Source organism: Entelurus aequoreus, linkage group LG12 (assembly GCF_033978785.1).
Source record: "Entelurus aequoreus isolate RoL-2023_Sb linkage group LG12, RoL_Eaeq_v1.1, whole genome shotgun sequence".
Taxonomy (NCBI): Eukaryota; Metazoa; Chordata; class Actinopteri; order Syngnathiformes; family Syngnathidae; genus Entelurus; species Entelurus aequoreus.
The window spans coordinates 15,320,373-15,392,461 of record NC_084742.1 but is presented as its reverse complement, the minus strand read 5'-3'; the positions used below and the strand labels follow the sequence as shown (position 1 = coordinate 15,392,461).

At 42.1% G+C, this 72,089-nt stretch overlaps 2 protein-coding genes and 1 long non-coding RNA gene across 12 annotated transcripts in view; all 3 read left to right on the top strand.

The window, feature by feature from the left end:
* The window catches only part of sema3aa (sema domain, immunoglobulin domain (Ig), short basic domain, secreted, (semaphorin) 3Aa), a 186,612-nt gene extending 184,442 nt beyond the window's left edge, over positions 1 to 2,170 (top strand). For all 3 annotated transcript variants that reach the window (XM_062064871.1, XM_062064870.1, XM_062064869.1), the window contains one exon: positions 373 to 2,170. In XM_062064871.1, the coding sequence (XP_061920855.1) occupies positions 373 to 1,056 (684 nt within the window). In that variant the 3' untranslated portion in view covers positions 1,057 to 2,170. The remainder of the gene's footprint in view (positions 1 to 372) is intronic.
* Positions 2,171 to 22,368: 20,198 nt separating this feature from the next.
* pcloa (piccolo presynaptic cytomatrix protein a) lies at positions 22,369 to 64,746 on the top strand. 8 transcript variants are annotated; one of them, XM_062064861.1, is made up of 26 exons: positions 22,378 to 22,798; positions 24,072 to 25,314; positions 27,062 to 28,027; positions 37,648 to 37,839; positions 39,905 to 43,871; positions 44,203 to 45,731; positions 45,822 to 47,892; positions 50,291 to 50,338; positions 50,764 to 50,846; positions 50,923 to 50,998; positions 51,192 to 51,317; positions 54,299 to 54,407; positions 54,485 to 54,549; positions 54,617 to 54,783; positions 54,860 to 54,910; positions 54,981 to 55,111; positions 57,008 to 57,034; positions 57,599 to 57,692; positions 58,058 to 58,129; positions 58,196 to 58,433; positions 59,703 to 59,879; positions 60,155 to 60,296; positions 60,457 to 60,512; positions 61,049 to 61,183; positions 62,714 to 62,859; positions 62,945 to 64,746. In XM_062064861.1, exons 1-26 carry the CDS (start codon positions 22,587 to 22,589, stop codon positions 63,086 to 63,088), a joined length of 12,267 nt encoding a protein of 4,088 aa, XP_061920845.1. In that variant the 5' UTR covers positions 22,378 to 22,586; the 3' UTR covers positions 63,089 to 64,746. The 8 variants fall into 8 exon arrangements, with proteins under 8 accessions (XP_061920850.1, XP_061920849.1, XP_061920852.1 ...); XM_062064862.1 differs by lacking the exon at positions 57,008 to 57,034 and having other exon boundaries at positions 22,377 to 22,798; XM_062064864.1 differs by lacking the exon at positions 59,703 to 59,879.
* A 6,654-nt stretch (positions 64,747 to 71,400) lies between these two features.
* The window catches only part of LOC133662704 (uncharacterized), a 12,373-nt gene continuing 11,684 nt past the window's right edge, over positions 71,401 to 72,089 (top strand). The window contains exon 1 of the long non-coding RNA XR_009828139.1: positions 71,401 to 71,580. This is a non-coding gene — a long non-coding RNA (uncharacterized LOC133662704). The remainder of the gene's footprint in view (positions 71,581 to 72,089) is intronic.

Genomic DNA, 72,089 nt, shown 5'->3' with positions numbered 1-72,089 from the left:
TAATTGCCCACCACTGATATATACCCCCCTCTACCACTAAATTAAGTGCATCCGGAAAGTATTCACAGCGCTTCACTTTTTCCACATTTTGTTATATAACACCTACAACCTTATTCCAAAATGGAATGAATACATTTTTGTCCTCAAAATTCCACACGCAACACACACAATAACCCACAATGACAAAGTTAAAAGTTTGGACACCCCTGATCTACTGCATTGTCATTTCCTCCATTATTTGCATGTTGAAATGTCAGCTCTGTGTTTGTATCGTTGTAAGGTCATGTTACATCTTACAGGAAGTGTGATCAAATCATATTTTCAGATCAGATCCATTTGTAATGTGGTTATTTATTTTGCCGTCTTCTCCAGATCAAGCTGGACGACAGACTGCTCCGCACAGACCAAGGCCTGCTCGTCCGCAGTCTGGCCCAGTCCGACACAGGCGTCTACCACTGCCAGGCGGTAGAGCACGGCTTCATCCAGCCTCTCCTGCGCCTCAACCTCCAGGTCATCCCCTCCCAGAAGCTGGGAGACATCCTGCCGGGGCTCCCCGGAGTCGGGGCGGCCCCTCCGGGCAAGCAGCGGCTGTGGTACCGGGATTTCCTGTCTCTCCTGGATCACCCGGACCTCAACAGCGTGGAGGAGTTTTGCGATAGTGTGTGGAAGAAAGAACGCAAGCAGAAGAAGACCAAGGCGCCCAACGCCAACCCGCCGTTGCGGCCCAAATCTGCGGCTCCTAACGCCCAGAGGCAGCAGCAGGCGAGTCCGGCACAGGGAAAAGCGTGGCTCCAGGCTGGAGCGGAGACAGCGGACGCTAACCAGAAAGTGGGCATGCTGAGCGTCCAGGCGCCCAAAAACCAACCCAAGACGCAAAACGGCCAAAAGGGGCAGACCGCCATCGCCCAGGGCGCCGCTCGAGCGGGAGGCCAGCAGCAGCAGCAGCAGCAGCAGCAGCAGCAGCAGCAGGCCGCCAAGTGGAGACGCATGCAGGAGAACAAGAAGGGACGCAACAGGAGGACCCACGAGCTGCAAAGACCTCCGCGTAGCGTTTGAGACCTCGCAAAGGAAGCACAAAGACGGCCGCACGCAAACTAGCACACAACACATCCTGTAGATTGTGTAGGATTCTCTCCTTCAAAGACGTGAAAGGCGGAATAAACTGGAAGAAACTTGTGAGGACACTTTCACTTCCTGTACATAAGCTACGATACGATAAGACACAACAAACTGTGACTTGAATGCTGAAAAGAAGAAGAAGCACATTCAACGATTTTGACTTGAGCATGTGAATCCCCACCTTGGTGACAAAAACTCTTATTTTGAAGAGCCTTCCATGTCTCATTAGAGTATCACATGCAGAGGAAAATAATTGTGCATGTTGTCCATGATTTGATAAGCTGGTTATTTTATGGCATTTTTTCTTTGCATTTTCTTTTTACATTGACTTCCACCACCACCATCGTCTATGTAACTTATTACATTACACTTACTTTGTGTACATACAGTATATACAACAAACTCGCTTCTGTGTATATACAGTACACCTGATCCTTATTTATTGCTCGTTTTTTGTGAAAAGGGTGCATTTATTTTTGATATTATGCTATTTTGGGGGCGTGGTCAGCGTATTACAAGGGGAAACTTTGGACCAACTGACATAGAAATGCAGAATATATATTAAAAAGGCCCAGCAATAATAAGCACAACACTTTTTTTTTTTTTTAATTTCTCATCCTTCACGTGCTTCATGTGTAAGATCACCCCCCCCCCCATCCAAAAAAACTGTTAGCTGTGAATCTGTAAGAAATAGTGCAAAAACTAGTCCGAGGAGAAGACATGTTATATTGCATGTGAATGCTGCCTACAGTAAGTGCATCTTTCTATTGTCTCTTTCGTGTTTTTTGTGTGAGAGCGCCCTGAATGCTACTACTTTTGCTACCAAACACTATGATCATAAATGAGAATATCAAGACATAATAAGCTGGCAAAAAAAGCTGCTGGACAATGAATAATGTTCTTTTTTACATGACACGTGTAGAGAGCATCCACAATTTAGCACAGAAAAATCCATTTTGTGTCTCCTTAATTGAACACTTGAGAGCTGAAAGTGACTGCTGCTGTAAAACACTTCTTTATGGCATGTTGTCCCAATAAAAATCTGTTACAAACTGTGTTTTTCTGCAATACATCTTCATTGCCACCGCTGGATAATCCATGCAAGGGGTGTCTTAACGTTTTCCACTGAGGGCCGCACACTGAAGAATTCAAGCATGAGGGGGCCATTTTGACATTTTTTCATTTTTAAAACCATGACAATACATAGATTTTGTTTTTTAGCCTTTAGGCTCCCCTCAAGTTTTCCCCTTAAAGTCTAAGTTTAAAAATGCAGTTGCATAGTAGGCCTAAGTATTCATTAAAAACAAGGCATATTTTTTATTTTACAAGTATGTGTATCATTTTGGCCACTGTAATATCACACACAGTTTGAACAGAAACACAGTGAGTACAGGAAAATAAAACATTGTATTTAAAATCATCGGCGTACCACTAGATGGAACCCGCTTGCCACTACCACAGTTGGAGAATCAGTGCTCTAGATCAACTTCAGGTCTATCAGTTAATATAAACTTGGGGAAAAAAATGGTGTATGCCCTTTTTGTCAAAGGAACCCCTGTTGCTAATGGCAAAAACAAACTATGCTATATCTTCCCTCCAAAAAAGTAATTTGAGCCTTGAATATGTCAATGATTCATAACAATGATTTTAATTTTTTTTTTTTTATGTTTTTGCAAAAAATAATCCCACAAAAATTTTTGGGGTCCAAAAGGGCCCCACTCATAAACGTATTAAAATAAGTATTATATATTCTATATCAACAAGTGTAAGTATATAAGTCTCTCTCTCACTCTCTCTCTTCATGCCTTTTTGTACATGGCAAACACACAAAATATGCAATATTTCCCCCAAAAATATCTGAAAGTGGAATATTTGAGTAATTGGAGCCCTGAATAGGTCAATTATTCATAATATTGTTATCGATTCATTATTATTCCTTGAGCAATGACAGCTTTAGAGGGGAAAAAACAGCCTGCATGGCAAATGTGTGTTATTTGAGTTAATATTAAAACTTGTTCTTGTTACGTTTCACATGTTTTGTCTTTTATTCCACTTTTATTATGTTTTTTAATGTTTTGTATTTTTTTTATAATATTTTTAGAATGTGCGGCGGGTCTTTAAACAATTAGCTGCCAGCCACAAATGACCCCCGGGGCCACACTTTGGATATTTGCTGGTCTTGCTTTGCCATTTTAGTGCTTTTAGATCTCACAGCTGCCTTTGTGTCAGGTTCAAACACTGATGACATCTAATAATCAGACAAGAAGCAAGGAATCATGCAGAGACAGAGTTCAATTTAGCTCGAGGAGACACGTGTTTTGGGCTGTATTCTAGTTACAGATCCAAACTACGTTCTAAAAGTCAAGTCCTCGCGCCTCCTCTATTTATTTGGAAGGGCCCTATTACATCACTGAAGCTGTCGCTGAGGGAAGGGGGTAATCTTGACAACTCCAGTTAGACACAATATATGATTATAGAATAAATAACAATTATTTGACGCAGGTCATATCGCCTTGTCTCTGCTCTGTCTGCGTCATGGCGGTGTTCAGCCTTAGCAGCCAGCAGGCCAAGTCTGGACACAACACTGATAAAGTCGGTTGGCAATCTTTTGGACTGCCAGCTTTGCACAGATACAAAAATACCACTTCAGCACAATTGACAATAATTTATAGCAATGGCCCTTAAGCATAAAGTTAGTGTGATAATATATACATAATTATTCTAACACTTTGACACAGTCGACCACACAATTCTTTTAGAGTGCCTGAGAGACTGTGTGGGTGTCAGGGGGACTGCACTGGAGTGGTTCAGATCCTACCTGTCTGAGAGGTCCTTCTCTGTCAGGCTGGGGGGACGCCACCTCTTCTTCTGCTCCGCTTTACTGTGGTGTCCCCCAGGGATCTATTCTGGGCCCCATCCTGGCATGGAGTGTCTTGTCATTTTTATGCAGACGACTGCCAAATTTACATGCCGAGTTCAAAAGGCCACGCCCCCCTGACATCCCTGTCTATGTGACGTCAAGGCTTGGTTATCCCCAGATTTTTTAAATAATGAATGAGGGGAAAAACGGAAATTTTAGTTTTTGGTCCGGCCCTCATTGACTTGGGGCCATTGCAAAACGATGTGCGTCCCAAAGTCACCAGCCTTGGCGTACGTCACTGTAGACAGTGATTTTAAACTTGACAAACAAGTCAATGGCATTTTAAAATCGTGTTTTTATCATCTTTGTCTTTTAGCAAAAGTAAAACCGTTTTAATCTTTTAACCTTTTGGAACAAGTCGTGCATGCTTTTATTTCAAGTCGCCTGGACTACTGCAATGCACTTTATGCTGGCGTTAGCCAAAAAGCGATAGAAAATGGATGGATTGCCAAAAAGCTCTCTCTCGGTTGCAGTTAGTCCAGAACGCGGCAGCACAACTTTTAACAGGGGCCAGGAAACGCGAGCATATAACCCCAATTCTTGAGACTTTGCACTGGCTCCCTTTTCACTTTGGAATAGATTTAAAAATGTTGCTGTTTGGTTAAAGCTTTGCATGGACTGGCACCTCATTATATCTTGGACCTCATCCAAAATTACACTCCTGCGTGCGCTTATGAGGTCCGAGAGCCCAAGACGAGACTTAAAACCAGGGGAGACAGGGCCTTCTCTGTGGTCGGCCCTAAGCTCTGGAACACTCTGCCCCTCCATGTTCCAACTGCTCCCACAGTGGAGTGTTTTAAGTCTCATCTTAACCTCTTAAGGCCCAAGCTGTTTGTTTACATGATTTGTTTATTTCTCTTTGCTATTTGGACTTATTGGACACTAATTAGAATAAAAACAAAAAAATCATCTTTTTATATGATGTACTTAGTCCATAAGTACACAAACGTGTACTTGATGTGTAGTGACATGCAAATTTTTATTTTTACACTTTTTTTTTCCAAATTCCATTGTATGTTATACTCTTCTGACACCACCGGATGGCAGTATAAGTGTCCATATGTCGGCATAAGACCCCAATTCAGTAGTGTACACAATTTTGGAAATAAGAGATACAAGGTGCTATCCACGCATGTGGCCACTAAGGCTAGGATAAGACCCACTTTTATTCTCTGGCTTTTAACACTATGTGAGTTTTGTGGTCATCTGTGTTTTTTAAATTTTATTTCTATTTATTGTTTTCATTGGTTTTACCTTTTTACCTTTTAAAATTGTTTTTAATCATATTTATTTTTATTTTGTTTTTATATTGGTTTTATATTTATTTATTTTGTTTTTATTCAGTCATTGGTGGAGCTAAGGGTAGTATTTGAATCTTGTTTTTAATATTTTTGTGCAGCACTTTGGAAACATTTTTGTTGTTTAAATGTGGCTATATAAATGTGCTATTTAAATAAAGTGGATTGGATTGTTTTAACCCGTGTCGCAACAGTGCCACTCACAGGAAGGAAGGTGAACTACACACAAGTGAGTACAGCACTGTATCTCAGAGGTTTCCGAGCTGGGGGCAGATTTTAAAGTGTGACATGGTGGGTTTGGAAAATGTTTGATGGTTAATATTGCTGTAATATTAATTTATAATTCTATGCTTACGCCTGTGTGTAATTTATGTAACTTTCTGTTTTGTAGCGATTATTAGCCAATGCTAATGTTGTCGTTAGCATTGGCTCGAGCAGAGTGAGGCACTTAAAAGTTCGCTTTAGAGACACTTTTATGTTGAATACATTATTTTAAGCACATATCATTCGTTTTAGTAACCTATTCGCAACAGTAGAAATAAAAAAAACAGCATTGTGGCTATAACTGTTACCACCGCCTTGTCACTAATTTTAGTAGATTAAGAAAGTAGTGTGTATATTTTCCCAAAGAAAGTAGGGGTAAATAAGTAAAATAATGTTAATTACGACACGGTGAGTGTAATATTTGGAGACTATAATAAATAAATTGTGTGTCTATGGCTAAAACGACACGGAATGCAATATGCAACGTTTTACAAACGTGACGATGCTCGTTTTATCCACCAGAGGGCAGTGTTGCGTCTCTAATAGCAAGTTCTTTAAATACAAAAGTATAAATAACAATAAAGGCCACAATTCCAAAGGGAGACACAGTTGCGCGTTCAATCAATGCTTTTCTTGGGCTGAAGTGTTTCAAGTGTGGCAATCATGCCTCTCTCCCCTCTCAAGATGCACACTTGTTGAGAATATGATGTTCTTGCTACCATGGCAACCGTCCTTGAACGTCCCTTGAGACTCTATATGTGTACTACGGGGGACACCCACGCTTTTATAAACATTGTTAAATAAAACGTAGGATTTTTTGATGCAGTTCTCAGTGGATCGTTCAAAGAATACTAAAATTAAGTGGCAATTCCAATGTGATGCTGCCCCCTGTTGGGCGAAGCTTTACATCACCTAGCAAAGGACATGAGTTTATGTTGATAATTGTGCGCAAAAACTGAGTGATAATATTCACTTGTGTTTCTATTCAAAGTTTCCTTCTTTCTATGAACACCAAATGATTGATGTAAATCCTCAAGTGATGTGGTAATGCGGAGGTCTGCAGGTGAGTGGCAGTTACTGAGGAAACCATGGCAACCAGTAGGGGGAGGAGAGAGCAGAGCTCCTTGATGGGAGATTGTTTTTTTTTATCAAGATTACCTTTTTTATTTCATTTTTAAGACTTTACACACAAAGTAAGGGTGTTCAAACTGTGGCCAACACTTTGTATTTTTATTGGTCATATTCTGATTTTTTTTAAAAAGAAGTAATAATTACAGTACAGAACATTACGTACACATTGAAAACATAAAGATAAGGGGGAAAAGTTTGATAATAATATATTTATAAATATATATATATATATATATGCATTATTTTCTACTATATAATATTTATTGTGAATAATAATGACAGCGATAGAACATGTGATGGAATTTTGTTATTTGGAGTCATGCATCAGTTGCAAGAAAAATTAAGAAAAAAATACCCCCCCAATTTCTGGATACACACAACATTTTATGATTTCTTTCCTAGTTTAGTAGTTCTTGCCTGCTGAAAGGGGTAGTTGCCCAATTTATCCACTAGGTAGCACAAGTATGCTCTAATTTAGTGGTTCTTAACCATCGGGTCAGGGCCCATTGTTGGGCCATTAGCAATCCCTAGAGGACTGCGAAAAAATATCTGTTTCTCAGCTGTGGCCTATATGGGCCACGGCGGTACTTAGTTGTAATACACTTTTCCACCACGTGTGGCAGTAATAATAATATTAAACAGAAGAAGTCTGGAGCTGAAGTCATAGAGAAGTTTCTTAAGTGCAAAAATTATGACAAAAATGGTAAAGCTGTATTTGCATTTGTCCTTATTTTTTATTGACACATAAATTAATATATTTGTAATAATATTCTTAGATTTTTTAATTTGAACACTAACTGTATGTACATTTCTTTTTCATCAGTTTTACGAGTCCCTTCTTTTGCAGTATATTTAATTAGTATTTATTTTGTAATCAGCCTGACTTAAACCTTGATAATAATCTCTGTATCTTTTGACAAGATTGTAAACTGTAAGTAGGTTAGATATAATTATTGGGTACGATTAAAATTAAGAGTAAGATTACTAAATTAATGTTAATATTTGATTGGGTTAAAAACTCCTGCTACAATTGTGCTTTTATCTGCTAGTGTGTTGATTAAAATGCATGAGGAAACCAAGATAATGTCCTGGGGGGTACACCCGTGCATGCATTTATTTAAAATGTGTACTTTAAAAGTGACATTGGATTGAAAATTGGAGCGGAGAAAAAAACACATGTTGTCCTTTTTAGAGAGTTAGATTGTTAGCGTGACAAGGTGTGTGCGTGTGTTTTTAACGGCGTGACTCACCCGCGTCACGTCTCCCCTCTCAGCCCCTCGCCGTGCAGCGATGATGACGCACCTCTGCAGTAACAACAGGTAGGTGGCGTTAATTATTCATGAAGTTTGCCAAAAGGGGATGGTATTTGAAGCCATCCTGCCTCACTCATTCTTGAATGCGTGTGCGTGTGAGTGCGTGTGCGTGTGTTTTACGTCCTCTTCCTCAGTGTGGGCCAATCGGAGGGCAGCACAGCATCCACCATGAGTGAGTCAGCGTGGAAAAGAAGGAGATATTTCACTGGTAAGGTTTTTTTTTTAATCACTTATAGAAGTTTACAACTCATATTCACATTTTTACAATACATCGAATATTATAAAAATGTATAAATAAGTTTTTAACCCACTCTATAAAGGCCTACTGAAATGAATTTGGACCTGTAACTACATGGTTAATGCTGTGCCGCCTGTCGAAGCCTAGCAATGCTGTTGCTAACGACGCCATTGAAGCTAACTTAGCTACGGGACCTCGTCAGAGCTATGATAAAAACATTAGCGCTCCACCTACGCCAGCCCTCATCTTCTCATCAACACCCGTGCTCACCTGCGTTCCAGCGATCGACGGCGCGACAAAGGACTTCACCCGATCATCGATGCGGTCGGCGGCTAGCGTCGGATAGCGTGTCTGCTATCCAAGTCAAAGTCCTCCTGGTTGTGTTGCTGCAGCCAGCCGCTAATACACCGATCCCACCTACAGCTTTCTTCTTTGCAGTCTCCATTGTTCATTAAACATATTGCAAAAGATTCACCAACACAGATGTCCAGAATACTGTGGAATTTTGCGATGAAAACAGAGCTGTTTGTATTGGGATACAATGTGTCTGAATACTTCCGTTTCAACCATCGACGTCACGCACAAACGTCATTATACATAGACGTTTTCAACCGGAAGTTTCGCGGGAAATTTTAAATTGCACTTTATAAGTTAACCCGGCTGTATTGGCATGTGTTGCAATGTTAAGATTTCATCATTGATATATAAACTATCAGACTGCGTGGTCGGTAGTAGTGGGTTTCAGTAGGCCTTTAAATAAGGGTACCAACAAGTGAGGATTCGCTGTATTAGCACCTGTTGATCATTGCAGTCAATAGAGTCATCAAATCAATAATATGCAATGTTAGATATCCCAGTAAGATAACATCTATGGAATAACTGCAGTGAGTGTACAAGGAGACCGATTACAGCTAAAGAGGATTAGCAACACTTCCTGTGTTTGTACGTTTTGGTCTGGCGTCAAGTGTTTGTGTTTATTCTGCGTTGGTGAAAAACAAGAAGAGGCAAGGCCACCTCTCCCCCTCCCTTACTGGGACTTTAAAGGTATTTTTAGTGTCGCACGCTGTCCGGCCAGGAGCAATTGGCGGTGGCGAGAGGTTGGAATTAGGCGCTAATCAGGATGAGGGAGTCTCAGTGGGAATCACTCGCACATTCTGCTCACAGATAACCATTGTGTCCTCTGTGGGGACATCCAGGTATGTGATTTACTCGCTTCTTGGCCTGTTGCTTTTTTTAAATGCAAGTTTGGCTTCTCTTTCAGTAGAAATGTCTTCTCTTGCTATTCAAATTTAATGAACAGTGCTGTGCTCTGTTTGTTATCCGGTTACCAGAGTCGAGTTACATGTGTTGGCCATGGCTGTACAGTGTTTTACACAGGACTGCCATCTATGTGTGGCGCTGGGTTCCGGGGAGCTGATGGCATCATTGCATAATTAATAGGGATGTCCGATAATGGCTTTTTGCCGATATCCGATATTGTCCAACTCTTAATTACCGATACCGATATCAACCGATACCGCTATATATACAGTCGTGGAATTAACACATTATTATGTGTGATGGTACCGGGTAGAAGGAGACGGCACTGAGGCTGGGAGAGCGTTTAGCCTGGGGCGTATTTATTCAAAAGGAAAATTCTATATTTCTATATAAATATATATATATATATATTATTATATATATATATATATATATAATTTACATAATATATTATATTGTATAATATATTATGATATTATATTACATATTATATATTATATTATATATATCAATATATGTATATATCAGATGTGTATGTAACCAAACAGGAAATGAGTGTCAGACTATGTGTAGAAGTTAACTGGAGGGTTTTACCGTAAGTGTTGGAGGTGCGTGTTGAGAGGAGCGGTGCTGTCAGACAAGGGCAAGGCAGGCAGGGTTTGTCCAGGGGCGGAAGCGTGGTCGGGAGGAAGGAGAGAGTCGTCGTAGTCCGGGGGCAAGCGAGGAGTCGAGAACCAGGAAGCACGAGGAAGACAGGGAAGATCCAGGAGCGCACGACACACAGCGTGACTCGGGGACGCACACAGGGAGCTGCGGGGTGAGGGAGGACACGACAATTAGCGCAGGGAACAAAACACAGATCAAGATCAAAAAGGCAACTAGGAAGCTGGAGACGAGCTTACGGTACGATGTACAGATTGCTACGTTCTGGCAAAGGATCTCTGGTGGCGGTTGTTTAAGTAGCCGTCCCTCTCATCAGTGCCGGGTGTGTTGATTGAAGATGGAACGCAGCTGCCTGCAGCAGCTTGAGTGACGCGCGCGCTAGCGCGCTTGGAGGTGCGCTCAGCGCGGCTCCCAGATGATTGCGCACTAGTGTGCGTCTGGGCCGTGACAGTACCCCCCACCTCATGCGAGACTCCAGACGAGCTACGGGGTGCATCCGGGTTGGCATGGTAAAAATCTTCTAGAAGAGAGGGGTCCCCGAGGTAGGAGGCCGGCACCCAGGATCGGTCCTCCGGTCCATAGCCTTCCCAGTCGACCAGGTAGACCAACCCTCTACCCTGCCGACGAACCCTGAGGATCTCCTTAACTGTCCAAACCCGATCACCGCTATTGAGGACCCTGGGAGGAGGGGGGGCAGGGGTGGGGGGTGAGAGAGGGCTGATAGACACAGGCTTGATTTGGGACACATGAAAACTTGGGTGGATCTTCATGGAAGATGGGAGAGAGAGACGAACAGCAGCAGGGTTGACAATGGCGTTGATGGGGAAAGGTCCCACGTAGCGGGGTGCCAATTTAGAGGACTGTACCTTGAGGTGGAGGTCCTTGGCCCGTAACATCACCTGCTGCCCGGGCTGATAGGAGGGTGCCGGGATGCGGTGCCGGTCGGCGCTGCGGCGCATCCTGTCCGATGTCTTCACTAAGGCAGCCCGAGCAGTCCTCCAAATGGTCTGGAAGCGTTTAAGGTGGGCCCGGGTGGAAGGTACCGCTGCCTCGACCTCTTGCTGTAAAAACATGGGTGGTTGGTAGCCTAGAGAGCACTCGAAAGGGGACATACCTGTGGCGGAACTGGTCCTGGAGTTAAAGGCATACTCCACCCAGGGTATGTATTTGCTCCAGTGAGAGGGTTGGCGGGCGGCGACGCAGCGGAGCATTGTCTCTAACCCCTGGTTGGCTCTCTCTGCTTGCCCGTTACTCTGTGGGTGATATCCAGAGGTGAGGCTGACCGTTTCCCCAATTCCCTTGCAGAATGACTGCCACACACAGGAGGTGAACTGGGGGCCACGGTCAGAAAGGATGTCCTGGGGGATGCCGTGGAGTCTGACCACATGTCGGATGAGTAAATCGGCAGTCTCAGCTGCGGAGGGAAGCTTGGGGTGGGGGACAAAATGTGCAGCCTTGGAGAATCTATCAATTATGGTTAGAATAGTGGTATTACCTTGGGAGGCGGGGAATCCGGTCACAAAATCCAGAGCAATGTGAGACCAGGGTCGACCAGGAATAGGTAGGGGGTGTAAGAGTCCCGCCGGAGGGCTGTGGGAAGCCTTGTTGCGGGCACACGTGGAACAAGCGGCGATGAACTCTCTGGTGTCTGTCTCCATAGATGGCCACCAGAATGAGCGCCGGATAAATGATAGCGATTGGTGGACCCCCGGGTGGCAAGCGAAGATACTGGAGTGACCCCAGTCCAGTACCTTGGATCGAAGGTCAGGTGGAACAAACAGTCTGTTGGGGGGTCCACCACCCGGTCCCGGGTTCACGAGGAGTGCCGCTTTTACCAGTGCCTCGATCTCCCAGGTGACCATCCCCACCACCCGGGCAGGGGGAAGAATGGGTTCCGCTGAGTGTGTGCTGACGGTCTCCACCGAGAACTGTCTGGAGAGGGCATCAGCCTTTGTATTGCGGGAGCCTGGTCTGAATGAGAGCGTGTAGTCAAATCTACTAAAAGATTGTGTCCATCGTGCCTGACGGTCATTAAGTCTCTTGGCAGAGCGAATATGGATGAGGTTGCGATGATCGGTGAGTACCAGGAACGGATGTTTTGCCCCCTCCAGCCAGTGTCTCCACTCAGTTAGGGCGTCGTGTACTGCCAGCAGTTCCCGATTTCCTGCGTCGTAGTTGCGCTCCGATGTTGTGAGTCTTCTGGAAAAAAATGCACATGGATGCAGGACATTATTCTCTCGGGCACGCTGGGAGAGTACTGCCCCGATACCCGAATCTGATGCGTCCACCTCGACGATAAATGGACAATCAGGATCGGGGTGGACGAGCACAGGTGCGGAGGTGAAGCTCCTCTTCAGCCCCTGGAAGGAGACACTGGCTTCCTTGGTCCATTGAAATGGGATGAGGGTGGAAGTGAGGTTATGGAGAGGAGCGGCCACCTTACTGAAGTCCTTTATGAAGCGGCGGTAGAATCCTGCGAAGCCCAGAAAGCGTCTCAACTCCGTCCATGTGGAGGGCTGTGGCCACTCCAGTACTGCTTCGACCTTCTTGGGGTCCGCCTTGATGTGTCCCTTTTGTATAATGTTACCAAGAAAGTTAACTGAAGAATTGTGGAACTCACATTTCTCGGCCTTGACGAACAGGCGGTTCTCCAGTAGACGCTGCAGGACCAGTCGGACATGCTGTTGGTGTTCCTGTAGGGTTTTAGAAAATATAAGAATGTCATCAAGGTACACCACCACAAACTGGTCCAACATGTCCCGCAGTACGTCGTTGATCAGAGCCTGGAAAACCGCCGGGGCGTTTGTCAGGCCGAAGGGCATTACCCTGTACTCGAAGTGGCCCAGGTGCGTATTGAAGGCTGTCTTCCATTCGTCCCCCTTCCTGATGCGTACCAGGTGGTACACGTTGCGGAGATCCAATTTACTGAAAACTGTGGCGGGTGCGAGTGGCTCGAAGGAAGAACTCAGGAGGGGGAGGGGGTATCTGTTCTTGATCGTGATGTTATTTAGTTAGCGGTAGTCAATACAGGGGCGTAGAGATCCGTCCTTCTTGCCCACAAAGAAGAATCCTGCTGCCACCGGGGACTTAGAGGGAGTAATGATGCCGGAGGCAAGAGAGTCCGAAAAGTAGTCCTGCATGGCCTTCTTCTCGGGCAGGGACAGATTGTATAGACGGCTAGATGGGAGGACAGCATTGGGAACTAAGTCTATGGAGCAATCATATGGTCGATGCGGGGGAAGGGAGAGTGCCTGTTCCTTGTTGAAGACCGCGGCAAGGTCATGATAGACGTGGGGAACATTAGAGAGGTCTGTGGGGGGTAAGGTGGCCTTGGGACTGCCACTCGGGGGGACTGCGGATCCAAGGCAGTTAGCGTGGCATGTAGGGCTCCAGGCCAGGATCTTGCCTGTAGACCAGGCAATGTGGGGATCGTGCTTGCAGAGCCAAGAGCGACCAAGGACCAGGGGGGCAATGGGGGCATCCAGAACCCAGAGACTAATGGTCTCAGTGTGGTTCCCTGAGAGGGTAAGTAAAAGGGGTTCCGTCCGGTGGGTTATGGGACCGAGGGGGTGTCCGTCCAGGGCTTGAGCCGGTAGGGGGGCCTCAAGGGGTAGAAGCTGTATACCAGCCTGTTGTGCGAACTCCCGATCCATAAGACTGTCGTCCGCTCCAGAATCCAAGTAGGCCCCGATGGTTAAGTTCTTGGAGTTCCAAGATAAAGTTGCTGGGAAGAGGATGCCTGGATTCTTCCGCTTGTGGGGAACGGACGTATGGCTCACCAGGATTCTCCTGACTAGTGAGCCTTGTCTTTTGGCCGTATCGGGCAGTTCCTAATCTCATGACCTGCCACCCCGCAGTAGAGACAGAGGTGTTGCCCGAAGCGCCTCTCCCGTTCTTCGGCTGCCAGGCGGGATCTGCCTAGCTGCATGGGATCATCCGTGCCGGTGGCCCCAGGGGCCGATAGTGGTGGCCACATGACAGCGGGTGTTCTGGTGCGAGCACTTGGGCTTGACCTGCTGTGCGCTCGCTCTGCAGCTCGCTCTGCAGCTCGCTCGATTAGTCTTTGGTCCATCTGGAGAGCGAGGTCAATTAAGGCCCGGTAGGACGTAGGTCGGTCCCGAAGAAGTCCGTCCTTCACTGAGTCACTGAGCTCGCGTCGGTACGCGCTCTGGAGTGCCTTGTCCCCCCACCCGCTGTCAGCTGCGAGGGTGCGAAACTCCAGGGTGTAATCAGCAACGGAGCGGGATCCCTGCTGAATGGAGTGGAGGTGGGAGGCGGCATCCCCCCCCCGTCCACTGGGTGGTCAAAAACAGCCCGGAACTCGGCGCGGAAGGCTGAGTAGTCAGTACCAAGTCCGTTGCTCTGGTCGATTGCCGCTGTGGCCCATCGCAGCGCTCTGCCTGACAGGAGGGAAAACAGGAAGGCAATCTTGGCCCCATCAGACGAGTAGCGAGAGGGCTGGTGTTGAAATATGAGCTCGCACTGGACCAAAAATCCCCGGCAGAGTTCAAAATCTCCCTCAAATGTCTTGGGTGTGGCAATCTTGGGTTCCCTGGGGCGGGAGGTGTTCCATGTTGTGGTAGCCGCTGAGGCAGCCGCGGAGGCACCCGTATCCAGCGCAGGTCTAGGGGGGGTTCTTGGCTCAATGGTGTCCAGCCTAGACAGCAGGTTGGCAAAGGCAGCATTAAGCTGGGTCTCCAAGTGATCAAAGCGAGACTGTTGCTGCCGGACAATAGTGTACACGGTGGGAAGATCGGGGTTCGTGGGGGGTCGGGGAGAGGAAGTGGAGCGAGCTCTTCCTGTGCCGTCTGGTTCCGACATGGCCAGAACGTACTGTGATGGTACCGGGTAGAAGGAGACGGCACTGAGGCTGGGAGAGCGTTTAGCCTGGGGCGTATTTATTCAAAAGGAAAATTCTATATTTCTATATAAATATATATATATTATTATATATATATAATTTACATAATATATTATATTGTATAATATATTATGATATCATCTTACATATTATATTATATATATATCAATATATGTATATATCAGATGTGTATGTAACCAAACAGGAAATGAGTGTCAGACTATGTGTAGAAGTTAACTGGAGGGTTTTACCGTAAGTGTTGGAGGTGCGTGTTGAGAGGAGCGGTGCTGTCAGACAAGGGCAAGGCAGGCAGGGTTTGTCCAGGGGCGGAAGCGTGGTCGGGAGGCAGGAGAGAGTCGTCGTAGTCCGGGGGCAAGCGAGGAGTCGAGAACCAGGAAGCACGAGGAAGACAGGGAAGATCCAGGAGCGCACGACACACAGCGTGACTCGGGGACGCACACAGGGAGCTGCGGGGTGAGGGAGGACACGACAATTAGCGCAGGGAACAAAACACAGAGATCAGGATCAAAAAGGCAACTAGGAAGCTGGAGACGAGCTTACGGTACGATGTACAGATTGCTACGTTCTGGCAAAGGATCTCTGGTGGCGGTTGTTTAAGTAGCCGTCCCTCTCATCGGGTGTGTTGATTGAAGATGGAACGCAGCTGCCTGCAGCAGCTTGAGTGACGCGCGCACTAGCGCGCTTGGAGGTGCGCTCAGCGCGGCTCCCAGATGATTGCGCACTAGTGTGCGTCTGGGCCGTGACATTATGCCTAGTTTGGACAACCAGGTATGGTGAAGATAAGGTCCTTTTTTTAAAAATTAATAAAATAAAATAAGATAAATAAATTAAAAACATTTTCTTGAATAAAAAAGAAAGTAAAACAATATAAAAACAGTTACATAGAAACTAGTAATTAATGAAAATGAGTAAAATTGACTGTTAAAGGTTAGTACTATTAGTGAACCAGCAGCACGCACAATCATGTGTGCTTACGGACTGTATCCCTTGCAGACTGTATTGTTATATATTGATATATAATGTAGGAACCAGAATATTAATAACAGAAAGAAACAACCCTTTTGTGTGAATGAGTGTAAATAGGGGAGGGAGTTTTTTTTGGGTTGGTGTACTAATTGTAAGTGTATCTTGTGTTTTTTATGTTGATTTAATAAAAAAAAAAAAAAAAAAAAAAAGATACTGATAATAAAAAACCCTGTTACCGATAATTTCCGATATTACATTTTAAAGCATTTATCGGCCGATATTATCGGATGTCTCTAATAATTACCATAATTGGCCACAGACACATAATAGCGGATGCACAATAAGATACATTTCTTAAAATTCTTAAAAGGTTTTAACAAATCCTATTGTGGCGGTCAAAATGTATCTGTGGCAGAAGAATGTATGGGAAATATGTACGTCTGTCGGGTTGTCAAAAGTATCAATAGCTCAATACCAGGTCGATATCAACCTGCAAAACATACATAGATACCGGTCTTTTTCAGTAGAGAATACTGTACAACACTTCTCTACTGTTTCAATTCACTACATTTGAGTCAGCGCCAAAAGAGAACACCTGCTGTCTTAAAAAAATTATCCAGTGTTTCTATATACTTATTTATTCGTGAAAGCCTGTCACAAAGGCAGATTTGTCGCTTCCGGTTGGCCCTCGCTCATAAACAAATGACAATGGAAGTGTGTGAGTGTAGCATAAGTGTAGGTGTGGCGTAACTCCGCTTCACAACACACTTCATACGCGCCTGCTTTGCCAGAGAATAAGATGTAGCAGAAATGTTCTGTGATGTACTTTAGCCACTTTGTTGATATATTTAGGCAGTAGATGTACTTATTGAAAGTGAAAAAGAGGTGTATCTTGCGTTTATTCGCTAATCAAATACAAGCGGTCACAAAAGTATTACGTCTTATGGCCATCAGGTGCCATCTTTCAACATTGTATATATATATATATATATATATATATATATATATATATATATATATATATATATATATATATATATATACAATGTTATATATATATATATATATATATATATATATATATATATATATATATATATATACAATGTTATATATATATATATATATATATATATATATATATATATATATATATATATATATATATATATATATATATATATATATATATATATATATATATATATATATATATATATATATATATATATATACAATGTTGAAAGATGGCACCTGATGGCCATAAGACGTAAGTGCACTTTTTGTCCATATAGCTAAAAATAGTGTTCATATATGAGATCTAGGTCTGCCAATTATGGCCAAAGTAATAATTAAGATTATTGTTATCAATATTGAAATCATGATTACTGATTGCAAGGTAAAGCAGTGTTGGGGTGTGAACGTAATACTATCATGTCATTTGTAATGTCTAATAAAAAGGCTATAAGTAAACGTTATCCATATATCTAAAGACAAATATATTTTATTCTTCAATATCAACTTGTCAGCTTTTTGTCATTACATGATGCCTTTATCTCTATTTAAAATGTTTTGATGAAGGGAGTTTTTGTTAATTATTCATTTATTTTTTTAAAGTTATGTACATTCATATGTACATGTAGATTATGTATCGGGACAGATCCATCAAGAGTTTTAGCAGAAATATTTCATATAGGAATTAACTATACACAATAAAACATTAACAAAATGCTGTGTAACATGAATGGTTTTTGAAGTCATACCTTTGTGACATGAGAAAAACACAAGTAATGTAAAAAAAAACCTGGCGTTTACTTTTTGATATCAAAATAAAAGACAAAGCAGTTTGGCTAATGAAGATGAAGTCAAATAAACAAGTTTTGTTCTTCTCAAACGCCTCCTTGTGGTTCAGTACAACAGTTTGGCCAACAAGAATAAAGAGGAGTGATACCTCGCACAATTGAATACACAATCTTCACAGCCTTCGTTCATTTCGATGAGATTACAAAACATTTGAGCTATTATTGATGTTTTTTTTAACACTGATACAGTTTGCAGTTAAATAAAGGACGAGTGAACATCCCAGTGAACAAACTAAAGACTTCATAAACAAGTTGTGACAACGATCACGACACATCGCCTGCTGCATGTTTCCTCACCTCTATAACTCTCAATCACAGCAGCTGATGGATGCTCTATTGAGAAAATAAAAGCAACATCAAATAGTTTTTCTCCTTCGCTGTATATTTTTAGTGTGGGGACTAGTGCGTCTGTCTCCAATATTGTCCACACCTGTCTCCATCTAACAGCAGTGCGCTCTTAAGTGCACGCCAGGAAGTAAGGGAAAATTACGTTAAACCAAGCGCTTGGCTCTGTTTACTCCGAGGGGAAATCTCCCGACCAAAGTCTGTGTAGTTAGTCCGCCATGAATATCAAGCCAAACGACACTAGTGTGTATGCGCCTGACTCCGTGTTGCCTAAAATGCATTAATAATTGACGGGTTTTCGGTAATTAAAAAATTAGACTGTATTACTAACTGTCTGGAATTTTATCACAAATGATCATTATATCGTTTACCGTTACATCCCTAGTCCATTAACAAGTAAAAAGTCAAGGGAGGTCACGGCATGTTCTTGCCGCCGATGTTGGTCAATTTTTTTTCGGGCATTACGGCAAATGACGAGGGCGGTCGCGGCAGTTGCTGTGGTTGCCGTGGTTAAATTCAAGCCCTGTAGTTAATAACCAGGATAAGTGTTAGCGTAACAAAATGTGGGGTCTTCTGTTCTCATCTGTGACTGTTTACACCTCCTTTTAACACTTTTCCATCTATTAAGAGTCAGCCAATCGAACACAGAGCACATTCAGACAAGTAGTGTAATATTTTGCCTTGTGAGGTGATTTTTGCATGCCAACAAACATCCCCCTTGGCAGAGGTAACAATTGGTCTTGTATTGTTTGTTAAAGACACAAATTATCCAGTTTAGCCCCCAGACCCAGTTTTAAGGGTTCTAGGCTATGCTCTCATGCATGGAGGACACATAGGGCCCTGAGCTGCATACACACACACACACATACACATCCGTGTCATCTTGCAACACATCGGCTTGACACTCAGTCGACCTGACGTGTTGCGTCGCGTTATAATCCTGGCTGGATGTTGTGTGCTTGTTCTCATCACAGTAAATTCCGCCATTTTCACAATTATATTTACACATAATATTATTATTATTATTATTATTATTTTGACAACAATATAATTTTAATCCAAGTGTGAGAGAAGATGGGGAATTAACTGTGATCCCGCCTACTTCTGGCTGTAAATATAATTTATATCCTCAAGTAAAATTGCCAAAAAGGGAAAAAAGCCAAGATTGTGAATTCCTAATATACATAATGTGAGTCATCCTTCACTCCTTCATTGCTGAATATCGTTTTGACATGTTTTATGTGGCTGCTATCATCACACCAGTACAGCTTTAACACATAAACATCCCAACTATATACTAAATATTTGATAATGTTATTCATTCCAATGCATTAATCCGAGTTAGTCCCCTTTAACAACACATTTTGCTCCACTGGAGAATCCAGTTTACCTGTCATGAGACTGCGCTTGTGCGGTCAAGCTCGCGAGTGTTTCGTGGTAGAACGCGGAAGTGGTGTCACTGTGTGGCTGTTCTGTTTAGTAAACGATAGTAAATGTTGCTTGATTTTATGGATTGTAATTAACATAGGTTGTATATAACGTTCTTTTCGATACGTCGATCATAATATTTTATTAGAGCGTATCAAAACACGTATTGGTATGTCAGACTTAGCCTTGTCTTGGTTTAACTCTTATTTTACTGACAGTATGCAGTGCGTCTCCCATAACAATGTGACATCAGACTATGTTAAGGTAACGTGTGGAGTTCCCCAGGGTTCGGTTCTTGGCCCTGCACTCTTAAGTATTTAATCATACGCAAATACGGTGTTAGCTTTCACTGTTATGCTGATGACACCCAACTCTACATGCCCCTAAAGCGGACCAACACGCCAGATTGTAGTCAGCTGTAGGCGTGTCTTAATGAAATTAAACAATGGATGTCCGCTAACTTTTTGCAACTCAACGCCAAGAAAACGGAAATGCTGATTATTGGTCCTGCTAGACACCGACATTTATTTAATAATACCACCTTAACATTTGACAACCAAACAATTACACAAGGCGACTCGGTAAATAATCTGGGTATTATCTTCGACCCAACTCTCTCGTTTGAGTCACACATTAAGAGTGTTACTAAAACGGTCTTCTTTCATCTCCGTAATATCGCTAAAATTCATTCCATTTTGTCCACTAGCGACGCTGAGATCATTATTCATGCGTTCGTTACGTCTCGTCTCGATTACTGTAACATATTATTTTCGGGTCTCCCTATGTCTAGCATTAAAAGATTAAAGTTGGTACAAAATGCGGCTGCTAGACTTTTGACAAGAACAAGAAAGTTTGATCATATTACGCCTATACTGGCTCACCTGCACTGGCTGCCTGTGCACTTAAAGGCCTACTGAAATGAATTTTTTTTATTTAAACGGGGATAGCAGATCTATTCTATGTGTCATACTTGATCATTTCGCGATATTGCCATATTTTTGCTGAAAGGATTTAGTATAGAACAACGACGATAAAGATTGCAACTTTTGGTATCTGATAAAAAAAAGGCTTGCCCCTACCGGAAGTAGCGTGACGTAGTCAGTTGAACATATACGCAAAGTTCCCTATTGTTTACAATGATGGCCGCATGAAGTGAGAGAGATTCGGACCGAGAAAGCGACAATTTCCCCATTAATTTGAGCGAGGATGAAAGATTTGTGGATGAGTAAAGTGCAAGTGAAGGACTAGTGGGGAGTTGAAGCTATTCAGATAGGGAAGATGCTGTGAGAGCCGGGGGTGACCTGATATTCAGCTGGGAATGACTACAACAGTAAATAAACACAAGACATATATATACTCTATTAGCCACAACACAACCAGGCTTATATTTAATATGCCACAAATTAATCCTGCATAAAAACACCTGCGTGTTTGTTACGCTAGCTCCTAGCTCCTCTGCTAGCTCCTAGCTCCATAGAACACGCCAATACAATTCAAACACCTGATCAACACACACAATCACTCAGCCCAAAAGACCGTTCACCTAACCCAAGGTTCATAAAGCTTATATATTTTTAAAAAGTTACGTACATACGCAAAAAAAAAGTTGCGCACATACGGTCAAGCGATCAAATGTTTAGAAGCCAAAGCTGCATACTCACAGTAGCACGTCTGCGTCTTTGTCATCCAAATCAAAGTAATCCTGGTAAGAGTCTGTGTTGTCCCAGTTCTCTACAGGCGTCTGTGTAACGAAGTCAAAAGTCCTCCTGGTTAGAGTCTCTGTTATCCGAGTTCTTCCATCTTGACTGCATCTTCCGGGAATGTAAACAAAGAAGCGCCGGCTGTGTACTGTTGTTGCTGACTACGTTCGAAAAATACGTCCATTTCGCACCGACAACTTTCTTCTTTGCTTGCTCAGCTTCCTTCTCCATAATGCAATGAACATGATTGCAACAGATTCACGAACACAGATGTCCAGAATACTGTGGAATTATGAAATGAAAACAGAGCTTTTTCGTATTGGCTTCAATGTGGAAGGCATACCCGTGTTCGCCGGTCTACGTCACGCGCATACGTCATCCTCAGAGGCGTTTCAAACCGGAAGTTTAGCGGCAAATTTAAAATGTCACTTTATAAGTTAACCCGGCCGTATTGGCATGTGTTATAATGTTAAGATTTCATCATTGATATATAAACTATCAGACTGCGTGGTCGGTAGTAGTGGGTTTCAGTAGGCCTTTAAGATGTGACTTTAAGGTTTTACTACTTACGTATAAAATACTACACTGTCTAGCTCCAGCCTATCTTGCCGATTATATTGTACCATATGTCCCGGCAAGAAATCTGCGTTCAAAGAACTCCGGGTTATTAGTGATTCCGAGAGCCCAAATATGCGGTCCTCTCCAAGGTTTCTCATAGTCATTCACTCCGACGTCCCACTGGGGTGAGTTTTCCTTGCCCTTATGTGGGCTCTGTACCGAGGATGTCCTTGTGGCTTGTGCAGCCCTTTGAGACACTTGTGATTTAGGGCTATATAAATAAACATTGATTGATTGATTATTAGCGAGCGGGATAGTCACTAAATGTGGGTTTAATTTTGAAAGAACATCCGGAAGTGGCGATTGGTTGGTGTCCATTGAGTGAAAGGGAGACCCGCCCCCCGTCACGGAGAGCTGGTAGCTGGTGTGTAAAACTGCAGAGATGCGCTGCATAGAAAAACAAGGAAGAGGCGGTGGACTCCTGCAGGGAAAGTAACCGTTAAATGGATATAACCGTCTGACATGCACCGAGACGCCGACAGAGTCCGTTTCCGCTGCGCATTTTGGGGCTAACCCCCTCCTAGTGGTAGCTCGGGTCGCGGTGAATCGATCCAGGACACACTCGGGAGGGGTCTCGTCATGGGGAACGAGGCGAGCCTGGAAGGCGGCGAAGGCCCGCTGTCAGGGCTACCGGAGGGGCTGGCGCCCGATGGGGCCGGCGGTTTCGTGCGTGTCCCCGGCGGAGCTCCGGTGGACCTGGCGGAGCTGAGCGAGGAGCAGCGGAAGCAGCTCGCCGCGGTGATGTCAAGGGCGCAGGGCAGGCAGCCTGGGGGTGCAGCGGCCGCACGAAGGCAGGGCTTTTTCCTCCCATATTTTACGTTTTGCCATTAAATATTCCAACATTACTCTGCCTTTACGTCAGTGGATGGAAGGTTTGTGGCAGAGAGGGAGTCAGATCACGCCCATTTTTTTACATCCTCCCAGACGTGATCTCATTATTAACGCCAATTTTCACGGCTAATCATCAGCATCCGTAAAGATGAAAGGCAGAAAAACGCATTTTCTCGACTAAGCACAGCTTTATTTGTCGTTATTGCGCGTTAGCTCTACGTGCCGACGCTGTTTGTAATGCATTGTGCATGCTTGGATTCTTGCACAGCCTCCTATCAATATAATAGAATATGCATCCAGATGGCTGAATTGTTTATGTCAGCGTCTCAGTGTGGTGAGCTCAGGGGAGAAGACACACCTCCTGTATTTGTGAGAAATTGTCGAAACGCCTGCTGGGTAAAAAACCAAAAAAATCTAACTTGTTTTTTTTTTACACAAAATGGTCGCTTGTAACCACAATAGTGTTCCCAATTATATACTCGTTTACTGATGATTTTCACCACATTACATTTTTAAGGTTTCTGGAGCAAGAGCAGGAGGAATTTGAAGGCTGCAAATGCAAACAATGTGCACTGTGCAAATATACTTTATTCACTTGAATATGTTGCTTTTTATTGAGAGGTGGTTTGTTACAAGTATGAAAGCTAGCAATGGAGGAGGCAGTGGGGGGTGCATCAATATTAATATGACTAAAAATAGAAGTGCAGTGTTAATGTCACTTCCCTCCTCCGACTCTCTTTCTCCTAAAAGGAAGATTTTTCTTATTTGAAAGCCTCATTAATGCTGTCTCTGTCCATGGTGCTGAACCCTATGTACATCGCAGTGGATTGCAAACATCACAGTTGTCCTTATGAATAACGATATTTCTCTTGATATTACTGTAACAAAGCATGTCTTGTCAGCCCTGGTATAAAATGAATGAACTCAAACAACTTAAGCTCTTTGGTTTCACTTTCATCACAGCACTGTCGGACTTGACTCCCTCTCGTCTCAGAGCTAACAAAGGCATCTCCGCTTAGCCCTTCTTCATCTGCATGATGTACACTCAGTGTTCACTTCCTTGTTAGCAATAGCCTTTAGCCACTCGCTATACGTTATATAAGTAACCTGTATTGTTATCATTGGAACAATTTTATATGTTCCACATACACTGAACAGCATGCAGCCAAGTTAGCATCACAACAGTAAACGTTGTCTGTTTTTCAACTCTTTTCTGTTTTTCTTCTTTCCCAGACCGTCGGAATCTGGTGTCCAGCTGCGATCTCAGCAGACCTCCAGGGTTCCGACAGGCCTCAGTAAGAGTCGCACTGTAGACGCCTTCAACCAGAGTCCCCCTGGCAGGCCCTCGACAGGCCGTAGCCCCTCGTCCCTCAACCTCTTTGAGTCCCGATTCCGGCAGGAGCCTAAGGACCCTGAGACCAAGCCGTCCGGCATGTTTGGCTCCAGCTTTCTCAGTGGGGCCAACCCCCTCAGCGCTGTGTCGTCCATGACCTCCTCCGTCTCCTCCTCCATCTCCTCAATGGGTGACGCTGTCAACATCCCCAAATTTGGACTTTTTGGAGATGAGGAGGAAGGAACTACACCTGAAGCCAGCCAGGCAGGGAAACAACAAGGCAAGGGTCCTCAGCAAGGATCAGGTCCAAAGGGGCCACAGCAAGGGGCACCACAGAATCAGGGTCAAGGCCCTCCTGGTCAGGGGCCTAAGCAAGGGAAAGGACCACAAGGTCAGGGGCCCAAATCAGCTCAGGGACCTCCTGGACAGGCTCTCAGGCAAGGCCAGGGACAGCCAGGACAAGGGCCTCCAGGAAAACAGGGCCCCAGACAAGGTCAAGGACCACCAGGTCAGCAAGGACCTAAACAAAGTCAAGGCCCACCTAGTCAGCAAGGACCCAGACAAGGTCAAGAACCACCAGGTCAGCAAGGACCTAAACAAAATCAAGGCCCACCTAGTCAGCAAGGACAGAGACAAGGTCAATGCCTACCTGGTCAGCAAGGACCCAGACAGGGTCAAGGCCCACCAGATCAGCAAGGACCCAGACAGGGTCAAGGCCCACCAGGTCAGCAAGGACCTAAACAAAGTCAAGGCCCACCTAGTCAGCAAGGACCTAAACAAAGTCAAGGCCCACCTAGTCAGCAAGGACCCAGACAAGGTCAAGAACCACCAGGTCAGCAAGGACCCAGACAAGGCCAAGGCCCACCAGGTCCGGGTACAAAACAGACACAAGGTGGTTCTCCACAGCCAAAAGAACCTGCGAAACCTGGACCCAATCAGCAGGGACCAGCAGGCCCTGGTGCTCATCCTGGAAAGCCAGCCAGGAATCAACAAGGGGCTGGGAAGCCTGGAGGTGGGCTCTGTCCACTGTGTAAGACCACCCAGCTGAACGCGGGCTCTAAGGACCCCCCAAATTACAACAACTGCACCGAGTGCAAGAACCAAGTGTGCAGCCTGTGTGGATTCAGCCCCCCGGACTCAGCGGTAAGTCTTCTTTAGATTTTTATTCTCCTTTTTTTTTTCTGTGAACAGCTGAATCTTGAATTAGCCAAGCGACAGCGTGAGCCTCCTGCAAGGGTGTGAGGGACCTTGAGAAGCAGAGGGAGCATATGGAGATGTGGGGGGATGTTGAAGGAGGTGACTCATGTCGTGGCCACAGGAAGACAGTGTGCTAGCCAGACAGGCGGAACTTTCTCTCACACGTGGGCATTAAACACAGTGCTCTTCCATACTGAAAAACAGTGATCCCCAACATTTTTGATCAGCAAAATTAAAAAGAAATTGAGTTGCGCTATTGTTATGTAGCTGCGTGTAGAAGAAAAAAAAGCAAAATGTCAAAGTAATGTACTGTACAAAACACTTCTCATCAGTGAGAGCCTGGTTGTATGTGTTTAGACCCGAGTAAGGTGACTGTGTGTTATTCCTAAGTAAAATATTATTTTCATCCATTATTTTCAAAATGAAAATACTGTACAGTGGTAACTCTTTTTTCGTTATCCTTAATGAAATCCGTTCAAAATTAGACTGAAATGTACGCAAACTGAACTGAAGCAATTTTTACGGAAGAAATATTTTTAATTCAATTGGGACACATAAAACATTTTAGCGATAAATATTACAGTTCTACATGCAAGAATACATCATGTGAAATATGTCGGTACCTTTGGATACCAGTGTATCTGCTTACAAGTTTTTCAGGATACGAGCTGTTTCTCTGCTAATTGTTACGAGCAAAAATTTAAGTTACAAGCCTCCCAACCGCTAGGTGGCGTAGCGAATGCCTCAGTGAACCTCGGAAGATCCGACCAAAACATCCAAACTTACTTCCTAGTAGTAGCTTATAGCTAGAGATGGACATAACTTTGACAGTGCTGAGTAGATGAAGTGGATGATATTCATTGAATTAAAAAAAATAAAACAAAAAACATGACAGACCATGTAGCTAGCTAACTTGGTAAAGCAGTTTGAGAGTCTCACTGCCAGTCTGCACCATACTGAAGCAGAATGAGTCGATAACACCAGCCAGGGACATTAAAATAATATCTAAACGGTGGACATTTATCCATGGAATTATGGAGAAGCTGTTCATAGTGTGTTTGATCGGGAAGCAGCAGGAAGGAAATACGGCACTTCATAAAACTACTGTGGTTGGTTGTATTACATTTTATTGTATTGTTTTTCAATATATGTTATCTAAAAGTCAGTAGTGTTTTTAAAGGCATGTTACATTAATTAATTTGAATTCATTTCAATTGGCAAGTGCTTTCTTAAATTGAACTGTGTTTCTCACTTTCTTTATCAAAGTTCTGGCACTCGCAACTTTTTTTTGCCCCATGGTGGATTATTTTGCAGTCGTACTCATTAAAAAATGCACGAAAACTGAGTCACCAACGTGTTGGATTCTTTTTTTGGGTACTTGATTCCACTGAAACATATGCGTTTGACTAGTTTTTTACAAACAATGTTTGGTCGTATGATAATCAGGACTGCACACAAAAAACTAGGGCAAACTTTCAGCAAAAACGAAAAATGGGGCGCTCAAAATATGACGTACCACTGAACTTTTGAATTTGCCTTAGTTATGAACAAGTATTAAGAAAAGGCGGTTGGGCCGTGTGGTTACACATAAGTTCAAACAGTATAAATAACAAACATATTTTAATGTGATTGAATGACTAATTGCTACTACTTGTAGGTTTGTCTTCATCTTCATCTTCTCTGTGATGCACAGGGGAAAGAATGGCTATGTCTCAACTGCCAGATGCAGCGAGCCATGGGGGGCATGGACCCCCCTGGCATAATGAAGCCCAAACAAGGTTCAGCTCCACCCTCGCCGCAGAAACAGGCGGCAGGCAAGCCTGGCAAGCTTCTCATCAAGCAGCAAAGTACCACCGAACATGGCTTGACACCACCAACTACTCCAAGGCAGAAATCCCCAAGCTCTCCAGGACCGCTTTCCCCGGGTTCCTCATTGGGAGGCTCCCCCAAGATTGACCCCAAGACTGGCCGCCCTATTCAGCAGAAGTCCAGTCCGCAGCAATCACCGGCTAAAGCCAAACAGGAGTCCAGCTTCTTTGGGGGGTTAGGAGGTATCAGTTTTGGAGGTTTGAGCGATTCAGCCAAGCCAACTGCGGCTTCGTCACAAGCAGCTGAGTCCGTCACTGGTAAACTGTTTGGAGGTTTTGGTGGATTGATGGAGTCAGCCAAGCCTCAAGTGGCTCCAAAGCAGGAGGAGTCTGTGACTGGGAAGCTGTTTGGAGGTTTCGGAGGTTTGTCGGAGGCGGCGAAACCACCAGCCGCCGCCTCTCAGATGTTCACATTCGGGTCGTCCCTCTTGAACACGGCCACCAGTCTCGTTACTGGAGAGGAAGAGAAGGCGGCAGACTCTCCACCGGGGTCGCCAGCAGACTCGGGCCCTGGCTCCCTGCCAGATTCTCCCTTCTCCGGTCCGGGCTCTCCCCCTGATTCGGATTCTGCGCCTGACACCCCGCCGGCTAGATTAAAAAAGGCACAGAGGACCTTGTCTTTGGAGCGAGAGGCAGCTGACGAGACACCCGAAACTAAGGAAAACTGTCCTTTGTGTAGCGTGGAGCTGAACGTGGGATCATCAGAAGCGCCCAACTTCAACCTCTGCACAGAGTGCAAGAAGAGTGTGTGCAACCTTTGTGGATTCAACCCCACTCCTCACTTAGGAGAGGTAAGAAACACTCACAGCATACACATCATGTATTCATTGTTTCATTCAGTCATGTGACTCAACTGATTATTGTTCTCTTCAAATGCTTCACAGCAAAGGGTGAACGTTGTCAAAACCTGCACCCTATTTTTTTGCCTGGGCTACCGTCATTATTAATATTATTTAATTATTTATCACATTTTAGAAAAACGTTTGGTCAGGACAAATCACCTTATATGTATGCTAGACCATAGGGGGTGTCATGTATGTCATTTAGGGATATACACATTTTTCACATGACTGTTTCTGTAAATAAATAGTACACAAACTATGGGTGCACCATAAAAATCAGACAGATAAATATCAAGCCGATATAAGAAATTATGACATCATACCGATAAATCCGAAAAAATTAAAATAAAGCTCTGATTAAAAAAAAAAAATGCAAAAAGGCGAGATTACCCATAATGTGCTGTAGGTGGGTTAGGGTGAACAAATCAAGCGCTTCTTTTCTCCTCCCTGTTCTGTGCCAAAAAACGCCTGTCGTAAACTTCTTCTGATTCTATTTTTCAGTCATACCGACACAAGGGATTCTTTGTTTGGGCACTCGATTTCGCATGATAATATGCGGGAAGACGGATTAGTTTGTTACGCACAATGTTTGGCTGTTCGATAACCCCATTGTGGGGCGTAGGAAAACCGAGGTACCACCTCCATGTAAAAGCAACATGCATCTCCACATGCATGAGAGCATCAGCCTTGATAGATGATGCTCCCTTGGAGATTGAGGCCAAGGGAAGACAAATGGGCTTGTTTAAACGCTCATCTCGCCATCAAACCGCACTTTCAGCCCTTGACACTTAACCCTGAGAGGGACTGTGTGTGTGTGTGTGTGTGTGTGTGTGTGTGTGTGTGTGTGTGTGTGTGTGTGTGTGTGTGTGTGTGTGTGTGTGTGTGTGTGTGTGTGTGTGTGTGTGTGTGTGTGTGTGTGTGTGTGTGTGTGTGTGTGTGTGTGTGTGTGTGTGTGTGTGTGTGAGAGAGAGAGTCTGCATGTGTGTGGTCTAAAACATACAGTGTTTTTATGCTTTTAGAAACCAAACACCAGTTTTTGCCACACATTGTGTGTGTTGCCTCACATGCATCGCAAGGCTGAAAACAGATGGCACTCTTTGGTGGGCCATCAGTATGTTATGGGAAGCCAAAAAGTATTTCCGGTTGAGCGGTCGCGTCAAAGCAAGCCAGTCCGTAGGCTCAAAAAGATGGAGACAACTGATCTATACGTTTTTCTCCCTTTTATTTCAAGTCCATCGGGGTGTCACGTGTAACCTTCCTGTTTAGGCGATACTTTAGTAATCTGGTGAGTCTTCCTGGCCCTTTTGTTAAGCTCGAAATGACATCCTGCTGCCAATCTCTTGGGAAATCATCTCACAGTCTTACCTCTATTAGTTTTATCTGAATATTAAAGCACGGATGTCTACCTTTTTTATTGAGTCAGCATTATGTGTGAAGTCTTAATTGTTTCAAAGAAAGTTTTGTAATTGCAGCCGCTGCTGCTAATGAAGAGCTGGAATGGTACAATCAGTCAGTTGAGCACAAAACGTAATTATGTCGTAGAAATAGCGACTCTGTCATTCTGATGTAGGCCGCTCCACTCGACCGCGGGATGAGTCACAGAGAAACCCATGCTTGCACTTGTTCTACATTAAATGCGGTCAAAAGGGAACAAAACCTTCATAATTCCCAGAGAAAAAGTTGAGAAATAAAGAAGCAGTCCATGAACGGAGCTGCGCCACGTGTGCATCGCTGTGGGCCTAATCCTGGTTTCCTAAAAGGATTTAAAGGGCAACGGGAATCCTGTTATTTCTATTGAGGCTTGATCCTGCGCTCAAGTGTTTAATCTCCATCAATACCATTGTGGTAGAACACGAATAACCAAATGCTTACAGAACAAATCAGCATGCATATTTCACTTTAGGGATGTAACAATAAACGGTATAATGATACACCGGTGACACTGCTCACTTACTGGAGAAGCAAGCTAGCACTAGTTAGCTTAAATGCTAACATGAAAGCAAGATACAGTACATTATTGTTATACTGAATGCCCTGAGATAACATAATATTATATATATATATATATATATATATATATAATATATATATATATATATATATATATATATATATATATATATATATATATGTATTGGCACCAGCCACTAGACTAGATGGGACCAGTATAAGACTAGATCTGAACAATCTAAGTCTATGAGGATTAACATATGAAGCTTACTCGGATGAGACGGCGTCTTCTAAGACAAATCAAACAGTCCAATTGCGATCGATTGAATCCTTTTGAGATTACAATGACCTGGATGAATGAGATAATTTATAGACAATAATATTATGTATAATCATTAACACAATTCTGTCTGAGGCCCTAAGAAAAAAAAAATTCAACTTCTCAAATAAAATAATATGGTTCTTAAGCAGCAGACAATATTATTATACAACATATTTATTGTGCCAAGAAAGTATATTGTTTGGCTATGTAACAATTTCACATTAGATTATTTTTTTTATAAAACTTGATTATACTGTGTATGAGTACTTTTTGAGCACATTTAACAAAACTGTGATAATAATGATAACCGTGATATGAAATCTTAATATTGTTACATCCCTATTTTACATACAGTGCAGATATTTGCTTGCATTAGAAACCCCCACCGTCAAACAGTGCAGCTGCCTCACAGCTCTCCCATCACATGCCCAGGAGGCCCGAGCGTATAAAAATAGTTATGGCCACAAAGGCGGACAAGACGAGCTATTGCGAGGCAAACTCGCTATTAAACAAACATCCTTTTGTGTGCCCCTCTATTCATATTTAACTCTTTATTCGTGGGTGCACGTGAGGCTATCTCTGTTTGTTCATGAGGTGTGACATCTCATTTGCCAGCGTTGCAAACGGTAAATTTAACTGCAACTTAATAAAAGCCTGCACGTTTCTAGCAGGTTGGAACCCTCGGTACTGTGGACAAGAGCGCTGGTGTAGACAAGACAGTGGCCAGATTTTTACAACACACGCACATTTTGGCTCTCGTCACGTTCGGTTAGCACAGGCTGTAGTATTTACATCCTGACTGGCTCCCCCTCAACGCACTTAACTGCAGGGGCAGTTCTCCCAGAGTAAAAGTCGAATCCTTCAGTAAAAAAAACTGCAGTGTGAGTGAAAAACTGGCAGGTATTAGTCACGTTTTCAATAGTAGTCCAAAAAACAGTTGACTGGATGGTGTGCAGTAACGGCGAATAGGATGCTGACGCGTAGTGGAGGAGGGCTGACGCTCATGTGGAGGAGAGAGATGATATGAAATGAAAAATGAGTCTCAAAGGCAAGGAGGGGGTGGAGGGTTTGAGCTCAGTGCAGGGTGTCAGGAAGGATATGGGAGCCGAGCAGTGTGCACCGTGAAGGACCATCTTTTCCATTAGCCTTTAGCGCTCGTGACTCAAATACCTCCGAGTCACTTCCACAGCACCTGCTGGAGCAGCTCAATAATCCTGCCAGGTGCAAAAACAGAAAGCTTTTTTTTGCCTTTGCCATCAGGACTTCATTACAGTGTGAATGACATAAAAGACAGATTTTGTCATCTGGATTACGACTTTTTAATGCGCTGGTTTTAAACTTTTGGTGAACTGATGGAACAGCCCGTTTGATTTTAAAGACGGTTTTCAATCAATATTTTTCTTCTTTTCATTCTATTCCTTCTTTTTACATTGTGATACTCTATATCAGGGGTGTCCAAAGTGTGGCCCGAGGGCCAGTTGGGGCCCGCAGCTTGCTTTTTATTGGCCAGCAACACCTTCTACAAACAAATCAACATGTTTTTTAATTAGAAAAAACAAAGTAAAAATGGAACCAGACCAATTTTCTTTAAAAAAGAAATGGGACCTAAAAACTACAATGGCCGTTGACCCTTGCATTTTCTACATGGTGTTTAATGAACGTATGAACACATGTCTTGAAAGATATGGTAACATTTAGAGTGTGCTAAAGCCCTGGGGTAATAACAATACTTTAATTAATAAAGAATAATATTAAGAATAATTGATTAAACTACATTGTGTTGGTTTTTGTTATGTTTCGGTGTATGTATGGACCGCAGGAAGCAGAGATGGCAGGCAAGTGCAGAAAAGTAGCCCTCTTTATTACGGAAACACAGGTAACACAAAAAAAAAGATGTGCAGCTAGGAAGTGCACAAATGGAAAACAGCTGTATGAAGCGCAATGCTAGCAAAAGTACAGCATTGAGGTACAAAGCAAAATGATCCAGGGACAGGTTTTCTATGATTGCTAATCAGGGACAGGTGTAACCTGATTAGTAATCAGGGACAGGTGACTGAGCCAGCGCTCAGACTAGAGATGTGGTAGCAAATGGAGGCAAACAGGAAGATGAATAACAAATAAGAGAGCTGGACAGGAAATAATACAACATTGCTGGGTTGCATTTGAGGTCACATCCGTTTTTCTTCTTTGTGACTTAATTCACATGATGATTAAGCAGCTTGAGAGTAGCATTAAAACAAGTGAGAGTGAGTGTAGAGTTTGATCAGAAAATGCTGTATTCCTTTTCTGTTCTTGGGTGTTCCAGTCATTCAAATAGAGAGATAGGAAAGACATTTCATAGAGTCCCCAAATAAGTGGTTTATATATGTAATAAATTCAGGGAAAAAAACAAAAGTGCCTAAAAGTAAATGTCTCTTAAAAATATCACTTGCATCATTCCATGCTCAAGTCTGCAACAATCACTTTGTAAAATGTTTGTTTAAACATTCGATTTGTTTGATAAACGTTTAATGTTTCTCTTCTACATTAGTAGTGTTGAATGACAAAACTAAACGTAAAGAAAAGACAATAGATAGCATTATTTCGTGTTTTTTGTAGTTGCTATACCTGACTATAACTACGAAGACATGGTTGTGCAAATAAAATAATGTCATGTGAAGTCCTAGTAATACATATTGTGATTGTTGGTCCTATCCACCTTATTTGTGTTGTAGATTTTAATGGCAGAAACTAAAAGCTTAGTTGTTGTTGTGCAAGAAAGCCAATTAGTGCTTTATTCGAGACGGATGACCACATTATAACATTTTTGGTGATTTTCGTTAGTATCAAGAAAATATCCCTAATAGTATTAATAAAGTAGATGAATAAATATCTCGTAGACTCAACAGCATACTGACTCTTAATATAACGAGCAAACATTGCTGAACAACTTTGACGTCTTTAACTAAATAAAGAGACAAAATATAATTCACATCATAAAAAGAACTGCAGAAATGACTTGTAGATGAGACTAATATTTATAGCAGGAAATAAACTGCAAACAAACACGTCCTTTTTCTCATTAGCGTTAATGATCACAGCAGCACGGCACTTTTTATGTCAATCAAAAACTTACTGAGCAATGCACAAATAAGTCCAACATTGTCTTTCACCAATAAGTGATTAATTTGTGGACCCCACAGATATAAAGACATGATGTGCCTTCAATCTTTTCTTCTCTAAATCTTTGTGAGAATCAAATGAAGTGAAGTTGTAGCGAGCAGTAACGCCTTGGTAATGATGAATGGTTTAAATCCTTCAAAAAACATTTGTCTTCAGAGTGTTTAAGTCCACTCCATCCCATTTTGAATATTTTTTTCATGATCGCTTATATATTTGCCTCCACACCTTTCAAAATACGCCCAAATTTGCACTGATGCAGGTAAATAAACAGTAGCCTAACGGGACTCTACAACAGGCCTGGGCAACGGTGTGTATGTGTGTACTATATATCTATGTAGATATATAGTTGTAAAAATCTGCTCTACAGTATGTGTGCTTTGGTCCCCTTTTCCAGGCACACGAGTACAAAAACTCACAATAATGTCTGATTGAATGCTAAAAACTTTATAAAAGACAACCTCAAAAAAACATTTTTTACTGAGTGAAACACCCACAATATAATGTATATGAAAATAAAGAATGTGATATTTACAATATTAACTATGAACGATAAAACACCAATGATTGACAACATATGAACGTTGCTCTTCTTTCACTTCTTAGACCACATCCTCGATCGACATCTTTTACAATCAAGCAATGGGCAACAAAAATGCAAGAAACACGGCAAATATATGAACGCAAAGGGTAAAAAAACAACCTACAATCTGATATAATATCACTTTTCTGCTGAACATTGTTGTAAAATCTGCTTCCGTGTCTGTCCCTGACAATCGCGTTTCAGGCTGGCCGCTCTGTAAACAAACCCCTTCATAACATTATAATCATTGAATACTTTTGTGAATTTGCCTATAGCTAGTGTACCGGACCGGGGGGGACAGCACTTTCTTTGTCCGTGACACTGCAGTCCCTAAAAAACTAATTTCTGCAATCGGCCGATGAGCAACTGAGCCTAGCCTATCTTTACGGCAGCTGTGTCCCAGTGTTTATATGCTAAAAATTCTACTCACCTGGAAGATTCTTTCAAAAGTGATACACGCTTAGGGAGACACAATTACATTTCCATATTCCTTGTTACAAAATGCAGGAGTGTAGCCAGAACACCGGTTTCACTTTGGGAGCAAGCTCCAACAAACACGTTGTCTATCCACAGTGGGAAGCGGCTTCTAAGATACTGATCCTCACCACCATGGCGGAAAATAAACTAAGTTTCTTTCAAGTATCATTGTCACTGGAGGACTTGAGGAAAATAAATGGCTAAGCATGCTACACACTAGTTTCTGTGACTTTTAATGCAACAATATAAAACAATGTCTTGGTATTAAATTAATAAAAATAATTTGTATTATGTTGAACTACATTGAGGGCAGCATGGTGCACGGTGGGACAGGGGTTAGTGCGTGTGCTTCACAATACGAAGGTCCTGGGTTCCACGTCTTTCTGTGTGGAGTTTGCGTGTTGTCCCCGTGACTGCGTGGGTTCCCTCCGGGTACTCCGGCTTCCTCCCACCTCCAAAGACATGCACCTGGGGATAGGTTGATTGGCAACACTAAATTGGCCCTAGTGTGTGAACGTGAGTGTGAATGTTGGCTGTCTCTCTGTGTTGGCGACTTGTCCAGGGTGTACAAAACTACAACAATATACAGTAGGAGGGGGATTCATATGGCCCCATTCGCTGCGTTTACCTGACGTATGAAACGTGACGAAATGGGGGCGTGGGGTGCACTATCCACTTTAGCCGCCAGATGGCAGTAGAGTGTTAAATATCTTAAAATGTGTTTTGTGGTAATTCCAACTGTGACGACAGCGTCAGTTGCTATGTTGTATGGTTATTTCCATCATTTTCACAAGACTGAATTGCAAAATGATTAGCCCCCCACCTTCCTCTCAGACAAAATCCACCCATGAATCCCTTCCCTAATTTAACAAAAAATTAAATATAAGAATGTTAACAAAACTACTTAAATAACTTTTGTTTTTGGCAGATACTCCTGAAAAAAGTGGAGCAGGATGGGGCAAAGTGGGCCTGAGTGAGCAGTAGAGAGAGATGCAGAGTTTGCACTAACAGACTAGAAGAGACGGTGTTGTTGCATAAACTCTGAGGAAAAGCAAGTAATATGCTGGGCATACAGACAAATAAAGTATCGATCCCATCACGCTAGTATCAATCAGATTTTTCAAAACCCACCTTGGTACTGATACTATCAATATCTAGATCGGTACGCTCACCCCAATTTTTTATTAAATCCTTTTGAGCAACCTTTATGAAGAGATTATGGCCATTCCATGTCAGTTACAAAGCTGTTTTATAGTGTAGTTTTACACACCACAAGGCATTTATTCCAATCACCTCTCTCGTAACGTTTGACTCTCATCAATCAACCACGAATTGCATTAACTCAGCGGACAGCACCGTCAATAAATTTGGAATATTTACTAGCGCAAAGATCTTTTTTGGCTCATGGTGTACAGTAGTGTTTCCCAGCCAGCGGCGACTCACCAATGAGCGTAAGAGAGGATAAGGATTTTAGCAGTAAGGACACAGTAAAGATGATTCGGCTAGTAACATTTTACAGTCCCTTTAGGTGAACTGACACTCGCTCCTAACCGAAAACGCCATCGATTTGCAGATGAGTAGCGAGATAATATTGAGTGCATGAGTCACCCAAACAACCATTAAGTTTGGTCGACTTTTCACCTTATAGCCTCTGTCCTATCTATCCATCGCGATGACCTCTTTTCACACATTCCTCTCAATTCTTCATCTATCTGGCTCTCGGAGATCCTCATCTTTCCTCTCTCTTTGTGTGCCTGCCTCTTGTCTAAATTTAGACGTGTAAATCCCACATTGGATCCCTTGTTTTCATCAAAGAGCGACACAGAACTTCACTATATTTTAAAGAAGGTTGTGACTCAGGTCTTTTTAGAACTAGTGTCCTTAGTTGGGCTGTGATTAGTGGGGAACTCTGCCTGACCTGTTACTAATCAGTTCACCAAGATTGGGTCGATAGAAGGACTTGTCATTCTTTTTATCGAGGCATCATGGTTCTTATCAGGCTGTCTGTGTGTCATCACTACCGTCAGCAGCTCCCTGTGGGTGTTGTCACCAGGCGCATGCGACGCTCCAAAGTGTCCTTGCAGGTTGCCCATTTTTAAAAAAAAAAGACTTTTGTGATTCATCCAACCTGCAGAATGAGACATGTTTGTTGAATGTTCTCAGCCTTGAAGAAGAAGCCATGTGTAGCTTTAAATCAGGAAGATATGAATAGCTTCAAGGCATGCCACGATACTGCTGAAACAAAACATGGTTTACAGTGGCGGCTCAGAAAACATGCACAGTTCATTCTAGGATGCTGTTTCACATTCAGTTAGTTCAAATTTGAGATTTAATACTGGAATAGGATAATCTGATTACTTATGTTGTTATACTCATTCCGACATTGGAGCCTTGAGTATTGGCCAATATTAATGCGATACGATCAATCAGCAGGAATCATACATACTTTTGTTATTTTGTCATGTGCAAAGTTGAAATCAAGTGAAATTTGTCAAACAGATATCAACGGTAAGCATTAAAAACACCAACCTATTTATTATTAACTGTCTGGGATGGACTTATGCTGTCTTTATTTTGAAGTGGAATAGTATTTTTTTTATTTGGCGACTTCTATTGGCCACAATAATTCATTATATTAATCCCTTGATGCAATTAGTTGAATGATGCAGAAACCTTTGTTACTGGATACTTTGGAATGCGCTTCTGCTTTGGAGAATTTGTATGTGTAATTCATATGCAACTATAATTATTTATTACTTGTTTATATTGACAAATGTGATGTTTTAGACTGCAATATTGTTTAACCAAAGACACGTATTGCGTATGTCTAGCTTGTTTGCTAATGTGTGCTTGGCTGTTGCGTACCTGCTAGCTCTATAGCCTACCTTAGTGACCTTTTATAAATGACAAGTAAACTTACTGCAGGAGTGTTTGTATCAGTGCGCTTCTATGGGGAAGTTTAGATGCAAGACCATATAGGACCGCAACATCCTTTCTATGTAATACATAATTTGTAATATTCATAATATATAATGTATTTGAATAACTAACCAATTGTTTCACTCATTGTCATTTCAGAAAGAATGGCTTTGCCTCAACTGTCAAACAAGAAGAGCCAATCAGTTGGATGATGTGCTACCACTGGCGATGACTTCCCTAAAGAAGCTACCACCTACTATCACTTCCGATCCCTCCTCCACCTCTGCCCCTGCTGCTGTAGTTAGCAAACCCGTAGTAGAAGACCAAACCCCGCCAGCCCCTGAGACTAAGGTAGAAGCTACACCTGAGCTGATATTGCATGACCACAACAAACTACTCTCTGTTAACCAAGAAAAAATGTTAGACCGATCACTATCAGCCGAAGCTGACATCTCCGAGGCTGTAGCTTCTATTGTACCTGAAATTAAAGAACAGCAGCAACAGGGCTATGACATTGAAAAATCTGATGCTAAGAAAAATACTGCCAAGGCAATCCCAGTAGTTGAGAAAAGTAATTTGAACTCAGACATAGCAGTCCCTGTAGATGAATTAAAGACACAGAATGATAGTGAAACAGCAGCAGCTGAGGGAAATCCAAGTTCCACTGAAGAGGTGATGGAGAACTTTTCTGAGGTCCCTGATTCAAGTATTAATGAGGCAACGACACCTGCAAAGGTAGAAAAAGACACAAATCTCTCTATAGGCCAGAGTGACTTGACCGGTAGCGAAACTAATCAACTAGAGCCACCTCAATTGGATTCAAAAACAACAAAACAACTCCAAAACGAAGTGGTGGATTTAAGTGAGGTGCCTCCTATAGATGAGATGGTGGATTCTGCTTTGAACATAGACTGTACAAATATCACTCAAAAAGCTGAGGCTGGAAGTGTTGACAATACAGGTGAACTCAGCGCAGAACCTGAGCCAATTGTAGAGGCGCCACCAAGCAAAGAGGATGCTCCTGCTGACTTTCTTGCGAATGCACCTCTGTTAGCTAAATCTGAGCCTGCTAAACATGAGATGCAGGAAACAGAGTCTGATCCATCAAAACACATAGAATCGATCAGTAATCAAGCAGAGACGAGTCAGGCTGATCAATTAGGATTTGTAGAAAAACAGCAGGAGCTCGAAAATAAGTTACTTCCTGTTTCTCAAAATGACACTACTGTTGTTGAAAATGCACCACTGACTATAGCTGCTGATCCGGAAGTATCTGTCCAAGGCGGTGCGGAAAAGTCAGCTGAGTTGGAGACAGTAATGGACACTTTCATAGAAGAAACAAATACTAAAAAGGAGAAGGAAGGAAAGAATGAGAAGGCAGCTGTTGAGATAAAGTGTGATGACTTTGAAGAGGTAAATAAAAAAAAAGTCTCTGAGGCAGCCGGCGAGGAGAAAGCTGATCAAATAAGTCCTGTTGAACAAACTGACAAGATAAAGGCAATTGAGCAGAAACTTCTTAATGAGCTGGTTTCTGCTGAAACAGTACCAGGAAACAATAATAATGACACTCAAAATGAGGCTGTGCTTCAAGAGGTAGAGCAAGAAACAAATCACAAGCTACCTTCTGCTCAAGAGAGCCTTGTTCAAACAGCTTCACCCCCAGAGATGTCAACAGAGACAGAGAAAGATGGCGATGTTTTGCTAAAAGAGCATGATGATTCTAAAAAAGCTGTGGTTCCAAATTCTAAAGATTGTGAAAAGGTCAGAACCAAAGAGTCAATTCAGAGTGAGGTCTTACTTTCTCCCTCAGCTGTCATTAGTCAGATGCACGTCAGCGATAAAACCCTCGAGGAGAAAGTAATCCCAGATACAAACAGTATCGGTGAAAATGTTACACGAAATCAGAAGGAAGCACTCGACATAGTGGAAAAACACTCTGCCTTTGAGAGTGACGCAAACAAAAACAGTGTTGGCTCATTACCTGCCACAAGCAATATTCAGGAATCTATTTCAGTATCTGAGGCAAACGTAGTCGGCGCCAAAGATGGCACAGCAGAGATTGAAGCAGGGAAGAACGTCACATCACAGAACAACAAAGTGTTAGATGCATGTGTTGAGAATAGCAATGCTTCTATATTAGTAGATTTAGCCCCTGTAGCAAAACCCCATATTGTAGACTTTGTAGATTGTGAGCAGAACACTGAAGACGCTAGTTTGATGGAGAAAAAGGTGGGCCAAACTGAACTTCAGGGAAAGCAGTGTGAAGAAGATGCAATGCATGAGGTGACCATAGTATTTCGCTTAAGTTGAGAAAAATGTAGTGGTTCTTTCACAATTGTGTGCTTTATTCTGGCTATATTTTACCAAACAGTTCAACTGAAATTAAGTTTGTTAATATATTTGTTAAATCCAACAGGTCAAGAAGATTGGGACCCTGAAGGAGCCCGCAGAAAGAGAAAGGGCCACCAATGAGTGCAGTGCTACCAGCCCCTCAGACCTGGCAAAGCTAGAAAGCACCGTTCTACCCATTCTTGAGGCACAAGCAAAGGGTGACAATCAAACGGACACATTAAAGACCAGACGTAAATTAGAGGTCCTTCTTCTGTCACCTGACTCCCCTTGCTCAGAAGATGACAGAGAACTTGGCAAAACCAACGCAAAGAAAAAGCTCCTCGTACCGCTGGACGTCAAGGCGGATTCTCTGGATGATAGCAGCGAAAGCTTTGGAAAAGAAAGCCCAATATCGGGCGATGACGAGGATTTCATCCGCAAACAGATCATAGAAATGAGTGAAAATGAGGACGCCTCACCGTCTGATGAGGAGAACCCAATAAAGCAAAAAATCAGAGAGGATGAGAGGAAAAAAGTGGAGCGTAAGAAAACTGCTCCTTTGGAGAGGAGTGCATCAGGAAAAGGCAAAAGGCTAACCAAGAAGAACTCTATATGTCCAAATGATGACGAAGATGAAGAACTGCAGAGCTCTCTGAAGAAAGCTCAAGTAGTGGAGGCAGCAGAGATAAAAGAAGAGGAATGTCATCCTGCCACTGCAGTTCGTTTATTTCCAACAATGGAGCTGAATACAAGCAGCAGCCCTGTGTGTATAACTAATGTTGAGCTAGAACTTGAGATGGAATGTCTTACGGATTCACCAGACGATCGATCCAAAGGAGAGGGGTCATCAAGTCTACATGCGTCCAGCTTTACACCCGGGACGTCCCCAACATCTGTGTCTTCACTGGACGAAGACAGCGACAGCAGCAGTCCCAGCTATGTCCGCTCTGGTGAGAGCAGGCAACATAGAAAAGCCAAACACAGACAGCCTGGACAGATGCTGCCTACTATTGAAGACTCGTCTGAAGAAGAAGAGATGCGTGAAGAAGAAGAGCTACTCAGGGAGCAGGAAAAACAAAGGGGATCTGGTAAAAAATCCAAAAAAGACAAAGAGGAGGTTCGAGGCCAGAGGAGGCGTGACCGTTCGAAGACGCCCCCAAGCAACCTTTCACCAATTGAAGATGCTTCGCCAACGGAAGAACTGAGGCAAGAGGCTGAGATGGAGGAAATTAGGCGCTCCTCCTGCTCGGATTTCTCCCCTAGTATTGAATCAGACCCTGAAGGGTTTGAAATCCACCCTGCAAAGATTGCAGCAGTCCAGAAAACATATAAATTACCTATGTCTGTATCCCTTCACTCTCCAACGGAAGATCTAAACACAGATAAAACGAAAAAACCTCTTAGATCTGCTGATGAAGCGTATGAGGAAATATTGCTGAGGGCAAAGTCTCCTACAGTTGAAAATATTGAGCTACAACCGGGAAAGGAGTCTCTTTACGGAGGTGTGCTCATTGAAGATTATGTGTTTGTCGAAAACTCAACAGGTGACATTGGAGAGACAGAAAAGATGAGCGTTCCCGCTGAGCCGAAAAAGCTGAGATCGCCAGATGAAGTTTATGAAGACATGATGAAGAAAAGGAAGGAATTCATGAAACTAGAACAGGAATATCACAATATGCAACCACAATTAGGAAGTACAAACCCAGAAATTGTTTTGCAGCCTGCTGACAATACTTCATCCAACATCAGTCAAGTAACTCTGGGAAAGGATGAAAAACCATTGTTGGATGCTGACACCGCATACGAGGAACTCATGAAGAAAGTCCTGACTCCTGGAACAAGTCCGACTTTACAAGAGTCAGAAATGGATGCCACCTCATCTAGAAGGGCTCTTTATCCAATCCCAGACCTAAGAGTCACACAGTGTTCCTCAGGAGAGTTATCCTCTGACGAAGAGAGTATCAATAAAAGGGAGGAAGTTATATCAGACATGACTGTGGAAACTACTACTCCTCCTTCAGATGAGCAAACACACACCCCCGTTACAGCATCCCAAACTGACATTGTTGACCTGTCAAGTCCAATTTCAATGATATTGGACCCTGTTACTGCAAGTGTGACCACCTTGCCCACAGTCCCCCAGTATGCACAGGGTACTCCTAGCATCATTACAACTGCACCACCTGTTCCCCCTAAACCAAATGTCCTGCGTCGGGCTAGTTCTCAGGAAAAAGCAGATGTTGAACCACCACTGCCTCCTCCTACACCACAAAAACCTACAGTGTTTCCCAGGAAACCTCCAGTTCCACTCCCTCCTCAGGCTTTAGCCACTCAAGCAAGGCCAGAGACTGCTACCACGACTTCACAAGCTAAACAATCATTTACACCGACATACAAACCTCATGTTCCACCTCCTGTTCCCCCAAAGCCCTCCATTCCTTCTGGGATTGGGGAAGGCACCAGGCCAGTACATGTCAAACCACCAATTGCACCGAAACCTTCCTCGCAGTCCCCCTCACCTGCACTTGCTCCACATCCACCTAGACCGACCATGCTGACCACGTGCTCCTCTGACATAGCTTTGAATCTCAGTCCCTCATCTGAGAGCAAGCCAATCCAACCCTCACCAAAGTCCCCTACTTCCCCAAGATATGCGAGGAATCTTCGCGATACATACGTGGTCATCACGCTCCCCTCTCAGCCCAGCTCTCCAGTCGACGGCATTTCAACTCAAGCCCCATCTGACCCTGGCCCGACATCTCCTTCTAACAAAGCCCAGCACCAAAGCTATTATCAAACACAGGCTCAATCGCAGCAGTCACCCCCTCCTCATACAACTAGAATGCCTCTAGCTTACACTCGAGTCATTGAATCTATTGAAAGCCAAGAGATATGTAGCCCAGAAAAACATGTATCGAGCTCTTGCCACATCATCGAGGCTGTGTCGGCCTCTGCACAGCTTCCTGTGGTAATGCCAAACCTAATCTCTCAATTGGTTACCACAGAGGTACAAAGAACTACAGTCTCGGTGGTCCACGAAAGGACGCCACCACCTGTGCCAGCTCCAAGGGCAAACGGAGTACCGATTTCACTAGAAAAACACAAGACGCCATTGCTTGCGCAGAATGGACAGATAGTCTTGCCTGCTGACGTAGTTGATTTGAGGACTATGAAGGTGGACGCAGAGTCGGACATGAGCGGAGTAGATTTGTCTTCTGGCCCAGACTCAAGACGCCAGTCTTTTGCTGCTGATGCCAGTCGCCAGAGCAGTGCAGTGCAGTCGCCTGTTGTCAACCTGAGCACTGAATCCTCCACTGTCTCAATCATGACTGATAGCATCACCATTGTGACCTGCGCTGCCACCATCCAGAGGTGTGATAATTTAGAAACCTCTCAAGCATCTTCAATTCCCCTACAGCTAACAAAAAACAAAGTATTCGAACCAGTCTCACAAATTGTGTACCGCTCCGTGGACTCTCAACCTCCCGCTCATTCTGGTGAGATCCCAATTAATCTCACAGTTGGATCTAGTACAGGTGGTGGAACCTTCCAAACACCACCTGTAATCTCTGAACTCAACTCTATTGCTGGTTGTGTTGCTAATGGACTAACGGCAGGCACAACATCAATAGCAGGAGCTGTCGACTTGAGCACTGCAAAACCATTCAATACCGTAGTATCAATGGATGCCGCTTCTACCGAGGTCGTCACAGCGGTGATTGCAGTAGACGACGGCAAGCCAGTTGATCTAACCGCAGGGAAAAGAGCAGTATGCTGTGACGTTGTGTACAAGCTTCCCTTTGCAGGGAGCTGCACCGCACAGCAGCCCACAACACCTTTGCCCGAAGACCGTTTTGGATATCGTGATGACCACTACCAGTATGACCGCTCGCCCTATGGCATGAGGGGCTTTGGCGGCATCAAACCATCAATGTCAGACACCAATCTGGCAGAGGCTGGCCTGTTCTTTTACAAGAGTAAGAACAGCTATAATTTCAGTGGCACCACAGACGGTGCGGTAGATCTTTCCTCTACAAAGATGTCTGATGCAGGTCAGTGCTGTGACATTGCCGACCTGTCACTTAAATGTCATTTTGAACTGCTACCCCTGATCCATGGCTAACATGGCTTTATATATATATATATATATATATATATTTTTTTTTTTGCATGATAGTGATTTTTTTTTTCTTTTTGTCATTTTGTTGTGATTTTTTTGTGCCTGCATGCTCTTTCTGTATACATTGTTTATACTTTGGGAGCTTTTTTCACCCTTTTTTCCATCACTTTATGATTTCGGTAAGAGATTGCTCACTTCATATACTTCTCCAACTGAATTTCAGGGTCTCAACTAATGTTATTTTTAATGATTATTCCTAACAGGTGAAGCAGTTGACTACTCCAAGAAAGGGATTTACGCAGGAATGACAATCCCTCCTTATTCCCAAGCCAGAGTAACAAGTGGTGTTGGGACTCTCTTTGGTACAAGTAGTGTCTTGAGGTCATCAAATGGGGTGGTTTATTCATCTGTTGCTGCACCAATTCCATCTACATATGCAATAACCACTCAACCAGGGTCCATATTTTGCACGTCGTACAACAGTCAATCGAGTATACATACCAGCGATACCATGCCTTCGCTGTCGAACCTGCAGAGTTTGCCATTGACACGATCCCACAGTTTCCTGTCTACTGTCTCCATTACTACAGCCACAGAGCAAGGCGACACCCCTCTCAATCTCGAGCTAACTAAAGTGGATACTAGTGTTAATTCTGTCACCAAAGCAACAACCTCTTTAACCCTTGACACTTATACGGATGCATCCCTTGAGGCCATCGCTGCCTCATTGGAGGCTCTTTCCTCACCCATGGTTCCCGGAGATGGTCAGTATCAAGCAGAGCGTGAAAGGCTAGAAATGGAGAAACTCAAGCAGCAGCGCCTTGCTGAGGACCTGGAATGGGAGCGCCAGGAGATTCAACGTTTTCGTGAGCAAGAGCAGCTGCTGGTGCAGAAGGAGCTGGAAGAGCTGCAGGTCATGAAGCAGCAGATATTGACTCAGCAGGAAGATGAAAGGCAAGCTCACCTAATGATGCAAAAAGAAACCTATGCTCAGCAACAGCAGCAGCTTGAGCAAATTCAAAGACTCCAAGAACAACTCCGTATGCAGCTGGAAGAGCAAAAGCTTCGTCAGATGTATCCAGGTGGAGACATGCTAGGAAACGGCATCCAAGAGGCTGTTGTCTTGGGTCCTGATGGCACAGTGCTGTCGCGAAAGATCACAGACAGTGGTTGCCAAACAGATGAAGAGGATGAGACACTAAACAAAGCATACACGTCAGGAAGGAAAAAGAAGAGCACCAAAAAGAGTGTTGACAGTTGTGTGCAGACTGATGATGAGGATCAAGAGGAATGGGAGTCTCAGAGAAGCCGACAGAACAGACCACGTACTGCCAGGGGAGATAGGGCAGGTCAGTCTGAGATATCTCTTCAAGCCCACACTGAGATTTCTATACAAACAGACACCGATGGAAACATCATAATGGACACAAGAATGGAACTCTCTGACTCTGAAAGGATCTCACCGAAGAAACAACTCACACCCTTGGAGATCGGTCTTTCTAACCTCAAAGCTGAGTCATCCATGCTTCAAGCACCACCTAAATCCCCCAATGTGCTCTACTCTCCCTTATCACCCTGCATTTCACCCAGCAAATCACTTGAGTTTGTATCTTATGATAAATCACTGGGTGATAAAAGTCCTCAGAAGCTAAAGGGAAGCATAGACCCATTAAATGTCTCTCCAGGAAGTCCAAGGGGGCCAAAGCCCATGCAGAGATCTATGTCTGACCCCAAACCCATGAGTCCAACAGGAGAAGACAGGATAACATCTGGTAACCAGTATAGTGAAACTGTGAGGACAATTTGATTGTTAGATTCATTTGACTATCTGTATACAGTACATAATGTATTAAAATAACATAAATATGTGATTGTTTTGCAGGAGAAAGGCTCAGGTGGCACACCGACCGGCACTCAAAAGAAAGTGAAAAGGACTCTTCCCAACCCTCCCTCAGAGGATGAGTCCACAGCCAGTGGACAGACAGCATATAGTACCGGTTCTGCTCGCCGAAGAATGTGCCGCAATTCAAACATGGCACGCGCCAAGATCCTGCAAGACATAGATCGTGAGCTCAATATGGTGGAGCGCGAGTCGTCCAAACTCCGTAAAAAACAGGCAGAGCTGGACGAGGAGGAGAAAGAGATTGATGCCAAACTGAGGTACTTAGAGATGGGCATTAATCGGAGGAAAGACGTCCTGCTGAAGGAGCGGGAAAAGCGAGAGAGGGCTTATTTACAGAGTGTGGCTGAAGACAGAGATTATATGTCGGATAGTGAGGTCAGCAACATCCGAGAGGCAAGAGGTGCACATGGAGACGATGAAGATGAGGAATTAGACACCCATGGTCTTGAACGTCCAAGAACGGCACCTCAATCAGAATTGGACGACTTTGTTCCACCTCAAACCAAACATGAATATGGAAAATACGCACAGTACCAATACTCTCAAGGCCAATTCCAGCAGTCACTCTACCAGACCCCCCAGTCCTACCAGTCTCATTCCATCTACTCATCTGTGCCCTCACTCACCAGCTCCCAGCAGCAAAGTTACCATCAGATGCTCCTGCTGCAGCAGAAAGCTGCCAGACAAGCTGCTCTACTCTCAGAACTAGATGCCACCAAATATGACGTCATCAGCCGCCAGCCTGATCCCACATCGTCGTCTTACCTCGGTGTGAAATATGACAAATATGGTAACCACCTGGACCTCAGAGCCTTGGAGGTAGGAAGTATAGCAGGTAGCCCCATGTCAACTGTGTCTGATTCCTACTACAGCGACCTTGATCACCACACACCAAGGAGCTACCTGCTACTGGAAGATGCTGCAGAGTTAGCTAAGAGCTCCACCGGTCTTTCTGCATCGTATAGTCTTGCTGAAAGAGAGCTGGCCAAAGCAGAGAAGCTGCTGCAACGGAGCGCTGCTGACCTTGGATCAACTGACTATCTCGGGTCCAGCTCCAGGCTGCATACGTATGGAAAAACCCCGGATGAAGATGATCCAATGGAGGAACCCTATGAGCTGAAGCTCCTAAAGCAGCAGCTCAAGCAAGAATTCAGGAGAAGCACAAGTGGGACAGAGAGCTTGGACCCACTGACAGGTCTCTCCCAACACTACTATACCCCAAGCTCTGGTGTCTCCAGTTACTCTCAAAGACACTATCCAAAGACGGATAAGTACAGCATCAGTCGATTGACTCTGGAGAAGCAGGCGGCTAAACAACTTCCAGCGTCAATGTTGTACCAAAAACACAAGACTCCATTAGAGCCGAATACCTCCACCAAGTATTCCTCTATTACTGAGAGCAGAGGTCTGGATATGGATTATACCAGCTATTTGGGTTCTACTAGTGGCTCCCCAAGATCCAGCCGACTCATGCAGGATGAGATTACCTTTGGCCTTCGTAAGAATATCGCAGAGCAGCAAAAATACTTAGGCTCTACTTTGGGAGCTAACTTGGCTGGTTCGCTAAACCTGGGCCAGAGCATGGGCTTAGACTCTGCTTATCCCAGTGGTAGTCGTTCGAGACCTTCATCTAGGCCTACGTCCTGCTATGGCCTGGACTTGTCCATCAAAAGAGACCCTTCCAGCTCCTCACTGAGACTCAAAGGTGACGGCGAAGCCTCCTCAGAAGGGCCAAGTTTCCAAACACCCTCCGGTCGCACCAAACCCACCAGCCTGCCTATCGTGCAAAGCGGGCGAGGGAGAATACCCATCGTGGCGCAGAACTCTGAGGAAGAAAGTCCACTGAGCCCCGTTGGGCAGCCTATGGGCATGGCTCGTGCTTCAGCGGGACCTCTGCCGCCCATCTCGGCCGACTCCAGGGACCAGTATGGTTCTTGCCTGTCGTTGCAGGACTCACAGCAGCAGCAGCAGCATATGAGGGAGGAAGCAAGCAGGGGTAGAGGGTATGTGCTGCTGGATGATCTTCAGGGCCCCATGTCAGATAGTGAAGGTAAAGAACAGACCTGTCACACTATCTTTTTGTGTTTGCTCTTTATCTTGCATGCAGTTGCGGTCACTTTTTGTAATCTTCTGGGTCTGTCCTTTCTTTGTGGTGTCACAGTTGTCAAAATGTCTTCTGAGGGATGCTGTTTGAATGTACCTTTATGCATGCATATGCTTTCCTGCCTACACTTCTGATATTACGTAACAGTCTCGAATGTTGGTCCACTGCACGTGTGTTTCAAGCTACACTGTGTGGGAAGTGTTCACTTCCAGAAACAACCTCAATCTGAACTTAGTTTGTAGAGAAATACAGCGTTTTACACTTTTATTTGAGCTGTTTGACAGAGTAGCCATACTTTCATAGTCTTAAGGCCTAACAATATTTGAGTTAAAATCTTTAATCTGCTAAAAGCATGAACTGGCAAATGTCTTCCACATCTTGGAAAATAGACAAAATAGCAAAGTGAGACAAAACATAATTTAATTTAATGACAAAAATTACAACATGTACATTCTTAATGACAAAAATAAAAACATGATAGCTCCATTTGGGTTATTAAAATGAAATTATGGATGGTTTGTGTATGTTTGAAGCACTGTGATGAAAAGGGTGTCTCGATCCAAGAATCAACAAGAATCACACTATGTTGGCTTGAATGTATAAGCTCTGATACAAGGAGTTTGCGCGTTTTCTTGTGTAAAGTTGGACTGCCAGTTATGGTAGGTTATAGGCTACTAGGAGCTAGAACCTACACAACAGCTAAGTGCACAATAGCACACAAACTAGACATATGTAATAAGTCAATAATTAAAAAATATTGCAGTCAAAACACCACACTTGGCAGAATAAACAAGTATCAAATAATTATAGTTGCATTTTACTTACACATACAAAGTCTCCAGGGCAGAAGCGGATTAGAAAGTATCCTGTAACAAACATGTCCGCATCATTCAACCTACTACATCATAAGCTTAATTTTGTGAACTAATGTGGACACTCTACTTCATCCGAATTAAAGACATCATATGTCCATTTCAGACTAATAAATAATACTTTTAAACAATAATAAATAAGTTAGTGTTTTTTATAGCTACCATTGTTCTCTGTTTGACTAATTTCCCTTAATCAAGCCTTTTCTAACATTCCACAGTACAAAATAAAAGTAAGTATTAATTCCTGACAATTTTGTATTCGATTAATAAATTAAATTATACTCAAGGCTCCAATATCGGTATCGTATAAGAGGTAAAAGTTGTATCGGGACACACCTAGCCCCGGATTTCCACTGGTTGCGGAACGGCTGCTGAACAAAGCCGCCACGGAACAGCACCGCCATCCACAGTCAGGCAATCCCCACCGCTGTTCTGTTGCTGCTCCGTCATGCCATGCAGCAAAATAGCGCAGACTTTGACAAGATCTCGCGAGTCCGCGCGTAATCATGCGAAGTTGTAGTAAAGCAAACCCTAAACAGTTTATTCTCTCCTTCCAGAGGAGCAGAAGTAAATAAACTCAGTCCCTCCATTAATAACAGGTGCTCAATGGCAACACCGACGACAGTTTTGCCCTTAAAAACAACTTTATTTTTTGTAGCAAGCAACAATACAACAACATCAACCACTCCCCAGCTTTCCTGCTCCCCGTATCAGCTGGTATTTCACACAGGCTCCTATATCCCCATATAGCTGCTCGGGATATCCGTTATTATTTAATGTTGTACTCCCAGAATCACCATGTCCTCATCCATTTGTGTAAACAAGCTGAAATTATGTCTGAAAACCTTTGACAAGTTGACTTTATGTTCGTCACCGCCTATTAGGACGTTTCAAAGTGTAAAATACAATCCGCCGGATAATTTATTTTGTGTTTGTGCATGATTTCCTGTTTAACACAAGCAAATTTTGGCTAAATTGAACAGATTTGTTAAGGCGTCTGGCGAATATAAAAGTTCTGTGTAAATTTAGTGCTGGAATGCGGAATGTAACTGACATGTGGTAGAAACGGACACATTGACTTAAATAAAAACGGAAAGAGTCCGCCGCTGTGCGTGTGCCGTTCTGCGACCCTTCCACATCCAGTGAATATCCAAGGTAATAAATATACAGTTCAACTTGCATGTCTTGTCATGAATAATTGCATGTTTGTATAATGTGTCATTTACTGGATGCATTTTACAGTATTTTTAAACATTTTAAGTCATAACTATTTCTATATCGTACTTCCTGCTTTTGTATTGTACGGTATTACATATAATCATTAGAGGGGCTGCTAATGCTCAAGAATTGTTTATCTGCCCAATATCCATACAGCTCCCTGCTGTCATTGTTCCTGAATGCATCATGATAACAACATTGTTATTGATAGATTCTTATGGATCCCAGTGTAAACTCGTTTGCCTTGATTGCAGCCCTAAGTGATTCCCTGATGCCTTTGAGCAGAGACGATGCGGCCAAGGGTAGAGTATTAGTTCACGACACATTATTAACATCTATTAACTGTACATTCACATTATATGATCCTTAAATGTTGGGAAGGTTTACGCTGGCTAAGTCACAATTCATCAGTCATTTCATAGTTACAATAAGACATGCATGTTATAGGAGTCTAATAAAAAATTACTAAAATAAGAACTAAATCCATATTCAATATTGGCATTCATAGTTTGAAATAACACCACACTGTACTAATAAATCATACTATGTCAATCGCTATACGGCAGTAAAAAACAGTTCCCATTGCTTATCATCCTCATTTACAGGAACATCAAGCATTATTAAATCTACACTGGTTTTCCCATGAATTAATAGCATGCATTCATTTGAGGAAGTCTTTTCCCATGCAGCGTGTTGTGTAGACATTGTTGTGCTTCTTGTTTACCAGCCTACCACCTGAGACGAGAAGAGACCGACTGGTTCGACAAGCCCAGGGACGGACGCTCAGATAACGGACAGGAGAAGAGACAGGTGACAAACGATTAAAAACACAAACTTATTCTGTGTAAACAGGACGTAACATACGATTATCATTTGTGGGTGACAGGGTAAAGGCCCCTACTATCCCTTCCCGCACCTCAGGGTCAAGCTGCAGAGAGATCCTAAAGACCGCAGTGTCTCAGGTAAGCTAACCAACATCCGTCGTCATAATCCCTCATCAGTCAGTCAGTTTTTTTCTTTCTCACAGCTTTTTTTCCTGGCATCACTTTCCATTTGGCTCGCCTCCACTCCCCGGCAGCCATTGCAACGCTTAAAATGGCGCAGACCTCAAACTTCTCTTATGTAATTAACAATAGAGCTGTTCTGTTTGGTCAGGGAACGGGCTGGGTATCCGTGTGGTTGGCGGCAAAGAGGTGCCTGGCAGCAACGGAGAGATCGGAGCCTACGTTGCCAAAGTTTTACCAGGTGGAGCCGCTGAACAAACAGGAAAAATTCTTGAAGGTGAGTGAACAGTCTGGATATAAACAATTTATTGTACACTGATGAAGAAACACACGGCATTACCAGACCTTTTCGCTGGGGGTACTGATAAAAAGATAATGGCGAGAGAGGAAAGAATAATTCAACCCAAATTATGACAGTAGCAACTTTAAAAAACTGTTTCATCACTTACAGCCATGCTAATATGCCAAATTCCTTTTGAGTTGTATGCGGGCAAACGTTTGTTGTTCCGTCATTTTTTATTAAAGTTAAAAAGAACGATCCAGAACTTTCACAATGACTTTGATGACATTGCTATCACATTAATTGCGTATGACTGGATTTTGGTGCTGACCGTGACTAAAACAAGACTCGGTAGCAAAATAGATGGTGACCACATATTTTACACGTCTCAAACATATGACTATCTTCTTTCTGGAAAAAAAAAATCCAGGCTTGCACCGATGTTGAGTCAGTACTCATTCTGTGTGATTTCTACACTGTTTTCATTAGGGGTGTCTCGATCTGACATTGATATCAGTCCAATACCAACAAATAATAGTTGGATAATAGCGGATTGTATCTAAAGTGTCCCTTATAAGTTCTTATTCAAGCAGTTCTGCAGCGTGTTTACTTGTGCAAAGCTGGGCAGCCAGTTAACATCTAAATGTCCTCCAATAAGCAAACAAGATTGTTCTTTTCTTCTATTTTAGTTAATTACTTAGTTATAGTTGCATACTACTTACACATACCGAGTATCCAAGGCAAAATAAATTATACAGTAACACACGTCCGCATCATTCAACTTAATGCTTAACCTAATAAATTATTGTGACTAGGTGTCACAAAAAAAACAAATTACCACCCCACTTCAACTTAAAGAGTGTAAATGTCCATTTGAGAAGGTTAATAATAAATAAGTTACTGTTCTCATACCTACCATTGTTATCTGTTTGATTAATTTCACTTGACCAAAACTTTTCTAACATTCCACACTACAAAATCCCAAAAGTATGTACTATGATTTGTGCTGTATAGATATCGGCCAATACTCAAGGCTCCAAATACGAGTATTGTATCTGAAGTTAAAAAGTTGTATCGGGACAGCCCTAGTTTTAATTTTTATTTTCTGAGTTTTAAACATCGCTACATGACAGGAGCATTAGATTATGATAAGGTCTGGAGAGAATCTCTTTTGCTTTTTTTTTTTTTTTTTCCAGCGGTCCACCAGAGTTTTGACAGAAACGTGCAGGTCCGTGGTTTCAGAAAGGTTGGGGACCGCTGACCTGAAAGATAAATGACCTTTGCCTCAGCCCTCGCATGCTGCCGACAGAATGAAGTGTCGTGTGCTACTACATTAACAGCAGCACAATTCAGGAGGCATTATCGATTTCACACAGAGAGAGTCATCCGTCTGGTCGCAGTCCGGCCTTTAATGTCAGTGTGGCGTCACATTGAGCGTGTCAGGACTTTATGGGCCAGGAGAGACCTCGGCCTTTCTTATGCTGCCACGTGGCTGATATATGGATGCTGAGATAGGGCGAGAATGACACTGATCCATTGGCACTTTTGACCATGCATGCTAAGTCTGTGCGTGTATGTGTGTGCATGCGAGGGCAGGCGATTGTCTTTGCACTTCCTGTTTTTCCACCTCTTCTGTTGTTTTCTTCCTTTGCATTTTAGCAAGCATATTTATTACAGCACATCTTTTCAAGTGACAATACTGAAAAACATACAACTTTGATATAAAGTCCTACACGGTTGCTTCCAGACCTGGGGAGCTTCAGGAAATAAATGTTTGTGCAGCTTGTAAAGCTAATTTTGTTTTGATAGTATTGTCCCTGGTGAAGATATACTGTACTAAAATGTAATAACTGTAATAAAATGCTTGCCAAAATGTGAGGTGTAACCACTTTTGTGACCCACAGAAATTGGTCCAGTAAAAACCAATAATATGCTTGTTGGGCTTCTTATTAAATTATTATTAAAGGAATTAAATTATTATTAAAGGAAAACAAAACTGCACTTTTTGGGGGGAATTTTGCCCATCATCCACAATCCTTATGTGAACACTATAGTAAAACAATGCTGGCATATATATATATATATATATTCATTCCGCTTATAAAGCACTCTAAAAGCATCCAAAAACATCCAACATTTTATATACATGCTGTAAGTATGTTTGTAATGTAGTTACAGGCACATTCATGATAACATGTAATATTTACAGTATTTTGCTCATTTTATGCATTACTGTAATTTCTCACCTGAGCGCCTTGATTTCACAGTGCGCATCACAACGAACTCTACTTCCATCAACAATAAAGTGCACTTTCTGTGGTTGGTACCACTAATCATGGCATTCATGGAGCACAACTGCTAAACACAAGAAAGTGGCTTACAAAATCCGCTTTAAGGCAGCAAACTATATGGGCCTAAATCAATGATGCTGTATGCTACTTGTGCTAAAGTTGTGAAATCTATGAAAGGAATTGTAATTTACATCAAATTGATAGATTATGTCACTCTTGTTGTACACATCAGTGTTTGATGCACCAGATACAATAAATCACACAAATATGAATTAACACAACAAACTGCTTCCTGCTTAGTATTGACGGTTCTGCGAGGACATCTCAAACGCCCGCAGGCGTGCAGGACAGCAGTTATTGAGACGAGCCAAAATTAATGAATGAAAATTAACCTGTGTGTATAATGCGTGCAGTGCGACGCAAGCAGAGGACGCTGCTGATGAGCTGCTTCAGGTCGTGTAAGTCTGGCTCTGCTGTGCTGTGTGACTCACTACAACCTAGAAACACAATCAAACATGGAGTGACACTTTTGTTTGTGTGTTGGGTGAACTCTTTTTACCTCCACCGAGAATTGCTGTGGATTTGTATATGTGCAACCTTCTATCTGCTATTGTTGTTTTATGAACCAGTTTTTATTTTCAGTAAGTTTTTACTCCTGAAAGTAAGGATATGATATTTTTCCAACAGGAATGCAAGTCTTGGAGTGGAACGGCGTCATCCTGACGGGGAAAACTTACGAAGAGGTGCAAGGGCTCGTGGGCCACTCATGTAGTGAGGCGGAAATGTGCGTCAGGCTGTGAGTAGACATTTTCCTCATGTGTTTGTTTGGTACTTGTGTCCTGTTCTCAGCTTTGGTCTACTTCAACCTTACAGGGATCTCAACATGCTGGCAGAGTCTGAAGGATCTGAGCGCCTGGACTTCCAGGAACACAGCAAAAGTAAGCTATTGCACTGTTGATGCGTAGAAGCTTGAATCCCAAATCTTTCTGTGTGTCACTTGTGCAGCTGACAGACCGCCCAGATCTCCAGGAGTGGACCCCAAGCAGCTGGCGGCCGAGCTACAAAAGGTGTCCCAACAGCAGGCTCCGTCCTCCGCGGCCACTGCCTCGGCCACCTCCAGCCCTGCCCATCCGGGCTCCCCGTCAGTCAGCAAGAAACGCCACAGTAGCAAGGCAAGGCGCTCATCAACAGTCGCCATTTTGCTTTGTTCAACAGCCGCCCTAAGTACATTATTGTTTTTTTTCCCAGGCCCCAGATGGAAGCAAGACCCCTTCCCACCCCATCACTGGTGACATACAGGTCAGTGATATTACCAATGACACCATCTTTTAGTCAGAACGGGATAAAAGTCAACATCTTCCCCTTGCAGCTTCAAATCCACTACGACAAGCAGATGGGCAACCTGATCGTCCACGTCCTGCAAGCTCGAAACCTTGCCCCGCGTGACAACAACGGCTACTCAGATCCCTTTGTCAAGGTCTACCTCCTGCCGGGGAGAGGGTAAGTGGAGACATGTTTAATAACTTGACTGCTGAGATGTTCCTCATTCACATTCTGTTCATAGATTCATTTTTTTGGCTTCACATTAATATACAACTCATGCCTTTGCTTTGCTACAGTAGAGTTTAGGGGTGTCAAAAAATTAGCTGTGACATTAGACTAGGACTCTAATGCACTTTAGGTAATGAAACTCATCTGCTTCTTGGTGCATACATGCACACCTAAATAAAGAAACATTTCAGGTACAGGATTAACAAAGAGGAAAGCATTGCAATAAATGTGTTCGTCAGAGCATGGTTTAATGTGCGTGACTGACAGCCAGAGTTTTTTTTAAATTTATTTATTTTTTTACAGTTTTTGCTGTGAGTCTTGTTTTAGTACTGATTGGCACCCAAATTACACTCTTACATAAGTAATTGGAGGGTAATGGCAACCATTTCTTTGCTGTCATTTTTTTTTATCTAAAAGGGGAATTGTTCTTCTTTTGGATGTTGCCCATCATCCACAAACATTATGTGAGACAAGAACACATGTCTTTCCCTTTTCTGTGCATTCTAAATAGTGAAAAACTGTTCTTATGATGCTTCTAACAATGCAGGTAATGGATATACAATCTGTTCTGCCTTTAAAGCCCTCTATAACCATCCAAACCCCCACCCCCAACACTGTTTTATATGCATGCTGTATGCATGTAATGTAGTAACAGGCACATTCATGACAACATGTGATATTTACAGCATTTTGGTCATTTTAAGAGCACATAGCAACTAATTAAACTTCCATAAACAAAACAACATAGATAGCACTTTCTGTGTTTGCTACCACTAATGGCAGACTTTGTGGGAGCCTCGGAGCGTTATCATGTAGCATTATTACTAAACGTTTCAAATAAGAACATAAAACCGTGACTTACAATGTCCGCTCTCACTGGGATGCCGACTGATGGGATTGTTGTATGTTTCAGCGCTTGTGCTTCATTCATTCAGATAAATCCTCACTTCTAAAATAAAAAAAATGTTTCCTTGCAGTGTTGTCTGGTTTTATGCTGTGTTTTAAATTATTGAGAGCAAAAGTGAGAGCCATATTGTATTATATTATATTATATTAAGGTGTTAGAGTGTGGAAATTTAAAATTAACTAACTTCCCGGCTTGGTGCCACAACCTTCTACTATACATGTGAGATGCATGATTTATAACCTAGCATGAACTTTCTCATACAGCAGCAGCAGCTCCAGCTCTTTTTTCTTGTTATTCTTTATTTTATGGCCGGTCTCCACCATCATTATTAGCAGCTCATCATTATTATCAAGTAGATAGTAGTTGGCTACTTGCTCGCAGTCAGGGGAGCAGTGTGAGCAAGGCAATGTGTTACAATGCCAGAAAGGTAGTTCCTTTGTAATAGCTTTTACAATAACAATGTCGCTATAGCTACGTTATAAATGTAGCATTCTTGGCAGTTCTTGGAATGCTTTTAGGGCGCTTTTTAGGCGGAATGGATGTATCCCAATTACCTGCATTGTTAGCCGCCTCATACTAGCAATTTGTCACTATTGTCTATTTTTCACAATTTAGAACACACATAAAATATATTTTTGTCTTGTGTTCTGGATTTTGGATAATGAGCAAAATTCCAAAAATAACTGCATTTGTCCTTTAATCTAAAATGAAAGAACAACAAATGTCTCCCCGCACACAGCACACAAGTGATTTTGCAACAAAACCATATTTTATGTATCTGCTGTCATAATTTGGGTTGAATTTTGCTTTTTTGTCTCCCTCCTTACACACTGACGTCAGACCCCACACTCCCTTTTGGCACACTCACACCCTCTGACTATTGTTTATTTTTTTGTATGTTGTTCTCTATATTTAATGCATGCTGGACCCCCCCTCAGTCAGGTCATGGTTGTCCAGAACGCCAGGTATGTGATGGATTTCGACACTCTTTGGTTGTGTTTTTGGTTTGTCAGTTTGGTGAAGGTCTTAACATTCAGTCCCACTAACCTGCCTTAGTAGACAAGGAGCCTCTGCATTGCTTTCTATGAGAGGCCAGCAGTGACTCCATTGTGTGGTTTTCAACCTCCTAACCATTGCAAGCGTCTTGTCCCTCAGAAATGTTGCACAACCTCTAATCCTTTGACCCATTCAAGTGAAGACTTCTTCCAGTGGTTCTGCTCATTATGATCAGGTCATCCTTGTCTGAACTGAACTAACCTTGCTAACAAGCTAACCCTGGAATCAGTTACCTAAATTACACATTGTTAGGTTTTTGTCCAACAAAAACAACATTTAGAGATAAACCCCTAATTTCTTGCAGCCCGCCATTGTTTCTTAACCAGATTCCTTAACAATGTGCTTCCCAGTCATTCCCAGCCCTCCCATCCTAGTGGATCGCCCCTTCCAGTGCATTAAGCATCATTGTGGTCTATTTGAGTAATAACATCAAATGTGTCCCCTCATCCCAACCCCTTCCTTGCTCCAACCAGTGCTGAGAACAAGAGGAGGTCAAAACACGCAGGCAAGAGCCTCAATCCTGAGTGGAACCAGACTGTCATCTACAAGAACATCCACCTGGAGCAGGTACTGTTGACTAATAATATTTCAGTAGGTTTTTCAGCCTGTTTAGGCAGCTAAGGAGTTTGCCTGGTGTTGATTTCATTCTCAAGTGTTTGCTTCAAGTCAATTGCTTCTGTCAGGATTTAACAACATACCCGTATTGATGCAAATGGACAAACTATCAAAGCGAGTAAAAAATGGTCTTACACAGCCCGACTATGCAGCAAACATGTTGGGTTTGAAGTCATTGTGATTTGTGTTGGTTCTGTCAGGGCTTAGGCAACATAATCTTATTGATGCAAATGGTAAATCTATCAATGTGAATAAAAAATGGTCTTGCAGCAAATGCACCCTCTAGTGGTTGAAAATGTGACTGTGCCTGTGTTCAGTTGAGGAAGAAGACCCTCGAAGTGAGCGTGTGGGACTATGACAAGTGTTCCTCCAATGATTTCCTGGGAGAGGTAAGCAGTCCTTGTTTAGTTTCCTGGTTAGAGCACATGGATAAATATGTGCGTGTCCATCTGTAGGTCCTCATAGACCTGTCCAACACAGCCCAGCTGGACAACGTCCCCCACTGGCTCCCCCTCAAGCCACAAACTGAGAGCGACCACCACCGGCGCTCCCACCAGAGCCGACACAGCTCCTCCAAAGCGTCCTCGCAGCACTCGTCCCCCAAGACCGCAGGCTCCGCCCCTGACCAGGACTCACCCAAGTCGTCTGTGATCAAAAGCCGGAGCCACGGCATCTTTCCGGATCCGGCAAAAGGTAAAAAAAAAAGCGCTTCTTCATTTTTCTCCCTCCTGCTGCTTGATGTTTGCACACCCCACCAACCCACACACCCACACATTGTCGCTTCCAACTTCATGCTTTTTGCTTCGCCATGATCTGTCTTCTTGGTTGCTATGGTCACCCAGCTCTGCCAGAGGGCAGCATGGCCGCGGAAGGCTTTGGATAAAATCAAATTGAACTAGGATATAAAGAACTGCAGATTCCCCCCGACTAAAACACATAACCTTTCAGGCATTTACTTTGGTAATGTGATGAATCTGATTGTTTTAGACATGCAGGTGCCCCCCCTCGAGAAATCTCGCAGTAGCCCCGCCACATCCAAGCCTTCCCCGTCCGAAGGCCAGAGTCAAAGCCCCCGCCACGGACATGCGCAACACTCTCACTCACGCTCCGCCAAAGGCGCCGCATGGCAACGCCATCAGGAGGGCGTCGGTGCTGGGAGTGGCGGAGGGGTTTCCCTAACAACAACAACAACAACTGCAACAACAACAGCGGGCGATGGCCCACAGCAGCCTCAGCTACACCTCCAACCAAGTAAACCAAGACGTAGATAAACTCCCACCCTCCGACGCCGCATGGCCGTCATCTTTTTCTTCAGTTTTTTTTTTCCTCCCCCTGGTTCGTTGACAATCCTCACCCTCCTTGTACTCACTTGTACTCCCCACCCCTCACTGCTTCTCTTCTGTACACAAACAGTGTCGAGGCTCGCCACTAGAGGACGCCATTTTCTCCCTTTAACACGAAGCTAAAGAGGCCAATCGCTGCAACATAAACAAACTAAATTGGTTAAAGCACGACAGCATAATCCCTTTTTTCAACAAACCTAACTTTAATTTTTTATTTGTACTTTCAATAATTTTTGGAGGAGGATTTTGAAAAAAACAAAACAGAAGAAAGCTGCACTCCATCAACAATCCCTCAACCTTCTCTCCTATTTGATTTGTTTACTAACAAAAAGCACATTTCTGAGGCTCCTCCTCTGGAATGTCTGTGCATGTATCCCTCCTCTTTGTTTCCTTCCTTTCGCTCTAAACAACTACGGGACCCACAATGCACCTCTGCAGCACCCATATGAGAGGGGCTTGCATGTGATTGACAGACGCTCTTTCAATTTCAAGCTCCATCTTGCTCCTACTACCCACCCCCCGCCCTCCATCTTCAACTTTGACCCGCAAACTTTGTCTCCCGGCGTGTTGACCTCCTCCCTCGCCCCCCTCCCACCCTCCACAAAACAAACACGCCCAGGCCAGCGCCCCGGCCACCAGAGGCACAGCGTTGAGGGTGTGCTCACCATTCAGAGAGCTCAGTCTGATTGGCTGCCCGCCCTGCCGTTGCTGGCGCCGAACAATGGGACCAGAGCGGACGGCAGACCCCCGACCCTCAGGAAGGCAGTGTCGGAGGAGAGGCCGACCGTCGCCCGAGGTGAGCCCCTCAAAGTCCCCTGTCCCAACCCCTTGATGCTACTAACGCACAACTGCAAAGAAGCAAAGAGACAAGAAAAAACCCTAAAATAAGACTAATTTAAACTAACCAATCCTAAAAGATCTAATTAATGATGTCATTCCTGATTGGTGTCTCCTACGTGTCCACGTCTCATGCCGGTGCTATTCATGACAATCACGTACTGTTTCATGTCCATGTCCTCGCTTTGGCGCGCGACTTTCCTCTTTGTTGATATCGTGTCCCCGCCCACGCAGCGCGGTCCGGCTACAGGTCAGGAGACGGCCCCGTCACCGCCGCCTCCTTGGACAGTGGCCTGAGCGGCAGCGCCTACAGCCTTTTGGACGAGGACGCAGAACTGAACGAGGTGGACAGCGCTATCTTCCAGGTGCCGCGACTGTGAGTCTCGCGCTTCATTTTAAAAGATTTATCATCATTTCTATTTATAGTCAAAGTTTTTTTTTAAATATCAACAAAAATGATTACAATTTACTTTTTAACTTTCTTTTAATTACTTACAATTATTATTTGTAATGATTATTTCTTTGTTTGGCTTTAGTGGGAAGATTCCTAATGGTACGGATGGGATGAAATCATCTATGAGTGATTCTGATGGTAAGACAAATTATAATTAATCAATCAAAGATTGATTAATTATTATTACAATGTAATTTATTGTAATATTATTACATTACATTGAGTTACATTGTAATAATCAATATTACAATGTAACTCATTGTAATACTGATTATTACAATTAATTACAGGGTAAATTGTGTTTTTATCCATTTTTTATTAATTTAAAATAGCTGAAAAAGCTAAAGAAAGTTATGATAAGTACGGTAATAATAATTAATTATGTTTTTAATTAATTTCATTTGACAAACATTTTAATTGTACTAATTTTATTTAGCAGAAAAATGTTAAATAAAGTGTTTTATTTGTATAATTAAATATATTTATATATTATATGACAAATTGTATTTGATTTTAATTTAAATAACATAAAATGCTAAATACAGTTTTTTAAATATAGAATTAAATATTTGTATTGGTTTATTATTTATGAGTAAATATTTGTATGGACTTAAAGTACTCGTAAAAGTAAATGTGAGGGCTTGTTAAAATGGTGTCTTGTGTGTGTGCTGCAGGTAAGTCTCAGGTGATGGGAGAGATCAAGATCGCTCTGAAGAAGGACGTGAGGACAGAAGGAGACCAGCTGGTCCTGGAGATCCTTCAGTGTCGTAACATCACATACAAGTTTAAAACTGCAGACCACCTGCCTGGTAATCCTACAATTTCAATTTTCACTCTTAAATACATTTATTCTTCCTACTTAGTCTTCTTCTTCTTCTTCTTCTTCTTCTTCTTATTCTTCTCTTTCTTCTTCTTCTTTGTCTTCATCTTTTTATTCTTCCACTTCCTTCTTCTCCTCCCTTTTTTCATCATTAATTTTTTTTCTTGATATTCTTCTTTTTCTTTTTCCTTTTATGTTCTTTTATTTTTCTAGTTCTTCTTCCTATGTTTGTTTTTCTTTTTCTTCTTCTTTTTGCCATTGTTGATCTTCTTGTTTTTCTTGTTTCTATTTTTTTCTTCTCTTCTTTTTGTTCTTGTTTTTATTTTTCTAATTCTTCTTCTCATTTGTGTTAGTTTTCCTCTGTGTTCTACTTTCTCTTGTTTTGGATCTTCTACATTCGTGTTATTCCTCTTGATGAGCTTATTCTTCTTGTTTTTCCTCACCTTTCTCTCGTGGTTCTTGTTCTCCTTTTTCCAGTTCTTCCTCTTTTTTCTCCTATTCTTCTTTGTCCTCCTTATTTTGTTTTGTTCTAATAGTTATTCTTCTTCTTGTTTGTTTGTTTTCATCCTTTTTGTCATCTTTCTTGAACATTCTTCCTGTTTTCTTTGTTGTTCTTCTTATTTGTCTTTTCAATCCGTTTTTGTCCTCGTCTTATGTTATTATCTTTATTATTTCTTCTTAGTTTTCTTTTTTCTTCTTATTTTTCTTTTCTTCTTTTTCCTTATTCTTATTTTTCTTCTTGTTCTTCTTCTTCTTTGTTATCTTTTTATTTTTCGTCTCATTATTTTCCTTTTTTTTCTTCTTCGTCTTCTTCTTTTTGCCCTTTTTGTTGATGTGTTTGTTTTTCTTGTTTGTATTTTTTTCTTCCTCTTGTTTTTAGTTCTTGTTTCTATTTGTGTTTGTCTTGCTCTTGTTCTTGATCTTCTTGTTATTCTTGTTAATGATCTTATTGTTCTTCTTGTTTTTCTTCCTCTTTCCCTATTTTGTTCTTGTTCTTCTTCTACCTGTTATCATCGTTAATATAGTATTGAGGTTATCTTTATATTTCCTGGTGTTGATGTTTTTAAAGCAATGATTCTCCAACTTTGGTACGTGTACCACTCGGGTACGCGGGCTCCATCTATTGGTACGTCAAAGAATCACTTGATTAAAGTGCAGTGTTTTATTTTCATATATTCAAACACAGTGTCACTGTTCAATCTCTGTGTGTAATGTTACGGTGGCCAAAAATATGAAATATACTTGTTAATTAAAAATCTGTGCCTTGTTTTTAATGAACACTTAGGCTTACTACGCTACTGTATTTTAATGTTGGTCATAATGGTGGTACTTGGAGAGTCAAGTGTTTTCTGAGGTGATGCTTGGTAAAAACAGTTGGAGAACCACTGGTCTAAATGAAACAATATCTTGCGGGTTCCTGGGGTCATTATCGCCCTCTAGTGGTGAGGGGTTTAAACTGCTAGTAAATACAAATACGATTTTTTTTCCTGATTAACAGAAACCAAATTTCTATTGTCAGACCTCTACGTGAAGCTGTACGTGGTCAATATCGCCACCCAGAAAAGGATCATCAAGAAGAAGACGCGGGTGTGTCGTCACGATCGCGAGCCGTCCTTCAACGAGACCTTTCGCTTCTGCATGAACCCCGCCGGACACTCCTTACAGGTGACAAGTGCCCCCACCCTTCCTCTCTATCACGCCTGACAAGTTCAACAAAGTGAGCTCACTTCTCATAACGCTTCGTTTTCAGCTCTTCCTGGTATCCAACGGCGGCAAGTTCATGAAGAAGACGCTGATCGGCGAGGCCTACGTGTGGCTGGACAAGGTGGACCTGCGTAAGCGTGTGGTGAGCTGGCACAAGCTGCTCGCCAGCACCGCTCAGATTCACTCGTAGTAGGCGGCGCTCACCTGGGTGTGTTTAGCCGTTTATTTTTATGCGTGGACGGAAACATTGGCGAAGTTATTACAGGAAGTAGCGAGCGAGGAACAGGAAGTGTCGACAGGATGGCCTAATCAAGCAGGTACAACAACACACGCTAAATACAGGGATACACATGCTACATGCTACATGCTAATTCATCCCAGCATTTTACCAATGATTCTTTATTTTTCTATTATGATAGATAATCCGTTCTTCATGTCTGTAAGAAGCAGTATATTTGATACACACACACACTCACACACACACTACCTAGCATTCTACGCCGCGTGTTCACTTTAAACAGAGTTTTATCAAACGTCGCATTTCTTTATTAACATTATATTGAATTGGAGCCTCTGTGACATGTGTGCATGTGTCAGTCAGTCTGGTTCACACACTGTACATAGAAAATCATATAATAGATCCATATATAGATATATATAAATTATATTTATCACAGACAATCAGGTCTTGATGATTGTTTTTATTTCTCCTCAACAAAAGCTTTTATCTTGTGTGTTACTGCGCTTTTTTTTTTTAGCACTTTTTCCTCCTTGAATGTAAATTATGAGATCCACTCTCTCCCGGCAGATATAGGATAATATAATATATTATATCATAGCAAATTATATTATAAAAAGTATGTTTGTTCATGTGGTTTCTATGCAGTAATCATAGCCAACGTGTCTCCATGTTTTCACCAGACTGAAATGTGACACATTTAAAATGTTTAAAACATTTTTCTCATTTAATTTGCACTTGTTTGTAGTATTTTTTTCATGTATTTAGTTTGTGTTTTTTAATTGAATTTTGTATTATTTATTCTCCGTGCAGGAGTGTTTACAGGCGTCATAATTCATCATGTCATAATAAGCTTTTGTAAATGTCATGTTTTATGTTTGGAAACTCAGTGACTTTTTCCCGTTTACAAAAAAAGAAAAAGTAGTATTCCGATAAAAAGCGCCTAGTCATTTTTCCAGCCTCATTTCGAGCGACGACCAAAAAGACACACAGTTTATCCCGATTGTGGTTTTCATGTCCGCGTGAGTGTTTTTTATGACATGGTTTGAAGTCCTTTGCGTGTCACCGGCTCACAAACACAAAGGTGTAACATCCCAGCCGTGTAAATACGTCACCTTTTTTAAAACAGCGGGCTTAGGAGCAATAGGTCCTTGAGAGGACCATGTGAAAAAGACACAATTTTAGAGAAAAAAAGGTGGTGATGTTTTCAGTTGGTTTCTGGATGTACAGCGCAAACTAACCACACGAAGGCAGTACAGTCTTCAATGTGCTCACTCTGGATGTTGCATGTTTCGTTGGTGGCTCATAATATTTTTGTGTCCGGATTACGATTAGAAAAAAACTAGAAAAAAAGATGAAGTGTAGAGAAGGGTCTAGAACTATTGAGCGGGGGAAGGGGGGGGGGGACTTATTCATGATTATGATATGCTGACTGTACAAAGATGATGCTCGTCTGTTTTGTTTTTCACTTGTAAGAAAAAAGAAATTGACCGTCTATTGGTTTTGTGATTGTGTACAGGAGGTACTGATACATTATGCAAATTGTGCTGTAAAGAAATGGCTGTTGCCCCTCCTCCTCCCCATGTGGAAATATATTAAATATGAGTACAAATCAAGCACTGGTGGTGGTGTGGTGGTTTTTTCTTCGAGAGGGGCTTAATTGCCGTATTTTCCGGACTATAGAGCGCACCATCTTCTACATTTTAAAAGAAAAAAATATGTTCCCACATATTAGCCGCACCGCACTGTAAACCGCAGATATACAGTACAGGCCAAAAGTTTGGACACACCTTCTCATTTCAATGCCTTTTCTTTATTTTCATGACTATTTACATTGTAGATTGTCACCGAAGGCATCAAAACTATGACACCTGTGAAGTGAAAACCCTTTCAGGTGACTACCTCTTGAAGCTCATCGAAAGAATGCCAAGAGTGTGCAAAACAGTAATCAGAGCAAAGGGTGGCTATTTTGAAGAAACTAGAATATAAAACATGTTTTCAGTTATTTCACCTTTTTTTGTGAAGTACATAGTTTTGATTCCTTCAGTGATAATCTAATATAAATAGTCATGAAAATAAAGAAAACGCATTGAAATGAGGTGTGTCCAAACTTTTGGCCTGTAGCCTACTGTATATTTTGTGAAAAAATTTATTAACACAGAAAGATTTTGTAAATGTTTATTTACATACCTTAATTGTTTCCAAACTGTGTCTGTAACACGGCAGTAAAACGGCCGATCAAACAAAATAGAAGTCATCGCCATGTACCCACTAGCTGCGGAAGCTAGCTCTCCAGTCAGCTAAACAGACTCAATGTTTTTGGTGAATTTACGAAACTGAAACAATACAAAAATAATGCCATTGTCAGTTAATTGTACTAACAAAGACGCCTTTAAACGTGTTAGCATATTAGCTGTCGCTAACGACGCTGGCTTTATTACATTACCGTGGCACGTACAAATGTGCATGTAAACACTCCTACAGATATCACACGGGGCGGTTTTAGTAAGTATGACTACTTTGTTAAAATGTAAAACTTACAAACATCGCTTGGAGTGATTAACGTTCTGATTGAAAGCTCAGTCTAAACAGAATGGCACTGCAGCACCTGCAGTGAGCAAACTCGTCCAGAAGATAGCGCCATAGCTCAAACAATGACACCCATTCAGTGTCTGCTTGGGTTTTTTTTAATAAACAATTTGCCTTATCTGTGATGAGGTGGCGACTTGTCCAGGGTTTACCCCGCCTTCTGCCAGATTGTAGCTGAGATAGGCTCCAGCGCTCCCCGCGACCCCGAAGGGAATAAGCGGTAGAAAATGGATGGATGGAATTTGCCTTATGGCTGTCAGCAAAGAATATTTAACCGATTAACCGGATCGTTTTATAAGCCGCAAGATTTAAAGTGTAGGAAAAAAGTAGCGGCTTGTAATTTACAGTACTCTTATTTTTAGGTTGTTAGGGGAGGTTAGAATTCTGGCACTGGGTGGTTGTACTTCCACATGTTGGCCAGTAGAGGGTAGTGTTGGACACTGTACAGCACTTAACTCATAAGGAGGATCTTAGGACAGGATTGACGTATATTTACCCCACAATGGGGGAATTACGTTGTTGCAGTGCAGATTTTTTACATACAGGAGCAGAAGTAAAATGGAATGGAAAAAAATTAAGTAATACTACATATTGCTCACTAATATGTATAAATAGAAGATAAAATACAACAAAAAATCACCAACATCCGTTTTGCACACTACGGGAAAAAAAAGATCACAGTAATCACATAAGTGCACTGTCAAGTCTTATAGAAGTGGGGGGAAAGGACCTGCAGTGTGGATGTAACAGTCTAAAGCTGAAGGAGCTACTCAGGGCCTCCACAATGCCGTGCATGGGGTGAGAGGTATTGGACATTATGGATGTCAACTTGATCAGCATTCTTTTGTCATCCACCTCCTCAATGCTGTCTAGTGGGCAGCCTAGGACAGAGTCAGCTCTCTTAATCAGTTTATTAAGTCTGGTTCTGTCACTTACCGTGCTGTTGAGGTGAACACCCAGGTATTTAAATTAGTCCACTATTTCTATATCTGATCCCTGGATGTTCACAGGTGTGGGTGATGGAGCTGACTGCCGGAAGTCAATCACAAGCTCTTCTGTTTTACTGGTGTTCAAGAGCAGGTGATTACGTGCACAGCAGTCAACAAAGCCTGACATGACTTCTCTGAGAGCTTCTGCAGATGGCAGCGGTTGGAGTCATGCCTGAAGTCTGGAGGTATAGAGCGTGAACATGTAAGGTGAGACCACCGTCCCTTGGGGAGCCCCTGTGCTGCAAACTATCACATTTGAAGAACAGCCGCGCAGCCTCACGTACTGTGCGGCCTGTTGATGAGGTAGTTAATGATCCTTGCAGTCAGGTGATGGTCCACTCCCACCTCTTCCAGGTTCACCTGCAGCACTGGATGGTGTTGAAAGCACTGGATAAGTCAAAGAAGATAACTCTCACCGCACTTCCTGCAGTCTCCAGGTGGGTGAGGGCCCGATGCAGCAGGTAGATGATGGCATCATCCACCTTGATGCCTGGACAGTGAGCTAACTGCAAGGCGTCTATTGCTGACACTGTCTGCATGCGTAGGTGGCTGAGGATGACCCGCTGCATGGTTTTCATGAGGTGGGAGGTCAAGGCAACAGGTCTGAAGTGGTTCGGCTCCATGGGATGAGCTTTAGGGATCGGAACCACACAGGAGGACTTTTTCCAGGCTGAAGCTCAGGTTGAAAATGTAATGGACCTCAACAGTTAAATGGTCCGCACATTCCCTATATATATATATATATATATATATATATATATATATATATATATATATATATATATATATATATATATATATATATATATATATATATATATATATATATATATATATATATATATATATATATATATATGTCAAGAAAACATCAACGGTTGGTTTTTGGTTCTTTTTTTATTTTCTCTTCTCTTGGTATTTTTTGTAACATTATTCTTTAATCGATACGTAATAAATACATGTAGTTGAATAAACTTAAAACAAAGAATATATACGGGAAAATGTAACCATAAAACATCTATGGAAGCTCACTTTAAGTTTTTTTGTTGTAAGTTTAATCAACTTCATTGCAGTTGTCTATCTGTCTCATTTATTTGAATATTAACTAAAGTTACAAAAACTTACAAAGAAAAGAGTGAGACCTCCATCGATTTTATACCTTTTGTTCCTCAGATCTTTCCTTGACTGACTGCTTCTGTGTGAGCTCAGACTGCTGGGTAATTATTGCACTTTTACACTTCGGCCAGCAGAGGCTTCACAGCATGGTAATATTCAGCAAAGATCACTTCTGTTTTTAAGCTCTGACTGTAAAACGGCTCAAAGATCCTTCATACGACAATCATCTTCTGTTTTCAGGACTTACAGTCCTGCAAAGGTGCTTATCAAAAATCCTTCATACGACAATCATCTTCTGTTTTCAAGGACCTACAGTACTGCAAATGTTTTTCTTAAAGATCTTCTATATAATATAAGTCCTCTAGTGTTTTTTTAATTCAGGCCTCAAAAACAGGATGATTATGTCATGAAAAAAGTTGATCAAAATCAAAGATCCTTTGTGCAAAGATCCTCCACAAAAGGAGTGTGCTAGTGTTTTTGCATTAACATTAGGTGGATTTTTTCATACAAAGGATATTTCAGAAGTTTTTTTTTGAGGAAGCTTATCAAACTCAAAGATCCTTCATGCAACAAAACCATCCTCTGTTGTTAAAGGACCTACTGCAAAAGTGCTTGTCAAAGATCCTCTATCTAAAAGGAGTCCACAAGTATGTTTGCATTTATAACAAGGGATGATTTGGTCATATAAAGGATATTTGATTAGTATTCTTGTAGAAGGGCCTCAAATCACAAGTGATCGAAACCAAATGCTAGTCAAAGATCCTGGATGATTTTGTCATAAATAGGAGCTTTCATGTGTGTTCTTGTAGGAGGCGTATCAAAATCAAAGATCCTTTATGCAACAAAATCATCCCCTGTTTTAAGGACCTATTGTGATTATGGTGTATTTCGAACACACATAAAATATCAATATAATAGATCACATAGTTCCAGTTTGTCATTACAGCATGTCCGAAAAGTAGTGGGAAGAAGCAGAGCTTATTTAACCCTACCCCTATTCGTTTCATGCAAAAGTGCTTGTCAAAGATCATCTCTAATACGGAAGTGCTCTAGTGTTTTTTGTATTCAAAACAGAGGATGGTTTCGGCATATAAAGGATCTTTGATTAGTGTTTTTGTAGTAGGCCCTCAAAAGAGAAGTGATCTTAAAGATACTGATCAAAGATCCTTTATATGACAGAATCAGCTGCTGTTTTAAGGACCTACTACAAGAACTACGATCTGCTCGTCAAAGATCTTCTATATGGCAGGAGCACATTGCCTGTGTTTTAAGCAAACATTGTGTTGTCGTTTGTGAAGTCACAAGTTGTCTAACTTCTTGCCGTTGAATTCATGATTTCCACAAACGTGTTTGTGAACGTTAGTTTGTTCTACAAAATGTTGTTGATGTTCCAGTCAGGACCTTCCTGTCCAATCAGCATCCTCTCCCTTGTCCAGCCTACAGTCATTGGACGCCTCCAGTGACCCCCAGACTGTGACCTCCTGACAGAGCAGCGAGTCGTCATGGTGATGTGTCCTCACACACACTTGCTATCAAACACACAACACTTTCTTTCATCTCTGCCAACCAGGACACAACCTTTTTTGTATTTGTTTTATGAAGACCTCAAAATGTCCATCAAAACACAATTGGCTAAAATCAGATCAGATTTTATTAGTTTTTTAAATTACTTTATTGCTGAGCCATCATTTACTGAAATATACTAAATTTGATTGAAAATTAAAATCTCAATCTGTATATGTTATTTATATTTTTATCCCTTTTTTCACAGATTAATCTCAGATTGAGACGTTTTGACTCTGCAATTCTTACACCACACATTTTGATATTGGATCCGTTTTTGACGAATTATTTAATTGTTTCTATTATGTTTTGCTTAGTATAAAAAAGATATGACTATTTTCGTCTTATTTAAGTGTTATATATACATGTGTGTGTGGGTGTGTGTGTGTGTGTGTGTGTGTGTCTTATGTATGTATATATGTAAGGATATATATTATATATTTTATAATATACATTATATATATATATATATATATATATATATATATATATATATCCATCCGTTGTCTACCCAGGACCTTCGTATTGTGAGGCAATCATATACATACATATATGTGTGTGTGTGTGTGTGTGTGTGTGTCTTATGTATGTATATATGTAAGGATATATATTATATATTTTATAATATACATTATATATATATATATATATATATATATATATATATATATATATATATATATATATATATATATATATATATATATATATATATATATATATATATAGGCAGAGCACGGTACCTACATGTTTATTTGTGTATTTACAAATATATGTAAATACACATAAGTAAATACATATACATGTCTATATATACTGTATATATATATATTTACATATATATATATATATATTTATGTGTATATGTATATATATACATTACATACACATAAATAAATAAAATATATATATACATACACATAAATAAATAAATATATATATACATAAATAAAATAAAAATATATATACATACATACACATAAATAAATATATATATACATAAATAAATATATATAATATATAATACATATAATTATATATGTGTATATATAAGTCTTCTTATTTCTATTATTATTCTTTTTTTATTGTAATTTTTTATGATTTTAAAACATAGATATTTTATTTTTTGTCTATTTAAATTTTTTATATTACATTTTAGTCATCCTTATCCATAGATTTTTAAAAATATATAATAAAAGATATTTTGTGTATATTAATTTTTTTTTAAATATACAGTAAATTTATATTTTATATAGTATATTTTTCTTGACTTCCTCATCTTTATATTTTTTTCTCAGCCGTGAGAAGTCGGCGACGTGTTGCTTGGCGACGGACACTGGGCAATTCCCCAAACAGGTGGGTGGGGTCTGGAGCTGGCAACTGAGGCTGCACCTGCCGACACACACACACACACACACACACACACACACACACACACACACACACACACACACACACACACACACACAGAAAAATCATTGCTAATTCAGTGAGAAAAACAAGCTTATCTTTAGTGCGATGGCTCACACGGACATTTATCGGATGTTCTTTTGTGACTCAGCAGCATTTTGGATCTTTGTAGCAAGAAAAATGTTTGTTATTGACAAGTGAGGCGACCTCATGCTCATATGTGCTCTGGTGGACATCTTTACTTTACTGTACATCCTGACAGCAGGAAACTTCTGAGTCATTCAAAAAAGTTTATTTTTGGATTTTCTCTTATTTTCACAGGAGTTAAAAATGAAATAAGACAGTGCTTACTGTATGTACAGTACATGATCCACTGTACACTGGGGTTGTCAGGCACACGACATTGATACAACATGGATTATACGTACATGTGTCACACAGTATTGTCACACATCCACTTCTTTGTCACCTTTTGTTTGGGTGGTTGAAGCCATTTTGGTGTTCTGTGTTTGGAGCAGTTATTTGGTTTTTCCTTTTCTTTGTGTTTTTCTTTGTTACCGCCCCTTTGTTTTCTGTTACAGACTTCACCACTCCTTGAGCCGGGCATAATTGCTGCAGGTGTGCGTAATTAACTCGCCTATTTATCCACACCTGTACGGGCAGGAAGGCACTGGCTGATTAGTCTTCGTGACACATGTCAGGACCTCGGATTCAAGCTCTGGATTCTTCTCCTCAATTCCACTTCCTGTACGACTTTTCGCCTTCCGTCCGACCCAGGTAGCCACTCTGTTCTTGATGTCATATTTTACCTGTTTATCCCTTTTTTCACAGATTATGCTGTTAGCTATTGTTTCCCTTTTTGATGCACCGTAGTTTTTTTGTTATCCACTTAAGTATTGCTCGTTATCCCTGTTTTGAGCAATAAGGACCCTTTTTTGTTCTTACTCCTGCCCATTGGCGTTGTTAGGCCTATTTTAGGGGGGCTCAAGCCCCCCTAAAATGTTCTTAAGCCCCCCTAAATAATTTGGTGTTAAAAAAAAAAGAAAATCTTTTTTTTTTTTTTTTACAAATACATGCCGACATATTCATTATAAAGTGGCCCGAATATGAGTTTAAATAAATAATCATATAACCTGTCATTATTCACTCAGTTTCCCCTCACTTCATAGTGTAAGGTAGAGAGCCCCTTTAGTGCGTCGGTATCCAATCCATTCCACTTGTTCATATAGAAAATGCCCACATCACTCAAAATCCAGTCCGCGTTTTCTCTGCGACCTTGCTTGCGG

Excerpts from the sequence above, each read along its gene's own strand:
- pcloa (XM_062064861.1), top strand. The coding sequence starts at position 22,587 with ATGGGGAACGAGGCGAGCCTGGAAGGCGGCGAAGGCCCGCTGTCAGGG. Across the intron at positions 51,318-54,298 it reads AACAGGAAAAATTCTTGAAG|GAATGCAAGTCTTGGAGTGG; the intron begins GTGAGTGAACAG and ends TTTTTCCAACAG. Across the intron at positions 60,513-61,048 it reads ATCTATGAGTGATTCTGATG|GTAAGTCTCAGGTGATGGGA; the intron begins GTAAGACAAATT and ends TGTGTGCTGCAG.